The sequence below is a fragment of the Lygodium microphyllum genome, chromosome 5 (genome assembly GCF_053477565.2).
Source record: "Lygodium microphyllum isolate KBCC chromosome 5, Lygodium_microphyllum_v1.1.10, whole genome shotgun sequence".
Classification (NCBI taxonomy): domain Eukaryota; kingdom Viridiplantae; phylum Streptophyta; class Polypodiopsida; order Schizaeales; family Lygodiaceae; genus Lygodium; species Lygodium microphyllum.
In genome coordinates, this window is record NC_141139.1 from 150,696,784 (window position 1) to 150,768,872 (window position 72,089).

At 39.6% G+C, this 72,089-nt stretch overlaps 1 protein-coding gene and 1 pseudogene across 2 annotated transcripts; both read right to left on the minus strand.

Moving 5' to 3' along the window:
- Nucleotides 1–24,572: 24,572 nt before the first annotated feature.
- On the minus strand, nucleotides 24,573–45,692 carry LOC148036534 (uncharacterized). 2 transcript variants are annotated; one of them, XM_087678523.1, is made up of 8 exons: nucleotides 45,589–45,692; nucleotides 45,298–45,503; nucleotides 43,303–43,423; nucleotides 43,042–43,203; nucleotides 26,615–26,661; nucleotides 25,407–25,539; nucleotides 25,255–25,333; nucleotides 24,573–25,135 (listed from the first exon to the last, which is right to left on the minus strand). In XM_087678523.1, the coding sequence occupies exons 2-8, from the start codon at nucleotides 45,496–45,498 to the stop codon at nucleotides 25,090–25,092; spliced, it is 789 nt and encodes a 262-aa protein (XP_087534649.1). In that variant the 5' UTR covers nucleotides 45,499–45,503; nucleotides 45,589–45,692; the 3' UTR covers nucleotides 24,573–25,089. The 2 variants fall into 2 exon arrangements, with proteins under 2 accessions (XP_087534649.1, XP_087534648.1); XM_087678522.1 differs by lacking the exon at nucleotides 45,589–45,692 and having other exon boundaries at nucleotides 45,298–45,582.
- Nucleotides 37,170–37,896, minus strand: LOC148036535 (uncharacterized; annotated as a pseudogene).
- Nucleotides 45,693–72,089: the final 26,397 nt, after the last annotated feature.

The following is a 72,089-nucleotide window of genomic DNA, read 5'->3' on the forward strand; positions in this document are numbered from 1 at the left end:
GTGAGCTTGTCCGTGAGGTGGTGTGCAGCCGGCTGTTCACACGCAGCTAACACGCAGTCCATTCCTGGGTATATTCCCGGATTTTTAATTCCAAAACCCGAAAACCCTCAAAATACATTGAAAAATTACCAAAAAAACATTAAAAATCACTTAAAATTCAAAAAAATTACCAAAAAATCTTGAAAATTTTCCAATCGTTCTGCAGTAAATTGCAATATTTTTCTAAACTGAAAATTTTAGAAAAAAATTCAGAAACATTTTAAAATTAAAACTTCTTTTCAAAATACCCACAAAATGAAAAAAAAATCATTAAAATTGGTAAAATTCCAATTTAATTGCAAAAAAATTCTTGAAAATTCCATTAACTTTTTTGCTTATTTTTGGAATATTTTCTAAGCTGAAAATGATGTGCCAATTTATTCCATTATTATTTTATGGTAAAAATACTTCATTAAATGCCTAAATTCATGAAAACTCCTCTTTAATTCAAAACACAAGCTAAAAATTCTAGAAAAATCCAGATACCTTGGTTCTTTTTGGATTGCTGACCTACATTTTGGGATTGAGAAGTGCGCATTCATTGCATACACATACACCCACTTCCAGGTATTTTTCCTTTGATATTTTTTATTTTTTTTCCGCTACCCCAAAATCCACGTTTAATTTTTAACATGAATCCTAAACACCACCATGGCACGCGCATTCGCGCTAAACACACCATTTTATAATAAAAATTAACTAGCCGTTCACTTAGCACGCGCTATGTGCGCTTAAGAGGCACTTTAATATTTTTAATAAAAATGAACCAGCCGTTACAAAAGCACGCGCTGGCAAAAAAGTGCTCCACATCACCTTAATTTTTAATAAATGAATTTTCATTTAGAGACCCAGTCTGGGTATCGAAGTCCGAGATTCGGATTAATGTATCGCTCCAACCTAATAATTTGTAATTAAAATTTTAATAAGAAACCGCCGTTTTCTTGTTAAGGTTTATCACTTAATTAAAAATTCACCCATTTCTTAATAATTTATTAAAATGAACCCTTCATTAAATTAATTCCCCCTCACTGCACTTATTTCCCCTTTTTAATGAACTCGTTTCGTGGGATGGGTACGTGAAGTCTTCGGAGTTGACTCCATGGTCAAACCTGATTATCAAAGTTGTAGTCATGATATGTGTGGGTTGTTGTTATGTTTTGGTTCAATTTCTTTGTTACGGTTAAGGGTACGGTGTGTAGTTTTTTCTTTATTGCCTGATACGGGGATTTGGGTGTTTGCATGTTGCATAGCATGAAGCTTTCGGTCGCATATGTGTAGAGGTCATGTCGAATTTTTTCTAGGCTGTGGTTTGCTTGGGGATAGTTGGTTGAGTCACGTTTTACCGTCTTGGTTGATATCTTAGCCTTGGTTTTTCAAGCATTCTCTTTGTTTGTCTGTGTTTGTGGTGTGTGTGTGTAACCATCTGAATGGCACCCTCTCGTACTCCTCCCCCGATCCAATATGTTCCTTTGGCTGTCTATAATTATTCTTTGTTACTGGATTCGGACGTTGTCGCTAAAGCGGGCTTGTCCAAGTTCGTGAGCCTTTCTTTCCCACTGGTTCCAGATGATCCTACCATTTGTGACGAGTTTTTAACCTCTTACAGTAAGAGGTCTGGTCCAGTCTGTGGCACTACTGTTCTTCTGACACCGAAGAGTCTAGGCAAGGCTCTTGGTCTGCCATATCGTGGGGAGTCTGTCCCTACTGCCAGACAGTTGTTCACCAATGACGATATTTTGAAGCTGTTGTAGAAGCAGACTCAAGATGTTCTTGATCCGAAGAAGGTCATTACCACGTCAGGAGTCGGTGTCTCCATGATTTCCAATCCCCTATGGAAACAGCTATGCCAATTCCTTCAGGACAGGTTCATGCCTTCAAAATCCCCATCTCATTATCTTTCCAAGGAGTTTTTTACAGCTTTACGAATGATTTTGAAAGGCATAACTATTGATTGGAGTACCTACCTCCTCTCCAAGATGGATCACCATTTTATCCGAGCTACTCGAGGAAATGTGACTAATGTTACATTTGGGTCTTTCCTTTATGTCTTCTTGCTACATGCTGCCCCTGCAAAGGAAGTTCCTTTACCTCCAGTTGATCCTCCAGAAGTTCCTCCTCCGCCTCATAATGAAGAAGATGATGTGATAATTAAGGATGATGGTTCTCCTCCTCCCTTGGTCATTCAGAGAAAACGCCTCAAGAGGGTGGCTGAGTCAATGCCTATTCCTCCAGTTCCAGTGACAATTCCTGCCCAGTCTTGCAGCAGCTTGCATGCATTCCTTCAGACACCAAATCTTTTCAAAGCCCATAGAGATGGGATGCTAGAACTTACTATTCCTTCTGTTCACCGCCTGGTAACAGGAGATGCTATTCCGTTCCTGTGCAAGGATATCAAGAGTTCTATTGAACTTTCGATGACTGCTTGTATTCAGTAATTATATTCTTCATTTTATGATGAAGTTCAGCAGTCTAAGGAGGAATTGAATAAGACCAATACTGAGTTAGCCTCTGCTCAGGAGAAATTCTCTGACCTTTGTACACAAATGGAGCAGCAGACTAAGCTCGTGGATACTCAGAAAATTGAAATCTCTAAGTTGAAAGCTGAGTTGGCAGAAGCTAGGTCTCAAGTGGTTGCTGTAACAGAGGAGAGGGATAAGTTACAGAAGGAGAGTCACGAGATGAAGGAGGTGATAGCTGCCCAAGTAGAGAATTTTAAATCCACCATAGCTATTTTAGACCAGAGCAATGCTCAAATCCAGCAACTCAAAGATCAGTTGGCTCAGTCTCGATCTAATACACAGAGTCCTGTGCAACCAGTTTCTCTTTTATCCCCTGCAGACTTGGCAGCTCTTCAGAGACAGGCTACCTTATGTCCCTTATTCCAGGCCAAGGTGGAAAGATTGCAATCTCGCATGGATTTGTTATGGTCTTCTTTTGGAGCAGTATCAAGAATATGTTCCACCATATCATTCCTTTTTTGTCCATTATCAACAACATAAGTTGGCCTTCTATATAAAACTTTCCACGATGGATTTACCTATTCCAGAGGATGGATGGAGTGGGGCCTGGTCATTAGATTTGCTGATAGAAGTAGTAAGGATGGTTTTTGAAGACTCTGTCACTCCAAATACGATGCTTCTATCCTAGATGTATTTGAGGGGTGATTTATTGATTCCAGATGATGAAGATCTGGCTTGGTATGTTGGAGATGTGGTATTGCAAGCTTCTTTGTATGTCCGACATTTGGAAGTGAGGATTGATGAGACATTCCAGGGATATTCTTCAAAGGTGGCTGAGTGTCCTGAGTTTTCATGGCACACTATGGTTCATGCTATCATTTTGAATCACCGTCAGGTCAAAGCTTCAACTCATGCCCAGAACACTAACCAACTGAGGGTGGATCTTTTAGCCTATCTCTCCAATCAACCTCCATTTGATACTTCTTTCTTTGAAACCTATCATCATAGATCAGCTTTAGGTCCATCCTTACCATGCCTAACTCATTATCAACAAATGGCTCATAGGTATGATGCTTATATTTCCCTTTTTCAATCTAACCCAAAGGTCATTTTACCCCTTCTTTTCCAACCTCAAGGATCTCCTCAAATTCCTATCTTTACCCATTGTTCTTTTATTGAAGATCGAGTTTTTCTACCTTCTGATCCTTGTCCTTCCCCATCCCCTGATATTCTATCAACTTTTCCTGCTTATCTTTTAACGCCTTTCTTAACAGAATCTCCTCAATTTTCAGCAAATCCATCTTTAATCCATTCTTCATTTTATGATTTTGCCTATCCATTGCTTTATTCTCTTTCATTAGTCCCTCTTTCGTCTCCTAACACTTCTATTCCTAATCCTCCTCAGTTGGTTAGTGGGTATCCAGGTTTTGATCAAAAGAGGCTGGAGTTCAAATGATTCCCTTACTGGACCTCAAATTAATTGGCCATTGATCCCAGGAGAATGGATAAGTGCTAGTCAGGCTTATCAGAATTATCTGCATTTTGCTCAGCAGTATTCTCAGTCTGCAGATCCTTCTGTGCGCTTAACTGCTCATTTTACTTGGTACCTGGCGTATATGCATAGGCATTCTCATAATGATTCAAAGCCTATTCCAAAGTTGTGCATGAATGTCAATGTGAGCATTGATTCCCAGCAACTGGATGTCTTGTACTTTCATGCCCTCTGTTTGCCTAGCCGATACCTTGTCCTGTTGAAAACGATGTGCTGCCTTTAGTTTTTTCAGAATCCTCCCAAGACATTTGTAGATGAATCCTTGTCCATGGATCGTTTCCGAAATCACCAATCCTTCAAGAGGGATCATCTTCATTGATACCTTTGCAATGTATGGTGGATGATTTTTAATGATAAATCTCTCTTTTTGGAGGAGTCATTCAGATGGTTGTGTTGTGTGTAGTGTTTGTGTTGTGGGTTAATTTATGCGATAAGATCGTGGTGGTTGCCTATTCAATTTACTTTCATGCGAGCTACATTTTTTGAGAATTGCAGTGATGGTATTGCTGGTTGGATAGTTGAAGATGCTGATGCAGAAGAAGAAACCTCTTATATCCTTTACAAGTTTTTTATAATTTTTAGTTTGATAAGATGTGTTAATGTATAAAGGGTTTTCCTTTCGTTGTATTCTTTATATCAGATACAAGTTATAAGTTGGGGTCGTGGTTGGATGGACTGTTTTTGAAGTTTATTGAAGATCAAAGTTGAGCTCTTGAATGAACTTGTATTCCCTTTTTCCTAGGTCGCGAGGACGCTTCCTTATTAAGTGTGGGGATATGTTGAGTGTTGAAATGACCTATTTTTTGGCTGCTTTTTGTTGTTTTTGAGAGCTGAATGGTTGATTTTATGATAGATTGATTGGTTTGGAAGTGGTTTGAGAGTGTTTTGGATAGGTTGGAATGGTTTTATTAAGCTCATGATGTTTATTAGTAGAGATGTGAAGTTCTGATGATGTTCTGATATGTTCTGTTTGGTCCTGATAGCTTCTGTTGAGCTTCTATTTTGTTCTGTTTTCTCTCTGTAAGGAAGGATGGAGTATTGATTGATAGGGGTTGAGATTGTTTGAAAGCTTATTGAGTGATTTTTTATGGTTTGGAATGGTTTTGGTATGAGTTATGTGGTTCTGATGCTTTCTGTTGACCTTCTGTAACTTTTTGATGAGTTTCTGATGAGCTTCTGGTGAGCCTCTGTAGACCTTCTGTATGCTTCTGTATGTGTTCTGTTGGATGAGAGTGTAGCTTGGGAAAGTTTTCTAGCCTTGGAAAGAGGTGAATACAAGTGCAAAAGAGCTAAAATAAGTCAAAGAAGTAGCTACTGAAGACTCAAGTAAAGACTGGAGTGAAGTGACAGTGGTGAGCTATGAAAGGACACTATAGTGGCTCTGGTGCCTCTTCATATCAAACATACCTCTTGGGATGTGCATCCACGACCTAAGAAGGATTATTTAGAGTTATTATTGAGTGATTGTAGTGAGGATATGATGTACTATTGATGGAGAGAGAGAGAGAGAGAGTCAGAGATAGCCAATTCTATCAAAATAGTGTGATTGTATATGAGAGATAGAGAGAGAAGACTATGAAGACATTGAAGATGAATACTATGTGATGTATTTCCATTCAAAGATTGTGTATTCCTTTTGATGGATTTTATGAAGATGTTGAAGAATATGGTTGATTCAATCAAATCCGTGGGAGATCTACATGATGTTGCATGAAGATTTGTTGTGTCTGGTGTTCTTTTCTTCATTGTGATCATATAAACCCTAATAAAAAAGCTTGTTGATGTTACAAGATAGATTTTCTTACAAGAGAATTCCCTTTTCCTTGGTGTTCCTCTTGGGGCTCCATGGCAAAAGAATCAAGGGAAAATAGAGGAAGAGAGAGAAAGAAGAGCTGTGGAAAAGGAGGCGGAGTTGAGAAGACAGGAGGAGGAAGACATGGCCGAAGAACCTCGCCGGTCCATAGAACAACGAAGCTGACTTGATGGCCTAGGCGCTTTAAGTCCGCCCAGGGAGGACAGACCCAGCTCAAGCACTCACGTACCCGAAGTCATGCCACATGTGGTCATCGAAGGTAAGGATAAGGCTCCCATCCATCCCATCTTGTCCCTCTTGGTGCCCGCCAGCGAAGCAACCACTATCACCCCAAGCATCTTGGCTAGCACCGATGTGAATAGTTTTGTGGCCTGGATGCAGTATTTCATCAATAAGGAACTAGCATAAGGAAAGAGCGGGGAGACTATGGCCACCAAGCAAAAAAGGCCGGCCACAGATGCCAAGTCTAAGCAAGATCCGAAACGCCAAAAGATGGAATCTTCGACAATCCCTACCACTATGACGTCACCAATAAACCATGATGAATATGTTAGAGAAGGAAAAGGAGGAAAGAAAGATAGCGGTGGTGGCCAAGTTAGAAGTGGAAAAGGAGTCGGTGACAGCCTTCCAACTTGAAAAGGCGATGCAAATGGCTATGCAACAAAAGGAAATCCTTAATCTAAAACAAGAACTAAAAGCCAAAGAAGAAAGGGAGCAAAGCTGGCGGCAACAGCTTGTAGATGAAAATCATGAGCTGGTGAAAATGCAAAGAGAGTATAAGCCTCTAATCATGCAACATGAGAATCTGGCAGCAAAAATAGGTCAGATCGAACAGGGCATGAAAGAGTTTTCCGCAGGGGAAGAAAGAAGGAAGCGAGAAGAGGAACAACACCACAGAGAAATGGAAACCATGACCGAAAAGCTGAGTCTTGAAAGAGAGGAGCAGGAGAGAATGAGCAGAGAATTGGAAGACCAGGAGAGCAGAGACTCATGGCCCTCGTACAAAGACAAGGAGAAGGTATGGAGGAAATGAAAAAGAGAGCTGAAGAGTGGGTAGGCCAAAATGAACGAAGAGTGAAGACCTTGGTGTGTCGTTTGGCTCTTATGGAAAAACAAAAAGTCCTAGCAAAAAGCAAAGCAGAGGTAGCCCAAGTGGCTTTCAATACTCAACAATGAATCTTCATGAATACCCTGATGGATGCCACTCATGCAGAGGAAGGGGAGTCCTTGGAGGTGGTAAATAAGAAGCTGAGCATAGCATGCAGAGCTCTGCGAGCAAGGCTACACATGCCCTCCCAACCTGTTACAATTGGGCTGAGCCTTGATGAACAACGTAAATATTTGTTGTTGGTCATCCTAACCCCCCCCAGGAGATTGATGCTCTGGGGTTTGTAGAGGAGGTACAATAGGAAGAGTGCCCAGGAAGTGAAGCTGAAGTGCAACTTGACCTAGGCGGATTCGAAGAAGAAATCTTCCCACAACCCCCTTCACCCCATTCTGAAGGGGAAGGGTAGCCACAACAGAAGCGTTCGCGGAAAGAAAAACCACCCTGAGGAAGAAGAGAAGGAAGATGGTGGAAGAAGCCAGACAAAGATTGAGGGCTAACCCTATGGCACAACCGTCTGTACCCCTCCCCCCATGCCCAAACGACCTGCCATCCAGTTTTCATGTGGAGCTCATAGTCTGGGAAAGACAAGAAAAAGAGAAACATCCCTTCAACTTCAGCTTCCTCATCCCCAATGCCCTACGTAGAGTCCTTCCCCCTAAAATAGTGGACGAGGTGATCGGCATCAGAAGCCAACTAAGCCAACAATGGCTAGAAGAAAGAGCGAAGAATCCTACCCTCTAGGGCATCAAGGATGCGGAGTACTGGCAAAATAAGGTTTTTGAAGTGCCTCGATCCGTGCCCGAATACTAGTGCCACCACTGTGGCGGAGACGCATCTACAACGACAATGTGTTCGCATGGATGGCTTTTTGTAATATCCTCCCTGCTGAGAGAAATGACCCCACTTACATGGTGTATCCTCGTAAGGTAGGGGTAGACTTTGATGCAAACATCCATGGCCGTTACAATCTCCCTGTCATATATAACCCATGTACTACCACCTTAGCCCAAGCCCTCACCTTCACCTCCGATAGCCTAGATGCCACCATGACTCGCTTTATTGCTGACTTCTCCTCCTATCCAGATTCCACATTCGTTACCATATGCAACTATCTTAGGCTATTAAAAATCCTACTTAGGAAAGACCCCACCTCGGTAGAACGTGGCCTCTCCCCATTTTTTTTTGACCCTAACTCCATTGATAGCTGCGTGATGACCTGCCTAATGATGCAAGCCAGTCTTCTACCTTCCTTTTGCCTCACTATTCTTGAAGACATGAGTGACAACTGGTTCACCCGCTACAACCACCCATTCCTCTCCACCACCCCTCTCCAGGTCTAATTGAACCTCAAGGGTTTCATGCAAAGCCGAAAATTTTTTAGCCACTCCATTAAATCCCCTTTACCACCACCTTCCAATGACGAGAACTAGCAATTAGCTACGGCCTGAATCCTGCACCTCAACAAGGCTTTTTTTTTTTTAAGAAGAGAAGCCCACGACATGTCCACACGCAAGTCGCGATGCATAGCTCACCGTCATTATACCTAGGGGTCCTCAAGCTAGGCACATCTAGTGACCTCAATCGGCCGACCCCATTCCTAACCCCCTAGCCCTTTTTTCCTCCCCACTTCATGCTAGGGCACCCCAAGGGCAGGACACACCTAAGGACATAACACTCGCCTATGGTTAGACCTCTCAACCTAAGCTACACACACCGCACCTCCCTTTGCACGAACAGGGTCCTCAAGTGTGGGACGTCACCTAGGCTTACCTAGGGTTAGACCCAACTCCTTGTTCCACCAACACGAGCACCGAGCACCACACGGTGAGGTAGACACTCCCCTTAGGTCGACCACTTTCTCCTTCCAGGTACAACAAGATGCTGCAAACCACCAACTTTGGAGGCCCCCATCATCCACTCAACACACCTTGGATCCTCCATCCAAATCATTATCGAAGCCTACCAATCAAACGAGTCCCACAGCTCTGGCCCAGACTCCACCCGTCCATAATAGAGACCTCGAAGTGCCATGGAACTAGCACCCGTCTCGAAGGGGGGTAATGTTACCCTCAGTTCAAGATAACAGAAAAATGAAGCAAAAAGTGAAAAAAGAATAGAAAAAGAGCAAAGGCGCAGAGGCGGCTCCTAAAAGCTAAGTTGAGGCAAAAGTGCAATTTTAAATAGAAGGCGCCTCAAAAAACTCTAAAAACTCTTGTAAAAGAGCGCCAGACTCCCTCCTGTGCCATGTATAAAGGAATAGACGGGTGTAGGCTAAAGGCATGAGGCAAGAAAAGAAAAATAGGACAAATGACCTTGCCACAAAGGTCGGTCATGTAAAAAGGGATGGGTGCCCATGGAAATCTAGGGCTTGTATATAAAGTTTAAAATTTGAATGGAAGCTCATTCTTTGGTGTGTGGCTAACAAGAGATCTCTCTTCTTCTCTTCTCTTTATTTGTGTATGTGCTCTTGAGAGAGGGAGTGTGAGAGTGTGAGAGTGTGAGAGTGTGAGTGAGTGTGTGGGAGTCAGCATCTCCTCTTCTATTCTTCTCTTCTCTTCTCTTTTCTCATGCGCGCACGACTATGGTGGATGGAGCTTGATGGAGGAGACTTGAGGATGCTTGAGCTAGCATCTAGGATCGTGGAGCTACCGGTGTGTGTGAAGGAGGAGGCAACTCATTTCGGCATCGAGGTAAGCTCACTACATTCGTAGGTTCGAAGGCACATCGACTATGTGAGAGGTAGCCATTAGAGCTCGCTTTGAACGCTTGAAACAATAAGCAGTCCGTAGGTCTTGGTGGTTGAGCGAGAGCTCCCATAGACATTCAAGTGCATTTGTAAAAATGAGAATATGCATGAACATATTGAAATAATTCCAAATAATATACATGAGCATATGACAAGTTGGAAAATAACAGATACTTAGAAGATTGCAAGTGTTAGGTACTGTAAAGTTCTATTAGCCAAAATTACAAGTACTTGTATTCTTTTGTAAGCATAGGACATTGTAATGTACTTATATTATATTGCAAGCATAGGATATTACATCTAATTTGAAATAGAAGTTAGCAAGTGAATTCTCCATTAACATCATGATTTCTTAACAAATTATACTCAAGGGCCAATCATCCTCCATCTTCAACACTCAAGGCTCATGACTCCCTCAAATGACAATAATATCTATAGCTGGTCTATCACATTTGTCTTGGTCAAGGCACAACCATTCACCTTTCATCATCCTTCATCTGCGATACTTGAATAACAAGTATAAAGTTTGGTGAGCATCAAAGTACTTGTATTTGAAAAGGAAAGCTAGCTAAGTAACAAAGTGCTTCAATACATGTGCTATTGCAAATGCTCTCGCCTTGAAAGTTTCCTTCATGCTTGGATGCATATACACCCAAGAGAAATAATGATACATGTCAATGTTAAAGTTATCTTCTCATCTTTCCTATTGCACACTTCCATTGAGAGAATATTTGTTCTTATTTCTAGCATTATGACCTAGGCAATTCATATATCTGAATTACATGTTAAAACCTAGATGATAAGCTTTTTAATATAGATGAGGAATTATAATTATGCTATAGAAATAAACCATGGCATCAAGAGGTATTTACCCTTTTGTAATCAAGCCCACACATGTGAACAAAAACACTTATGTACATTGATACAAACGTAGATTGAATTTGATACCATCACATTGATTATCATGTCTACATGAAATAGAATAAAATGAGTAGTACAAAAATATGCAAATAGATAATTTTGTAGAAAAAGAATTCACTCTATTGAATAGTCTATTTTAACTAACTCAATACATTGCATGAATACATGGGTAATGCATAGTGATAGTTACGAGGATGCAGTCAAATGGCATGCAAATTCGAATGGGAACCTTTGATTGGCAATTGAGATGTTTTATGAATCGGTACATTGTGTGATTTATGGATAGTATAATACAAGAGTTACAAGACTAGCAACTAAATGGCATGTAGATCCAAACATGCACAAAGAGGTTAACAATTCACATAATTGAACCTTGACCTCCAAAACATCCAATTTGTCTAGCACAAAACAATAACTCACCATAGCAATGTGGATCAAGAGTTGCATGCTTCACTTAAACCCTATATTGCACATGCCTATTGATAGAACATTTTACCTCAATCAAAGTGAAAAGCACTAAAGCAATTTGTGTCATACATTATGGAATCTCTAATCTACCCAATGTTTCACTACAAGAACACTTGATTATACAATTATGATCATCAAAACCCATTGAAAATGATGGATATCAGAAAATACCAATCTCCTGATAAAAAGCAAACATGTCTAATCAACTATATGAATTTTGGTAATACATGAGATGGAATTTTTACCTATAAGTCTTTTTGCATAAACGAACTAAGAATCTTTTCTCTATCCTACTTTGATTACTACAATAACAATTGATTCTAAAATTAGAACCAACATTAAATCCTACTTTGATTACTACAATAACAATTAATTCTAAAATTAGAACCAACATTAAATCCTATTCTACAAATATCAAGAAAGAGAAAACACAAACACACACACACACAAAAATGAGCACCTATGCGACCTTGCCCAATTTGATCTCTGCGAGAAGATAATAACATAAAGTTGTACTAAAAAATAATGATTGATAGAAAACACAAAGACAAAGGGGGGAGATAATGTACCTATGCAATCTTGGCCAAAATGCTACCTGTAAGAAGACAATAGTAAAAGCTAAAACTAGCTTCAAGCTCTATCCAAACAAAAAGAGAAAACCCCACAAAAGAGGAGAGAGAGAGAGAGAGAGAGAGAGAGAGAGAGAGAGAGAGAGAGAGAAAGAGAGATGAGCACCTATGCCTTTGACCCAAAGTTATCATTGCAAGATGATAACATGAAGAGTTAGAACCTACATCAAGCAAATAATGAGAAGCCACAGAGAGAGAGAGAGAGAGAAAAGAATGTGTGCGTGTGAGTGTGCGTGTGTGTGTGCGTGTGCATGTGCGTGTGTGTGTGCGTGTGCATGTACCTGCGCGCGCGCGCGCGCGCGCGCGCGTGTGTGTGTGTGTGTGTGTGTGTGTGTGTGTGTGTGTGTGTGTGTGTGTGTGTGTGTGTGTGTGTGTGTGTGTGTGTGTGTGTGTGTGTGTGTGTGTGTGTGTGTGTGTGTGTGTGTGTGTGTGTGTGTGTGTGTGTGTGTGTGTGTGTGTGTGTGTGTGTGTGTGTGTGTGTGTGTGTGTGTGTGTGTGTGTGTGTGTGTGTGCACCTATATCTCTCCCAAAAATTATCTCTATAAGAAGATAACATCAAGTTAGAATCAACATCAAGCAAACCCTAAACTAGAGAGAGAGAGAGAGAGAGAGAGAGAGAGGAGGAGTACCTATGTCTCATGTCTAAAATGATATTTGCAAGAAGAAAACATTTAAAGTCAAAACAGACAATAAAACCTACTATAAAAAATCACAAAGTGAAAACACACACACAGACCTAAAGTTATGTTTTGCCCAAAATCTACAATTGTATGGACGAGAAATTGCAGAGATAAGTCAAGATATCAAAGCGTGATTACTCTCTCAAAACAGAGCTTTAATGGCAAAAAAGTGTGCTACTACTCAATCTTTGGGTCAAACTAATTTTATGAGAGAAAAAAACAAGTGAAGTTAAAAATTTGCCAAAAAAAAATAGGGGAAAGTACGAGGTCAGAGAAACTCAAAATTTGTGCACTATTCATTCTAAAAACGTATGATTTGGAGAGAGAAGATCACCCTCCATGGATGTCAACATCCAACCTTCCAATTGGACAATCCAAGAGGCCCACCTCTTAAACTATATTATTTTTAAGGGGCCATTTTTTAGTCCAAATTTTGCCTAAGGTAGGGGGAAAGACAAATATAGCTAATGGTGATAACAACGGCAAGTTGGGCAGTTTGTGATTTGGTGGGAGAATGATCAAAAGGAGAGAATTAGATCCCTATGTCAAAATATGTATGGAAGGGCAAGTTCTTGGGTATAAATGTTAGGGATCTTTAGGAAATTATACATGACATTCCACTAGGATCATAGAGGATTCAAATAGTGGATTGGATTTGCATGCTTACTCAAAGAGACATAATGGTGCAATGAAAAATATTCCTTGATGGTATTCAAGATTATGCACATCCAATGAAGTTTCTCACCATAGCACTTCAATTTGACTTCATTGCCAAGCTCTAAAGCTTGGCTTGATGAGAAGGTTCATAATGGAGAGTGGTAGTGATTGAAGGTTTTAGGGAATATCAAAGTTCATGAGAACCATCAAGCTTTGCTTGAGAGGTTTCTAACTCATACACCACATGGTGAAATTATTATTCCACTTCAGTGGACCATCATTATGGATACATGCCCGGATATGGGGCCTTCAAGCTTGGATGGTTGGCTGGTGGAAGCCTCCATGGAACTGGTTGCTACTAAGGTGGTATGCACTTTGATTTCATCTTCACAAGGAATATCAATGATGGTTTGAGTGGCTATCTTAGGAAGTTTCAATTGTGAAGGCCATTGAGGTAGGTTGGGTAAGGGATGCTTCCCAATGCTTGAATATTTGCTAGAGAGTACTCTACATGCAAGAGGTTGTGAAGAATGTTTTCTTTTTGGTCAAGAGACTTGGCATAGGGAAGCTCTAAGGTGTGTTCAAGGACATGTTGAAGTGTTTGTACTTTTTTCTTAAGGGAAATCCCATCTTCATCCGCACTTTGGGATGCCACTTTTTTTATGGCTAGAAAATATCTCATCTATCTTTGATGGCATAGTGCTTTAACAAATTGCAATCTTTTCCTACACATATTTTGCCCACAAAAGTTCTTTCGACAAGGTCTCATATTGATCTCCATAGTAACTCCTTTGGGACATTGTTCCAAATCTACTACTTTTGCCTCTATCAATTTATCTACTTCCTTCTCATACTCTTTTATAATGCTACTCATTTCCTTTATCAAGGATCTCAACCTATAGTTTTCCAATAGTAGAGTTTAGTCAAAATCATGCAATTCATCCACCACTTCTTATTACTTTGGCAAGTTTCCTTTGCACTCATCAATTTCCTTTTTGGATTTTTTTAGCTTCTTGGTTGTGATGTTTAAGCTTTTCTTCCTTCAATCACTCTCTTTTTGTAATTAATCATCTACTTATGTGAGTGCAAATGTGAGCTTTTCCTTTTCTACTATTGCATCCTAAAGTGTGTCTTGAAAGGTCCAAGTTCCTCCCTCAACTTGATGAGTCTCGCAGAATTTTCACTTAGTTCCTTTGAATCTATACTTTTAATTTCTTGAGTTTCAAATTATATTCATTTTCCTTTAATTGCTAATTATTTATTTAAGTTTCCCATTTCTTATTGAATCTCATTGATAAATATAGCTTATCAATCTCTTATGATTGGGGGGACTTAAAATTGAACGGTTAACATTTTTTGTGCAAGCCCCTTTACTTTGCTTGAGGTAGCTTTGTTGGATTTTGCATCAAGGCATGTTTGGTCTACCTACCAAGAGTTTGGATTCATAGCCTTTTGCATATCTAGTTCTCTTTGTTTAGCCCCATACTTTCCTTGATTATTTGGGTTGATAGGGCACCAAACCAAACAACACAAGCTTTTATCTCCTTAGTTTTTAAAAAAATATTTTAACTTGGAGGGTTTTTCATCCTCTTTCTTCTCCATCTTCAATTTCTAGCATGAGTCTTGGTTTTATTCCTACCTCCTAAAAGATTATGTATGAATTGTGCCTTAGCTATAAATTCAAAGATTTCAATGCCTTTGAAGCTCCATCTTGATTTGCATGTGGGAATTGAAAATAATTTTTAAAAAATCATTCTCTTTTATGGAATAAGCTCTTACTTTGTTATGATCTTTTTCTCCATCATCATTAGCCAAGAGTGCAAGATATATTGTGTGAGAAAGAAGAAAGAAAGAAAGTTATATTAAGGTCTACAAAAGGCCAAATTGACCTATGAGACCAAAATGTTACATCTAAAAGACAACAAATTTTCCCAAGTCCCAAGATAGCTATTATCTAATGCCTTGATTAACCAAATGGAAAATGAATAATAAACAATATATAGCTGATGAGTGCAAAATAATGTGTGTGTGTGTGTGTGTGTGTGTGTGTGTGTGTGTGTGTGTGTGTGTGTGTGTGTGTGTGTGTGTGTGTGTGTGTGTGTGTGTGTGTGTGTGTGTGTGTGTGTGTGTGTGTGTGTGTGTGTGTGTGTGTGTGTGTGTGTGTGTGTGTGTGTGTGTGTGTGTGTGTGTGTGTGTGTGTGTGTGTGTGTGTGTGTGTGTGTGTGTGTGTGTGTGTGTGTGCACGCGCGCGCACGCATGCGTGCGCGTTCGCATGTGCGTGTGCGTGTGCGTGTGTGCGTGATAGAGAGGATTAATTCCTACCGAAGGTTGTTAAAATCGAATTTGTACTTGTCATTTATGAGGAGCTCTTTAATAGATTGCTTTGTAACTCTAGATATGTGGGAGGCTAGTTCAAAGGCATGAAAAATTGTGTGTTTGAGATGTGACTAAACTTTTAAGCTCAAAGAATTCAATATCCTTGAATAAAACTCCATAACTCCATATCCTACTTTGAATGTGAGAATTGAACCTAATGAAAAAAGTTTATTTTATTGTATGTTATCTTAAAGATGTTGCTTTCTTATCTTATTCTTCTCCATCAATGTAATTTAACATTGATAACGAAGTGAACTAGCTAGCAATATGAGGGTACACATTCATCTCAAAAACTCATTGGTTAGTCGTGCTAGAGCATAGTCTCAATCTCCTCCCATGTAGAGAAGAACATGGATGGTTTGGCTTTGGCTCTTGAGTGTTGATTTGTTGTGTCCTCATGTGCTTCTATGGAGATAGATGAGGGAGACCCAAATATCCACATAGAGAGGTTAATGGAAATAGGGGTTTTGATATCTATGGAGGTAGACTTGAGAGGTAGAAACAGACACACATAGACATCAAAGAAAAGTAGGTACCTTGGTGGTTGAAGGTAGGATGGAAAGACAAACAGAGATGTTAAGGGAAATATAATAGTTGAGTGTAAAAGGAGAGTGCATAGACATACATAGATTGATGGTGAATAGGAAAGGTCAAGGTAGGTTGCATAGACACAAAGAAAAGCTCAAAGTAGAGCTATGAGAGAATAGTAAAATGGGGAAAAAAAACTTAAAGGGATGCCCTAAAGTTTTTATATTTTTAAAAAATTAAATTCTACCTCCAAATGCATTTCTAAAAAATAGAAAAATTGACCAACATGTTTTTTTGTTAACCAAAAGCAAGAATGTAAAAAATCCCCAAAATATCTTAAAATTTACTCTTGAATATCCTTTTTTCCTCTTTTTGCTTCAAAAATGAATAACTCCTTATCTCTTAATTATTTTGCATTGAAAACCAAGCACCACACTCTCATAATGGAATTTTTTTAAAATATAAATTTGGTTTTAAAATGGTTATTGAATGAGAAGATGGAAGGAATTTGAGCAAATCCTTTGTGGATAATATTAAAAAGGTAAAACGAGATTGCAAAGGTGGAGAGAGAAGGTGATTCTTTTACTAATTTTTTCTCCACTCTTCCTTGTTTTAAGGAGAGAGAGGGCTAAACGGCCCAATTGTGAGTTCATTTTTTCTCAAATGCTTCTCAAGTCTAACCCCATTTCTCACAAAGAATGAATGCATGCTCTCTTTTCTTTAATATCAACATGGAGATGGACCCACCAGCAAAGGTGAGGCTCCATCTCATGCTACTTTCTATTGCTTGCAATTACCTAATGATATGAAACAGCGTAATTTTATTACTTGTAGAAATTCCTTCCCTCCCACAATTTCCCTAGCTACTCTTGGTAAATATAATTTCTATCTCTTCGGATATGACTATTTTCTCACAACTCTCTACTACTCTCCTCCTCAATTCATTCAAATTGCCTAGTCCCAAACTTCGCCTCTATCATCACTTCTTGTTTCCCCATATCATCACTCTCCATCTCATGAATCACCCCTTGAGTCTCAAAACTTTACCCTAGAAAAGAAACAAAAAGGGAAAAAATGTTCTAGTTGCACTACATGCATCACAATACACTTGGGAATTCTCAAGGTAGAAATGTGAAAGGTTGGCTTCATCTCTAACCCCCTAGTCTTTTCACCTTATAGACTACCCAAGATATATTAAGGATAGAACACCCCTAGGCTTACCCTCAATACTAATCCCTTGAATCCATTGCATCACAACCCTTTAGCATCAATTTTCACTCAATTATGGGACTAACATAGGGAGTCTAGACTTACCAAGGTTAGAACCATCAACCAATTGCACCTTCACCATCACCCACAACATAGGAGGTATATTCCCATAGATAGTTACATCTTACAATAATAAATTAGGAGGAACCATCAATGACCACCCTTTACCTCACCACCAACCTAGAAGACCCCTTTGTAACACCAAGACCAACACAAGCTATAAAGGAGGGTAATGTTAAGGGATTCTTTGCAATGAAAAGGGGAAGGATAATCTTTAAAAATGTGAGAACTTGTGTGTATATGAGAGTGAGAGAGAGAGAGAGAGAGAGAGAGAGAGATTAATGTTTGCAAAATTCCAAGATGGCTTATGAGACAAAACCAAAGTACATCTATTTCCAATGTCATCTCATCATGAAGTGAAAGAAAATGCATCTCAGTATAAGGTTAACATCTAAAGATCTCCAACTCTAAAATCTATATGTACAAGATATCTATCTACATAAGCTCCCCTCTCAATCTCAACGTCAGCAAATGATCCTAGCTATGATGTTGTCCAAGGCACCTATGTTGATGTGTCAAGGGATGAGTCTCCTATGCCTTGCAATGATGGCTCTAGTTTGGCTGTGGTATGGGCCCATTGATCATCTACTAGGTGGTCAAGCCCTCCATGCTCATCAAAGTGCAATGGCCCTATCCAGTATGAATCTACATGGGGTATGTGTAGTCTAGTAGATGACTCTTTGTCTATTGAATTATTTATCTATGGAAGAAAACTATCACTACTCTCTACTTAGGGTAGGTGCAATATGGCAATATGACTTTTACCCTGCTGTTGAATTACTAATCTATGGAAGAAACCTACCACTACTCTCTGCATGGGTCCCTTTGGTCGAACTCATCTCCTATCTTGTAATAGTGTTGTGTAGCACCTTTGTAGCTCCAAGATGAAAATTCCTAGACATATCTAGTCCTCATACTCCATGACATGTTGGAGACGTCTGAAGCCCTCACAGAAGAGGCAATGGTACCTCCCTCGTATGTCATAGTACACTGTACATCTACATATGTAGTGCTCCTCCATCTTAGGCTCTCTATCACACAACTAGCATATGCCATCCTCTACTAGTGTATCTATATACCTATCTATTTTTTTCATTAGTTGGTGGGAGGAGCTACATGTCTACCCAATAGCACCTTGCATACCATTAGAGAGGTGTGTGTCCATATGCTATGATCAAACAATAAATCATCCTCACATAGATGTAGAAAGTGGCACCTAATAAAACTCCATCTTTGGTCCTAGAGGGAGAGATGGTTCGGATCCAAGTTCTCCTTGTCTCAACTCTCAAGACTCAAGACGTCAACCGTAATGGCTAAGGTGAAGTGTAGAATTGTCTAGGCTATAGTCAAAGTACGGCAACCCCTGTAAGCTCATCTAAGCTCCATTTGTGAGTACCACTATTTCCTCTTAGTAATCTTTGTTAGCTATTTGGAGAAGATCAATACTAGTTTAGTATATCTACAATGCAAGTGCTCCCATATCTTGTGTTAAAAAATTCATTGCTCTACAAAATGCCTCCACAACCATAGATACGTCCCTTAACTTTTCTTTGATGATAGGATGTGTTTTTGAGTGCTTACTCATGACTATGCATGACACCAGCATCATCATTGGAATCTCTATGCACACCCAACCATCATAATGGTAAAGTTAGCAAGTCGGCTCAATCACCTATGTAGACTGCAACCCCAAACCTTAGCTCCATACAAAAGAGTAGGGGTGACTAGAGTGCCGAACAACAATAGCTTAGTGCGAGGTTCTTAAAAATTTTATGTGGGTGTAGTCGCTCTCTAGGTCCCCTAGTATTGCATAGCCTTGTATCATTCGAGTCTTAGTTGCACCCCCCCCCCCCCCCCCCCCACACACACACAATGAAAATCTCAAGACAGAGAAAGTGACTCCCAAGTATACATCTCCCCCAAATGTGAGCTGATACATAGATCAAATCACCTATGCGACCAAAGTATTGAATACTAAAGAAGTGTTCCCAGAGCTAGTAAGGGTGTCCCATAGGTGCTCACTCCTTTGTCTTGGGCCATCTTATGTAGACCCACCTCATTTACATCAATCTCTTTGAGTATGGCATCCTGTTGTATGTAAAAGTCACTCTACTTGAACCCAGTCCATGCATTATAAAATCCCCACAAAATGTATGATCCTCTATGATTGATGCATCCCTGGATATTGGTCATAGTATTAAGGTTTGCAATGCTCACTGTTGTGTTTCAGCAACCTAGATCAAGCCCAAGTTAAACTTGTATCATATGTTTATTGTATGCCTTCCCTAAATTATCAAACCATCTTCTACTGTGTTTTTGTATTGCAATTTAAGATTGTTGCATCAGACCACTATTCAAGTTAATTGCAAAGTATCACAAACCAAATGCAATCATAGCAATGTAACAATCTCACAGTATCATTATCATAGTCTAGGTTGCATCAAGGCTTCCTGGACTTCAACCTGCATTATAGCTTCATGCACAAGACTATAATGCAGCCTGCATCATGACTTCATTAACAAACACGTTGAAATGATAGCCATAGAATTGCCATGAACTAGTAAGACCCTTGAATGTACATATGTAGTAGAACTTCTTAGATGGAAACCTTGATTGGACCCAACCTATCCTCAAGAGATGGTACACCAACATGATAGCTCTCAATCTTGTATGAAATTGGGGAAATCAATGATTTCTCAATGTATTATATATACTTGAACAAATTGCATGTGAACCTACCTTCATTGGCTATGGTTATCTAGCTCTAATATACTCCATGACCTTTACTAGTGGTTCTTTTCAAAACATGAGTAGAGTGCAACTTGATTGAATATAGAATGAGCAAACCAAATGCACCACTATACATTGATAAAATGACACCTTTAGCTAGCAAAAATCATGCATAAAACATCGTCTACTCAATATAATCACAAAAATTCACAATAAGCATTAGCAACAATTGAAATTTATTGGCTAAGACCCTGAATATTTTAATAATCATCTCACCCTCACTTTCTTGAATGTGGATTATTACCAAGGTCTTCTTTGAACTATGTAGATCCACTTCCCTTTTGATAAAGCAAATCAAGCAAAGTATTATGTAGAAATTAGCCTTGCACAATGCATGGACTATATCTTTTGTGTTACTTAAGGTCTAAGCACTATCCTGAATAGGCAAATTGCAGTCAAACAAGTTGTCTCTATATCCAAAAAGAAAGAATATGAAATGTCCTTCTGAAAATCCAATTGGCTATCAATAGAAGTTGCTCTAAACATATGACAAATACTCATAAACAAGTGCATTAATAGTAGATTAGACCTTCCTATTAAATCTCCTTGTTCTCAACCCAAGTGATCAAGACACATTCCCCTTCAATTTCCATATAAAGTTGGATTTCTATCTAAGGACATAAAGACCTCAAAACTAAGAGCTTAGTTATAGCTCATACATGCAATTTTTTGCCACTCCACAAGCCTCCTACATGCCCAAAATTTTAAAACAATTCACAAAAGAATTTCTCACAGATGACATATGCAATTTCAATTTAAACAAGTTATGGCAAGAATCCGACAAGACTCAAGCCTAAAACTAAAGATCAAGAAATAGGAGGGTGACGAAGATGAGAAAGAATCCAAGATTAAGAAGTTATCGAGGATGTAAATGTGTTGTAGTTGGGTTTGGTGCCCCATGAATCAAGTAGATAATTAGAGACCACACAGATACATTGCTAATCTCCAAAGGCCTAGCTTGTGAGAACTTAGAGCAAAAGAAGAAAGACGAAAAGCAAGCAAAGAAGGCAAAAACTAAGATGAGGACAAAATAGAGCCACTCATCAAACAAGGGGACACTATTGCACACAAGAGCATTACCTTTATTTTCTTTACGTGAGAGAGAGAGAGAGAGAGAGAGAGAGAGAGAGAGAGAGAGAGAGAGAGAGAGAGAGAGAGGGAGGGAGGGAGAGGGAGAGAGAGAGAGAGAGTGTGTGTGTGTGTGTGTGTGTGTGTGCATGCGCGCACGCACGCTTTTTTCTTTAATTTTCTAAAATAAACTCTTCTTTCTCGAAAATCGAGTTATACACACATTTCAAAGCTAAGTGGATCACTAAAGTTAACAATGCATAATTTATTTGGGAACTGTGCCACCTTGTCAACACACCAATGTATAAGCATATATCCTGAAGGGCAATGCTAACAACGAAAGGATAATTAAAAGAGCAAAGGGAAAGAAAGCTCCATTACTTAAGTCCACAAAGGCACTTACAAAAGCATAGAATTAGTTACAAAAAGAGAAGAATGAAAGGGAGAATAGCTTAAGCATGACAATCAAGAAGCTCAAAGAGGCCAACAAGTAAATTGATGAACTCAAAGCAAGCCTGCAAAAAGAACAAGACTTGGTGGAGGGAGTATAGGATCATCACCAAACCCTATGGTTGAAAAACTACAAATTCAAATCTATGATATGTGAAATGAGTAGTACCTTCAAAGGCCACAATAAGAAGATACACTAATTGATAGAGGAAAAGCTAGCTGATCTAGAATAATGTCACAATGAGTTCTTATGTAGAGTAGCAGAAAACCTCATTGAAAGGAATCTTTACCAAAATATACAAAGGAAAAGAGAACAAATCACTAAAGGCTACTCTAAGAAAGGTAGAATAACTTCTTCCTAGGCATTAAAAATGTGGCAATGCAAATGAGGATGAAGATGTGGCTTTCTTCAAGAGAAAATTACAAGTGCTCCAAGATACCCTCGAGCACAGCTTCTCCTATGAGCTACTATATATTGAGCATGCTAATCAAAAAGAAGAAATTTTCCAAAACCTCTTAAGATGCATAATACTCCCCAACAAACATTCTGACCTTGGGTAACATCTCCCATTAGACCATACCTTAATAAACCCAATGGGAACCTCCCAAAATAGCCATTCACCCAATCATTGCTCTACCTTGGGAGCTAAGACCCCTATTCTCACCAAGTTATCAATAGCCACTCATGAAGGCTTCTAGTTGTCAACCAACTATGAAGTTGAACACTACATCCAAATGTTGATTGCCAAAAGTAACAAAGAGGAAAACAAAATTGATAAGGGACCTATATCTAGTTTTGCATATACGATTGAGCATGATGCATCAAGTTATGCTATGATGAGCCTCATTAGAGGCAAATACTCTTTAACATCATCAAGGTAGCTTGGTCATCCTTCCATTATACCTCTACAAATGAGCATACCAACCCTAGCAATGGCCTATAATCTCGAAAAATTTAGCATGACTTCAGCTCCATCTAACACAATAGATATAATATGTCAAATACCTTAACATCTATGCCCAAAAACTTGCCTCGCATACATTCTCCACCTCAAGAGCTTATGCCCTCCTGATCATTCATCCATCAAATCACATATTGTTGTGGCATTGCTTTCATTACCACCATTAACTATCTTTGCCTTCTTAACCTATTTCTCAAAACTAATCTATCTTTATGAAGAACGTGTGCTTGCTCTCTTTTGTACATCTCTTTAACCAACCTCAAATTCTACGCATGTAGTCTTTGGTTGATTTCTCATCTCTTTGTTTAGCCTCCAGAAGTTTCACAATGAGACTATTTTTGTAGCCAACCTCCAAGATTCTTCTAATAAATGTCCTTTAGTGTGAAGAAACTCCCCTTCCCTATTGGGTCCACAAATGGATGAGTCATGTTCTACATTAGCAAGAGGCATCAAATAGTTGAGCCATATTTTACCGTATTATAAGGCCAAATGCCTTTGCTCAATGATCCTCAATCCTCATGAGGTTATTAGCCTCTCAAACTTGCTCAAATTGCTATGCGAAATCATGGGGTCAGTGCTTGATATATGTTGATCTACCTATATTGCCATTAGAGGGATTTTAGTTTCTCATCTCTAAGATCGCCAAGTAAATGCCACAATTCTAGTACTAGATGTCAACTTTTTAATGCTCACCATCCCATTTGGGCATAAGTTAAAAGCTTTTGATCTACCGATATTGCCACTAGAGGGATTTCAGTTTCTCATCTTAAAGGGTGTTACTCTAAGACCACCAAGTAAATGCCACAATTCTAGTACTAGACATCAACTTTTTAATGCTCACCATCCCATTTGGGCATAAGTTGAAAGCTTTTATAAATATGTTCTGCAACAAATTTTAATTCCAAAGCATAACCAATTAATCCTTCTCAAATAGTATTTTGCTTATCTAATACTAAAAGAGTATTATACCATTTTTGTAAGCCTCTACTTTTCTAATTCAACAATCACACTCAACCAACAAAAATTTCAATAGTACATTTCTTAGCTAAAATCACTGCAACTTATTAGCTAGAATTACATGTTACCTTCATACGTACCTTATTAGTATAAATAATTTTGGACTTTTTTATCAATTATGCCAATTATAAGGATTCGATATTAATTATAAATTTTAGGCCTCTTTTTATTGAACCAACGGATGGTCCAAACCATTCATTCACTTTGTCCGGCATGATTCTAATTATGTTTGCTTGCTTTTGCATGGTCTCTTGATCTATGACTAGCTATGGTTTTGATTCCCTATTGTGTAAGCATTTCAAGATCCTTCATTATTTTCTAATCTCATCAATGTGACGAGTTAGTAGTTCTAGCTTCATGAAGGGCTCTAGTGGCAACCCTTGATTCATTTGTAAGGCTTCTTTGTAGCATGTGACACGAGGACATCCATCTTGATTTCAACTAGTCAAATAGTCATTCTATATGATCTCCTAGGTCAGCAACAAGCACCCTATGCAAGGAAGGGTTTGGGTTGTCAAGGTCCACCTAGGGCCTTCACATTTAGTTCCTGTAAGTTTTAGCATATAATCTTTCTTGTCTGAGGTAAGGTTTAGGGATCAATATTGGCCCATTGTCATACTTGAATAATTGTATCCCAAAAAGAGCATACCTAGAAGGTGCAAATGATAGGCTTTGAGAAAACCAAGACTCCCCTGGAATTCAAGCAAGTGCCATGATGATTGTCCAAGAAGACACAGGTATAGCCAATAAAACCTTTCTAGGGCAAGATCTATAGAAAGCCAAAGCTATCCCCCCTTCACAAGAAAGCAGTACACATGGAACCATTGCCATAGAAAAATGTGACATGCACATACCCACTTTTCTGTGTGATATCATAAGTTATCTACAAAGGAGACGGCACTAAATGTAACAGCTATTCAAAAAGATATTGAGGAACAATAGTACACAAATGCACACAAGCATATCCACACACATGCCTCTGTACTACAAGAATATTGTTATTATCAAACACCCTGAATGTTGTCACCTTCTACATAAGTTACAAATGTTCATTAACGTTGTTTTTCCAAAGGTTCCACAATTTTAATATAACTCGTAAGTGACGGCCTGTTACATTACAACAGAGCATTAACTCAGCAAGCAGAACAGTGAAGAATGCTGATCGTCCAATCTCCCACTGTCCAAGCATCACGGAAAATGCAGACAGATAAGTAGCCAGTTGGCAAAACTGGCCATGATTTTTACAAGAGTGATTATCAATTACAAAAGAAATGGAATACTGTACAAGCTTCACCCCAAAAGGAAAAGAAGTAAAGAGATGTAGAAGACCTAAAGAACCAAAGAAATTATGCTCCTGTAGAAGGCCTGTTCAAAGATTTTTCTTTTTTCCTCCCTTTTTTCAGGGTGGGGGTGGGGCTGGGGCTGGGGCTGGGGGTGGGTGTGGGGGTGTTGTGTTGTGTTTGTGCAGAGGGGGGGTGTTGTCCTTTCTTTAGTATTCTACTCATCATCAGCATCAGCAAGGCGTGCTCCACGTTGTTTGGCTCTGCAAAATCACCATAGCAAGCTTGAATACAAAAGTTTGACAAGGATCATGTTGATATGTTGACTGTTGAACAGAATAAGAGAAAAGGAAATATCATAATGTTGAAGGACGTGCTCTACCTTCTGGCATGTGCCATGTGCACCTTATTCCGTAAGGGAGCAGATCGGACGGATGTCTTTGCTTTAGTGTCCTCAGGCACTGTGGGTTGGTCAAAAAGATTAACAAAATTTCCAAGTTTTCTGAGTGTTAAACAAAGTAAGAATGCAACTACCTGAAACACTTTCTGTTGCTCCATTTTTTTGAGCATCAAAATCCATAGAAATTTGTGAAGCACCATTCCGAGCCTTTTTTCTGCCCATACAGGACATTGTATCAACAAGCTTCTGGAGATCTCTTGCCTCTTCCTGCAATTTCAGTGTGTTAGTGGACAGCTGGTTCTGAAACAATTAAGAAAATGCAGAGCATATAGATGCTTGCTTTCAGGAATCTGTCTCAAGGAGGCAGATGTCCATGAACATATAGATTATCATCAAGAAAATGCGGAGCATATAGATGCTTGCTTTCAGGAATCTGTCTCAAGGAGGCAGATGTCTATGAACATCTAGATTATCATCAAGAACAGACCACATCTGACTGCCATAGAGAAGCAAGAACTAAATATGAGTGCTAACCCACTGTCATTGTCACCTTGTACAGCTGCAGTCTCAGCAAGCGTAGCAATGCAAGTTGAACAAGACACAGTAGCTGCTGCAATCAAGCAAGCACAAGAATATAGATACAGCAGATGATGCACCACACACATGCATGTCGATCATTACTATTGTCATCCTGCCTGTCAACATCTTTTCAGCCTGCAGACAAGCATTGCATTCGAATCTCACACAATGTATTGCTGCATCATAAGAATACACATGGCTACATATGTGATAGAGAAGTTGTCAGTGCAAAAGCATAGATAGGATACACAAGAGTGCAATGGAGTTTAGGCAAGACAAAGTAGGTTGCACAATCAAGAAAAAACACTATTCCAAGTACAGCAGATGACACACCACACATGTATGTATCAATATTTGTTGCCATCATCCTGCCTGTAAACATTGTTTGTTCAAGAGCATATACAAGAGACAGAGTGTGGCTGTAACTAGGCAGAGATTGTGCAATAGAACTTTAATACTTCTAACCACACATCGAATGGAAAGTTCTACAATGGTAGAGACATGAAAACCCCACACTGAATGTGGGCAGAAACCACCCCCCCTTCCTGGAGAGAAAGAACTGCCTCTTGTTCAAGTCCCTTAATAAAGATGTTGAAAACCTTCGCATCTTGTGGCTCATTGTTCAAAAGCAATCAGAAACTTGCTGTACTAAAAATGGGGAGCATGTATTAAAGGCTGCAACCCAGAACATATTTGAGTATGGTTTCAAAATGCAATGGCTTATTTAAATTTAAGTACAGTTCTGAAAAAGTATCTTGCTTACCTTTTGTTTCAATAGTGCCTCCTTTAGCTGGGATACAGTTCTTTTCTCTGCATTGCAAGTAAACTGATGTAAGAACGAATGATAAAGCTTTCCAAATGAGTCATTGGCTACAAATACAGACTCCCAAATGGATCAGACAACAATCAAATCCTTCCACTAGCAAAATGAGAACTTGTCCACAGGTTGTGGTCTGTAGAATCACTGCCATCCTCTTGCTGTCATATATCACTTCAAAGCAATGTCCTAGGGCAACTAAGCTGATTTATGATTCTTTATTAAAATTACAATTTGGAAAAGCTTCATTCGGATGTCTGATAAAGGCCATAGCCATACAATTTCTTCTTTGCTAATGGTATAGAGTACCTTCACTGCTTATCCCAAGCCTTCATACCATTCACTTAGCATTTGACTCTATTAATTGTTTACTCCATGTTTCTTTGGTGAAATTCGGTTTCCTTTAGAGGGAGCAGCCAATGGTACAGGCTATAAAACTAATGCATGTGACTCATAATTCTCTGTTGAAGAAAATTTTGCTGAATTTGCATGATTGTTAGACACAGCTCTGCTGGCTGAATCTAACAGAACAAGCATTCTTCAACTAGATACTCATTAGCAGTATCCTTAGATGTAATACATCAACTCCACATTACTATGCTAAGTTTCCAACACCAAAAATAAGGACCATATGATCAAACCTAATAGTTGTCATCAAAGTTTGAGCTCGTAATGTGTTGGCTACACTATCAAACTCTGAAGGAAGCTTGTAGAAAATGAGCCCCACAAGATGTACCTCTAGAAGTGTTGTCCTTGGACATCCAAATGCCTGCTAGTAGCATTGGTCACAATGGTCATGAAGTGACTTAGTGCGAATCCACTAAGGACACTTTGGGGTTAGGACAGATGAGTAATATTTATAGGACTCAAGGCTCTATTGTGCACATTCATTGTGTGACCACCACTCTTGGACTCTTGGCGCGTTGACGCATTTGTACACCACAATAGTGTGGACTGGTGGTACCGCACCCCAACCCTTGGAATGTGGCTATGACCCAAAATGCTACTAGCTTCCAAGTTCAAGGGTGAGCCCGTTCGGCTCTACGGCTAGAAGGTGAGTCTAATGTCCATTCCCTTTTATTTGTAGATATGGTTTGTGCAGTGTCTCTGTGCAAATGGATCCTAGGGAGATGTCTTACTGGTATCATAGCATCAACTTGCAATTGGACACAATATTCTGTAGTGATGGGGAGCGCAAGGATCAAGACACTCAATGCTTGCTAGCAGTAAAGAGAGTGAGAGAGAGAGAGAGCAGAGTAGTCAAGAGAGTGAACATGATTTTTGGGTACAATGACGAGTGTACCACTTTAGGTTTTTAGATAGATATATATATGAAAGTACAAGTGCTTAGGGTGTATTCACAGCCGAGCACATTAAAAGGCACAAAGGCCTTTATTCCCAACAACCTCCCACCTAAAGGCAATGTGCCTTAAGAGGAGAAAAGAATCAGCTAAGTCTAGGTATGTACAAAGCTGAAATACATATATCTATCCAACTCCCATCATCTGTCGGCAATGAGCAAACCGCTCTGCTAGAAGACCCTTTGTGAGAAGGTCTGCAGGATTATCATCTGTATACACTTTGACAAGCTCAATGCTCTTGTTGTCAAGTACATCTTTAATGAAATGGTACTTCACCTGTATGTGCTTCGTCCTCGCATGAAAGATGGGATTCTGTACTAGCATGATAGCACTCTGACTATCACAATGAAAAACAGGTAACTCTGTGATGCCAAGCTCTCCCACCAGACGTGAAAGCCATAAAGCCTTCTTACATGCCTCAATGGCAGCCACATACTCTGCCTCTGTAGTGGACTTCCTACAATCCGCATGACCAACATAGTCTGCATCCGTAAAGCCAACAACAGACGCCTTCTGCTTCCCAAAGCAGATGCACAACTCATTTGTGCCTTTGAGGTATCTCATAATACCTTTCACTGCATCCCAATGCTTCTTGCCAACGGTTACCATATATCTGGTAACCACCCCCACTGCAAAGGCAATATCAAGATGTGTAGCAACCATAGCATACATCAAACTATCAACAGCTGAAGCATATGGTATCTTGGCCATTTCAGCCTTCTCATCATCAGATGTAGGGTTGTCCTCTGCATTGAGTTTTATATATGGAGACAATGGAACCCCAATTGTTTTCCCCCCCTCCATATTGAAACATTGCAAAACCTTGGAGATATACTCCTGTTGAGATAGATAGAGTAATCCTTTCGACCTATCTCCAAGTATTCGCATGCCAAGAATGTGATTTGCATCACCAAGATCCTTCATGTCAAAACTGCTATGAAAACTTTCCTTCAGTGAATCCAAGGCATCAGTATCCCTGCCAGCAATCAACATGTCATCTACATGCAGAACCAAGATAATCACGTTGTCATCTGCTGCCTTCTTAGTGTACAAGCACTGATCCACTTGACTTCTATGAAAACCTTGAGATTGCATAAATGTATCAAACTTATAATACCATTCTCTTGGTGCTTGTTTCAACCCATACAAACTCCTTTTGAGTTCACATACCATGTTCTCTTTCCCTTTTGCAACAAACCCTTCAAGCTGTCAGTTGCAACCAAGTCCAAAATGGTTCTCAATGTAATCATCTTGACTATAGGAGAGAATATCTTATCAAAGCCAATTCCATGTTCTTGCTTGTACCTCGTTGCAACCAATCTTGCTTTGTACTTTGGTGAGAAACCAAAAGTGACCATCTTGTAAACCCATTTGCATGGAAGTATTTTCTGCCCTTTAGGCAACTGCACCTAGTTCCAAGTGTCATTTTCCTCAAGAGATTCCATTTCTGACAACATGGCTTTATACCATTTCCTGTTGTCATGTTTGTCGATTGCTTCTTTGAAACAAGATGGTTCACCACAATCTGTCAACCTGACATAGTTAGCCTCATTATTTGCACCATGAATGAATCTATCAAGTTGCCTAGTAGCCCTAGACGATCTCCTAACCCAATGATCATTGTTTACTAGCTGTTGAGCATTTTCAGCTTCTTGTTTTGACATTTCAGCCTGCAAATCAGCGTTAACAGCTTGTTGTCCTGATTGTTCCTACATGTAGTGGCTCATTATCATGGGCAATAGCTGGCTGATCATTTTCAGCATTATTTTCTGCATTTACAAGCTCATTTACAATGGGTATTTACTGCTGTACAACGGGCACATTTTACAACGGGTATTTACTGCTACACAACGGGCACATTTTGCTGTCCAAAAGGTATGTCTTCCCTAAATACAACCCTATGAACCTCCTCAGTCTTTTCGGGCTATTTATGCATACGATCTTCTCGAAAGATAACATCATTGCTGCATACTACTTTCCATTTCTCAAGATCCTATAATTTATGCCCCATTTCACCCTCGTCACCATATCCTGGGAAAATGCATTTACACGACTTTGACTCAAGTTTGCTGCATTTTTCTTTACGAATTTGCACAAAAGCCTTGCAGCCAAACACTTTCAGGTGAGCATATGAAAGCGGCTTGCCCTCCCCAAAGACCTGTTTGGTGACCGATTAATCAAGTGTACGGCTGTCATAACATCCTCTGCCCAAAAACCATGGGATAATGCAACATGAGACAGCATTGTACAAACCGTATCCTGTATGGTCCAATTTATACGCTCTGCAACGCCATTTTGAGGTGGATTATGAGAGACAGTGAGCTCCCTCTTTATCCCTTTGCTATCACAAAATGCTTGAAAGTCCTTGGACGCATATTCCCCACTATTGTCAGAGCGAACACACTTAGAGTATCTTATCAGTTTGATTTTCAACCAATGCCAAGAATTTTATAAACTTGTCAAGCACTTCATCCTTGCTACGAATAAGGCAAACCCATACCTTTCGTGTAGCATCATCGACAAAGGTGACAAAATATTTCTTTTTCCCTAAACTCTAGAGGAGAAGATTTCAACGAAAGAGACTTCTTACGAGACTTCTGTGCATGTTTACCATAAACACAATGATCACAATGCTCAAAATCTGCATAACGAAGACATGACAAGTAACCCAAGCGAGAAAGCACTTTCATTCCAGTGTGACTCATGTGTCCTAACCGGCCATGCCACAAAGAAACACTTAGCTACTCGGTCAGAGCAACCACATGAGCACTCAGACTAGATACATGGAGAGGATACAAGGTATCACTTTTACAACCTCTGGCAATCCCTCTAGATCCCTTACAGATCTTCCATTTCCCATCACCAAAGCTAGTATGATATCCATCGTCATCTAGCTACTACCAATGCTAATCAAGCTATTCTTGAGCTAAGGTACATGCCATACATACTGAAGTGTGAAGGCAGAACCATGCCGAAACTGCAACTGCACATTGCCAACATCTACAATGTCACATGCATAGTTGTCCCCAAGATGGACAATACCATGTCAACCCCCTGTATAGGCAAAGAACCACTCACCATGAGCGGTGATATGGAAGGAAGCACCTGATTCGAGAATCCAGGTATGCATGTCATCAGGTGTATCTGCAAGTAAAGCATGTGCACCAAAGTGTGAAGAGACAAAGAGTACGTCATTCCCACTGTCACTGTCATGAGTGATTACATTCACCGCTTCAATTTTGACACTACTCTTCTTAAGTTGACTCTCTTTCTTCTCTTCCTTGCTATCATCTGTCTTCTTGCCCTTTCCTTTCTCTTTCTTCCATTTGTAGCAATCACATTTAAAGTGACCCTTCTTGCCACAATGATGGCATTCAACATCTTGGCCAAGTAATTTACTGCGTCTCTTGCTATCAGATTTTCCTTTTTACTGTGATCTGCCCCTAGTATACAAAGCACTGTAAGACTTACTCGATGCATTGTTCTGCCGATTCATTTCTTCCATGAGTAGAGCACTCTCTATGAAACCAGCCTTCCTTCTTGGAATGGGTGGTGATAACCTGATTTAAGAGTTAATTACAGCAATAAATAAATGCACATAAAATGAAATACACACTTTACCATAACATTCTTGGACAATAGACTCCCTATTGGCCCCAAAACCCGCGCCCCTTGCAGTATTTCTTTAGCTTCATCCAATTGGAAGGAGTATAACTTGAGATTTTTCTAACCAATTGTTCTTGCTATCATAAATGACCAGCAAGCCTTTTGGGTCATTTGCCCCTTGATTCACCCAAGACTTCTTCTCCAATTTGACCCTTGGCTGGCCAAATGCTGCCCCAAATCAATTCGGGACGGGCTGGCTCCTGAAATCCCTTGATAATCTTCAATTATCAACTGCTGATTTCAGTCCCTTGAGCCTTCAATCTCTCGCACGAATCCCAAGGTGACTGCTAAACCCTACTTTTTGCTATAAAATAGGGTTTACTGCAGAAATTACAGATTAGCCCACTAAAAATGGCTGAAATCTCCTCCAAATGGCTAAGAATTGTTAAGAATGGCTGAGCATAGGCTGAAGGAGATGTGAGAATGTTGTAGAGAAAGAAAATTCTGAGATTTGTCGCGAAGTACTGATCAAAATCAGCTGCTGCCCTGCTGTACCAACCCCAAACGGATGCACCAACAACAATAGGAGCATCAGAGACTGTGATCTTCAAGAGAAAATGCATCAGCAGCAATTGCCATCTTCCCAAGGTCAAGAATATACAATCTCCATCACCAAAATAGTCTCCAACGGCTGGGAAAATGGCCCCAAAAGTTGGCAGCAACAGTCCAACACCTCTTCCCAACAGCTCCATAAAGAAAAAATGAGATTTCTCTCTCCCTTCAACCCTATTTAGCCTTTCCCCACTTGCATGGAAAAGTCTTGCCAAGTGGCTGCTTTCTTAATCCATTTTCAGCAATTTCCAACCATTTAATTAATTTTCAAAATTAATTAATTCTAAAAATTAATTAATCCATGCCTAGAAAATTGACCTTGCCCATCCAAAAATTAATTGGCTAGGCCATTTGCAACCCAAAGTGGTCCCATCATTAATTGACCCTTGGACAAGCATTAATCCATTAATTAATGCCTAGTCCCTAGTGTCACCACTGACACTTAATGGCCAATTAATGGTCCTAAGGGCAAACTGACACCAAAATTCACCTAGAATCTAACAAGTATAACTTGTTACAACTTTTGCCTTTGACACCCATCTTTTTCACAAGGTCCTTCGGCCTTCAACTGTGAGAAAGTAGCTTGCACCTAACATGTGCAACACATGTGCATCTTTTAATTGCACATTTGACTAATCCTTTAATCAAATGTCAATTAAACATAAGCAAAGTATCAAATTTTCACGTCCTTGTGACACTCTACATCACCATACAAAAGAACCGCATTAGAATTGCTCATAGCAGTCCTGAATGTATCCCAACTCTTTAGAAGAGTGCAAAGCAAAAACGTAGCCTTAAATTCTTCATCAATCAAAAACTTCAAGGCAACCAGCTGGCTGAAAATAAAGTTAAACTCACTCAAGTGAGTAGACATTGCTATATCCTCTTTCATACGCAAATCCATAAGCTTTTTCAACCAATACACTTTGCTTGTTGCAGCACTCTTCTGTGCATACAGTTCTTCTAGTCGAAGTCCAAATAGCATATGCAGAATCCAAACCTTCAATGTGAAACAGCAAGGCATCAAAAATCGATAGCTCGATGGTTGAGCATGCAAGCTCATTTAACTCATCCCAATCGTCCTGTTCCATATCTGCGGGTTTTGCCCCTTTTGTCTTAATCGGCTTGCTTGCTTCTTTATGTGCTGCCAACCATGATTGTCAGCCCAAATGTGACCAAAAAATTTCAGCAAATGCAGGCCCAAATTGTCATACAAGTGACCAAGGTACAAAAAAGTACCAACCAACAATAAATGACCACGTAGAAGCAGAAATTTCAGATCTGTAAGTAAATTCCCAGAAGCACCAAACCATGTGCTACAGCTATCCACAACTGATTACAGTTCCATTGCATGGGTCTAAAATTCATCATCTATCACAAAATTGTAAATGAAATGGTCCACATATTCTCCTATCTTATCACACTTTTGCATATTATTGTGTATGTGTAGTATGCAAGTATGTAAGAGGGTTCAATTTGCCAAGACTGTAAGCTAAGTTGCCTTCACCTTCAATAATTTTCCCTTGAAAATTTATGGGAGAATATCAAACTCTATAGTTCACATGAACTTTCATTTATTATGCTATGTATTAATCCATATTAACATATGTGACACATAAATTCTCAACCACATCATCATGAATCAAAGTCCATATGGATGCTTGTAAAGTGAAGGGGTTGGCTAAGATGTTGGTAAGTGAACTTTAGCTCAACCTTGAATCAATAACCCGCTTGTAAAAGGGTAATCACTTAAGTCTCAAATCACCAAACTTTTGCTTTTCAACCTTGTTCAAATCCTTAGGTAGAATATCCTTCTTTTAAGAAAGCTTTGCGACGCCACCTCACATGCTATGTGAAGGTCATTCTCTATAGAATAGAATATCTCTATGAGATGTGAAATAGATTTAGATGCATGTTTTCATAAATAAAGATTAGGTTAGTAGTGAGATAACATATGTACTAGTAAACTCATGTTTTCACTTGAGAGTGCTATTGTGAATGAAACAATTTCATAAATTATTAGCAATTTGGGAGCAGATGGATGGAAGATTGTTATATATCATGACAATATGATTAGCACACAACTAGCACAAAACCCATTATTTTATACTAGGACAAAATATTTTCAATCACCACAGACTTCCTAGGTCTGATTAGAGCACTTATTGGAAAACACCAGACTCATCTGACGCAGCACGAATCGCTGGCGCCTAGAAATCGGGGTAGCACTTCCTCGTCCTGTGAACCAAAAGCTCTCTCTCTCTCTCTCACACACACAAGGCCAACCAAGGAAATGAGGTCTGTCCTGGCCTCCCAAGCCTCTTAAGGCCCTTTCCCAGCGCTGCAGAACCTTACAGCTAGTTCCCTGTCCCTGTCTCACCCAGAAACTTGAATCTGGTCCTCTGTTTCCCTGTTTTTGCCAAAATAGAGCAATTTCAGCAAAACCCCCAAATTTCACTGACCAATCTGTCCCAATTGCATTAATACATGTTCTCGGAGACATAAATCGGGCAAAATTAGCAAAAATTCACAAAATTTTGAAAAATGCCTAATTCTTTTGGGTCCAAATGTGCACCAATGTCAACCAATCTGACTCAACTTAACAAAATTTCACCAATACAATAAAATCCCCAAATTTTATAGGTCCAATGTTGAGAAAGTTCACTCAAATAAGCAAAATTTCAATAATTTTGGCACAATCCCCAATGCAAATGCACACAATGTTTGCAATTTCTGACGCAGATGCCTCAATTTTGCATGAATAGTACTCAGTTTGGAGAAGCCCCAAATTTTTGAGCCAAGATTGCACAATCTAACCTTTTGTGCTTGCGCACACGAACCTTGGTTAGAGGGAGAGGAATTTTGAAAATTTTGGAGAAAAAAAAATGGATGACAGGTCCGTTGAGCCGTCAGTTGTGCGTCCATGAGCCCCGCAAGTCCTGTCCGTTGCAAACCCCCTGGTCCCATCCATCACGCGCCCCGCTGACCCCATCCACTGGCTATCATTGTCGACGTTCGTTGTTCGTCAGTCGCTGCAATGGGCAACACCCCACTACGCAATGTTGCACGTCTGCTCCTTGCTCACCTCGTTGTCACGCTGTTGCCTGCTCGCCCAACCCGTCGCACCAGTGCCACACACGCCTACTGATCGGGCTGTTGCCAACTCGCCCAGCATAGTACGGAGAAGTTTCGGAAACGGGGGAAACGGAAACAAGGGAAACCGGAGTTTCGAAGTTTCGGACAAATTTTGAAAACGGAGAAACGGCATTTCGGATTGTATACTAAAAAAAATACAGTAATATGTGGGTATGTAAATATATCAATGTCTACAACATGTATTCAAATTTCATACAAAAATTTGAGTCTTCGGGTCATATGATTGAAATCATGATTCATTACACATTTCACGAGACACGAGTCACAACTCATGAGTAAAGATTGAGGAGTCAAGACTGAGGACTCAATTGTTGAAACTTAAGACAACTTAACACAATTAAGACTCATTTTCAAAACATAAGGCAACAAAATGAATTAGAATTTATGACTCGTGAATAATCTATGATCTAAAGAGCAGTGAAGACTGGCATTAAGAACAATGGAACAAGAATCAAGATGCATAATAAGTGGGAACAAGATACAATGATAGTAACTATGTCATGTGAATAATCTATTATCTGTCAAAACTCCAAAGTCCAGTGAGGCTATAAGTATCAATATCAATGAACAACCGACAACTCTAGTCTGGACTCTACATTGCAAAACTGACTCCTGTGTATCATGAGTCATCCGAACTCTGAGGATTTGTGCACCATCTTCTCGTCCGGCTATAAAGACCTTGATCAAGAAGTTGATGAAGCAGCCTCAATCTCATCCTCAGACTCTAGCTTTGACTCTATCTGTGATGCACGACTACGTGTGGCCCTCACTCTAACCCTCCTCCGTGCACGAGTCTCATGCACTAATGCCGATAGCTCCTCATAGAGCATGGAGTAAATATCCCAGGAGATTCAATATGTTCAATGTTGAAACTTCATACATATCACAATTTACAATCCAACTTCCAAGCAAATTAGCAATGTCAAGTATCAAGGACTCAAGGTTAAAAAGTTAATTATACATAATACTAATCATTATCAATTTACATGTGAAGACTCAGGGGACAGAGCAGTCCTCTCAAAAAGCTGGAGATTACAATGGCAAAACACTAAACGCTCCAACTAGGCATTTGTGAGCTTGTTTCTCTTTTTGGTGTGGAAGAGGGCCCACGTGCTCCAGTTCCTCTCAGCAGGCCTTGAACCACAATCTTGCGAGAAGACTCGAATGGCAATGCGTTTCTATTTCAAATTTAAGAGATTGAGATTAAGTAATTGACAATTGCTAATATGCATGTAGCAAAATCAACATTTGAGTGGATAATAGATTACAAAACTTGTTCCCTAGGTTGCATAATACATTAGATAATCAAGATTTAAAATATAAAAGTCACCAGTCACATACCAAAGTAGGAGCACAATTGCCGTATTTCTCCCACCAAGAGACAAGCTGAAGCTGTGTCTCTCGAAGCCTAGCTGTGGGTCGGCCAAAATGAGAAGAATAATTGCGGAATGCCAACAAATCATTCTCTACTTTTCTCATCATATCCATATAATTTCCTGTGAGACGCCTCATGTACTCCATGAAGGCCTCCTCTAACTTCTCACTAGTGTACTGCTCCTCACTACACCAAAGGGAATGCAAGATATGTGCGACAACATGGATTGGTTTATGAAACCAATCCCATCATGCATTCCACACTACACGAATTTCATCAATCCTACAAATAAAATAAGTTAAAAACTTAGAAGTTAGAATAATGACTAATCATCAAGGAGTCCTTAAAACTTAATATCAAATTATTACATGTGTAAAAGTTAAACAAAAACTTACTTCTCTTGGCACAAAAAGCTGTTGCGAAGCAAGGCCTCGCCAATTTTATCCATATACTCGTATAGAAAGCCTAAAGTACTCCCCTTCATATCAGTGATGCGCAATATAATGTAAATAAGAGTGAGACTTTTCACTAATGCCTTTGCCTCAATCCACCAGCTCTCATTTAAAATATTGTGCCTAAAAGCAAGAGCCTTTGGAGACTCTCTCACTCCATGTGAGTCATTCCTGGCATACAATGGTCCGTATCAAATTTAGATGGACACGTATCAACCTCTCCAATACAATAAACATATAAGCAAATCTAGTGGTAGAGAGCTTCAATAGCTTAATTGTGCTATTGGCTCAAAACATGCTTGTGACGAATGGCCTCTTTTTCACAAATCTTACCATGCTTGTTGCCATCTTAAAAATGTTATCCACCCAAGATATTTGCCCAACATCTTCCATAAGCAAGTCAAGGCAATGAGATGCACATGGAGTCGATACTATACTAGGAAACTCCTCCTCAAGCATACATCTCATAGACACATAATTGCTTTCATAATCTGTCACCACCTGCACCACATTTTGGACTTCTATGTCCATGATTACCTGTCTCATGTGCTCCCAAATGAAAGCTCCTGTGATGGTGAGACCTGAGACAGAGACATTGATGGCGTTAATGAACATTGTGCATTTAAATGAAGACACCAAAACATTGTAAACATTCTTTTGACGCATATCTCACCATCCATCCCATAATATTGTGCATCCATATTTCACCTATGTCTCCTTCAAGGGCTCCACTTGAGCCTCTATGGATGCTTTCTCCTTTCGAAGCTCTCGTATGCGTAATGCATCTGCGGATGGACCTTCCCACTCACACCCTATGCGGCTTATTACGCTGATTGTCTTCTTTTATTGATGTGTAGTAGCCACATTGAAACGAATAGCACACCAAATAAATAATTATGTGAGTTCCCTAGTTGCCTCCACAATTGCTTGTCTCTGAAGTCCTGCATGGACACTTGCACCATGCAAGGAGCCCTTTTATCCACCACCACTAGAAGATGACAACCGGATTCTTTTTACACTTAGACCCGATACGAATATGGGCCACTGACATTGACACCTCCAATTTGGGCCACTGACACCTCCAATTTTTATGGGCTATTTTTTTTATATGCACTTTTTTTAATGGGCCACTGACACCTCCAATTTGGCTAGCGCCACTAGGTTCACTAGCCTCTCTTTGCCCCACTTGTGCTTCATTAGCCCAATGTGGTGTTGATTCATCGACTTCTAGCTCAATACCCATACGCTTTCGGCGACAAAGATGAAGACTTACTGTTACTTCTACCGGCACATTTACGCGAGGCCCGATGTTTTTGTTGGGAATGCAAGCCAAGTCGTCTTTCACGCACGTTACACTCCCCAATTTCTCCAATCCACAATAGTTGCACCGCCACTTCTTTGATCCGCTGGAACCCCTATATCCCTTGATTGGAGTGACATGCCTCCAATATGGGTCCAGCGCCATGATATGATTAGCCTTTAGAAATCGGAACCTAGGTAATTTATTAAAGGAGGAGAAGAAGAAAATGAAGAAAAAGAAAGAAAAAAAAAAAGAATAATAAGAATAAGGAAAAGAAGGAATAAGAAAGAAGACTCCTAAATTTTTATCCTGCCTTTTGGATTGACCAAAGCTTTTGCAATTTTTCAACAAATGATTGGAGAAACATATGAAACATTTATGTATCCACTTACGTTTTTTATGATAAGAGCGATTGTTTGCGAAACTATCCAAGTGCAAATTTTTTCGCACGAAGTTGTTATAGCTTGATCATATAATCTCCATTGATGGCATTCGAATTAATCCTGAAAAGAATTGAGTAGTACTTGATTAACCTATTCGAACAACTATATGGCAAGTTAAATCTTTTTTAGGTTTTACTGCATTTTTTCAATGCTCACATAAGTCTACTAGTTGTTTAGATGAGCTTGATCAATGTTTACAAGCATTGAAATGACTTGTTGCACTACTCTAATATTGCAAATTATTCATCCGAATAAATCTTTTGAGCTTTATATGGATGCGAGTGATTATATTTCAAATGTTCTTCTTTATCAAGATGGCCGATCAACCATATTTAAGAGCTATAAGTTTACCGACGCCCAAATGCATTACACCACCCAAGAGAAACTATCGACAATCATCTATCTACTTAAAGTATAGCATCATTATTTGTACAATGTCCGCTTTTTAATTTCAACGGCTCACTATTCACTAAAATACCCTTGTGATCAACCCAATCTCCACGGTTGTAAGGCAAGATGAACAGAGCTTATGCAAAAATTTGACTTTGAGATTTACTATTAAAAAAAACGCAACTAATATGGTTGTCGATACTCTTAGTCAAATACTCAAAGATAATGTCTTATCCTTCTCCAAAATCTCAATTGATTTCTATCTTTCTCTCAAGGGACATTGTCAAAATGATCTTCACTTTCATAAGATCTGACAATTAGTTCAAGAGGCATCTAGTAGCCTAAGAAGCTTTGGTTGTCCGGACACCTAAAAGCTAGCTATTGAGAAAAAGATGGTGGAAGAAAACAAGGTCATGACACAATCTGGGTTGTGATTGACCGATTGACAAAAATGACTGCATTCATTCCTACGAAGATAAACGTGAAAAGTCACAAGTTGGCTTGTCTCTTTATCAAACATCTTTATAGACTTTATGATTTGCCAGATGGAATAGTCTATCACAAGGATCCTACTTTACTAGCCATTTTAAAAACAATTTTTCAAAAATTGGAATCTCGATTATCCATATCATCCTCCGAGCATCCTGAAATCGATGGACAAACCAAAATGATAAATTAAACCATGGAGGATATGTTGTGTACATATGTCTCTCATAGACAACCTAATTGGAGATGTTAATTTTCTCAAATTAAGATTAGCTTATAATAGTGCTAAGCATCTAGCTACTGGCTATAGCCCATTTATGCTTATGTATGGTTATGAGCTAAAACCACCGGTTGCCACAAAGCTTAAGGAGGTATAAATGTAGTCCTAGTTGACTTTGTACATGATATACAAGAGATGATGATGATTGCTAGGAAACGCATTAAAACGGCCTAAGATCATGCTACATTTTATGCTAGTCAACATCATACTTCTTAAGACTCCAATAGGGCACATGGATTTATTGTGAAGTCCCAAAGAACTCTAATTTGATAACTACTACAATTGCTATCTCAAGATATTGTGGTCCTTTCTAGATTATCAAGAAAATAAATAGCATATCCTATGAGTTAGATTAGATTGGCAAAGTCTTGTAGCTTGAGAATATTGCTTGATGTGTTCTACTTAAACCCAAATTGGTTCTTGAATTTATAAATAAACAATCCCACTGAACTGTTTATCCCAAATATTTGGTCAGGTGAAAAAACAACCCGAAGGCAAAAGCTACTAAGGAGCCAATACATTTGTTGAAGAGTCCTTTCTCTCACTTTGTCCTTGAGGATATTGCTGAGGACAGCAATCATTCATAATGGGGAAATTGGTACATCCTTGGACATTTGGATGGGCGCTAGTAGCATTGGTTATAGTGGTCATGAAGTGACTTAGTGTGAATGTACCAAGGACACTACAAGATTAGAACAACTGAGTCCTATTTATAGAACTCAAGGCCCTATTGTGCACATTCGTTGTGTGATCACCACTCTTGGACTATTGGCCCATTGGTCGACATATTTGTACTCTAGGATGGTGTGGACTCATGGTATTGGACGCAAACCCTTAGAAAGTGGTTATGGCCAAAAGTGCTATTAGCTTGTTTGGCTCTATGGTTGGGAAGTGAGTTTGATATCCAGTCCCTTTTATTTGTGCATATGTCTTATGTCATGTCTCATGTGTAAGTTGGATCCTAGGGAGACATCTCAAGAAGGGTGAAGGATAGGAGTCGAAGTCGATTCCATAGACTAGATTACCCAAGGAAGGAAATGATTGAATTGTACTACTCGCCTTGAACTTCATAGTCTAAAGTTGACCATAGAAAGTTGCAGCTCACGTGGTCAACAGAGCCTTGTGCATAAGCTGTAACTTCTTCCACACTTCTAAAGACATCCTACATGAGGCAATGGCCACAAGGACTTCTTTAGAGATGCATCGAAGAAGAGCAAAGTATGTGCAAGAATCTTCTATCTCTGAAGTAAGAACTGGTTCAAATCAACACGTGATACTTCCTCTTGAGTGTGTCCAAATCAGGCTGAGAATATGAATTGGGTGAATATCGGCAGGTCTACGAAAAACAATTGAAAACGGCTGCAAAATCAGATAATCGTCAGCTGCAAATGAGAAAACCTCAGCTTTCCATGCAAAACGCAAGCAGATTAGCAGGAAACCCAAGCTGAAAACCAAAGCACAGGATCTGGCAGACAACTGCTTGGTGGCTGAAAACTGTCACCCAGCTGAAGGAACAGGTGCTGGGTCTGCCTGGATCAGGACAGCAGCAAATACAAGTTTTTGGAGCAGTCTACAGGCGAATACACCTGAAAACAGCAGTCAAACATAGCAAGCAGCACCAGGGTCTGCCTAGATCACAACAGCAGCAAATGCAAGTTTCTGGAGCAGTTTACGCGCGAATAGACCTGAAAACAGCAGTCAAACACAGCAGGCAGCACCAAAACCAAGAGGTACATGCTCTCATACCACGTCAGAAAAGTGTGGAGCAACAGAAACAAAGAGACACTGCTGACATAGACTGCAGTGGACACAAAGAACAAAAGAGAAGACAGCAAGAACTCAAGAACACAGAATAGACTAGGGAAATGGATTCCATATACCAAAGCTCTAGAACAGGACAATGGCACACGCAATAAATCACTGGCAATGTGCACCAGTCTCCATGTCTTCACCTGGAAGCAATCGTGCTAATATGATGTGCATCTATTAAATGAATGAAGAGAAGGGCGACTGCCAATAAATAGGCAAAAATATGCCACAAATAACAATCAGTCGACCAGCCTAAAAGCAGGCACCAAAATACTAGTCAACCAGCCTAAAATGGCTCTAGCATAAGACAGAAATCTACACTAATACACAGACTTTGAAACCCCAGAGATGTACTCTGCTAACACCATCCATTGTTACTATGCATTCAGCAAATCATCCACTCTTGGCATAGGATAGCATAGTGATCTTGTTACAAGGACTCAAATCAATGCAAAATCTGTAATCGTAATTGGCCTTCTGTATCAACTAGCATAGACACAAATAATATATAATCCCCTAGCTTCTTCTTTGCTAGAGAGCCTAATGCCTACATCTGTCCAAGAACCTGCGATCAACAACCATTCATGTCTTCACAAATGAACTCAAGTGATGACCCTTGAGCAATGAACTCAAGGACTGTGCCTTCACTTTATAGTATCATCTATCTTCAAAATATTTAAAAACTTGGGAAGATAGTTTATAATGCCTCCTTGTAACATTGTCCTTGAATTTTCCATCTCTAAAACATTTAAGAAACCTTTTCTATTTAGCATGAGCATGAGCTCCACATGACGTTATCTTCCTTACAGTGTTTATCATTCTTCATGATTGAAGTTTAAACTTTAGGCATGTACGTCTACTTGTGGTTGAAGGGTTATTGATATTGTACACAATACACTAACAATGGAAGATACCTCCATCCAAATCGACAAATCAATCCAAAAATCAAAAGCATGTGGGCAAGCATCTATCTGACATGCTTGACTGCCACTCAAAAAGATTATACACCTTCAAGTAGTTGAAAAGCTTGAAATCTGATCACAACACATGGGGGTACTCAAGAATAAGAACAAATGTGATGCATCTGGAAAAAAGATTAAAACCTGCTGTCAAAGCATGGGCTTGATGCTTGAAAGCCTTGAGCAATTCCACACCAATATGCCCCATCACATCCTCAGCAGAGGGGCCAACAACTTTTTCTAGAGTAATAGAGACACGAGGCATGCCTTTGCATTTTTGGGTAACCACCTTTGCAGATGTCGCACCTGCAAAAAACACAGAGGTCATTAATATTGACAACTCTTGGTGACCCCAAATTTTGTTATTAATGCCGATAGACTTGCCAAAAACATAGAAATAAGTACCATGACCACCAATTGAGCTGGCTGGACCTCCAAGGATAAGCTTTACATTGTCTGATATGAATGCATCTCTTAAATATTGAAGAAATTCATTCCATGAGCCCCCAATACCTACTTGATCTCTCTGCAAACAGTGGCATGCCTGCTATCAGTGTGCAATAATATGAAAACATCTTATTTTTAAGCTGCATTAGACAATGCCAGCATAATACACCCCAAAAACTAACAAATAGCATACTTCTTATACAAATCATATTCTTGATAATTTCTTGACAATGACACATCACAAACACAGAAACAGAACAGGGGGTGCCCTTCCCTTCCAAATATAGAACATATCATTGTGAGAACTTCCACAAGGCTCTCTAGGCATCTCTGAATGTAAGCCCACCAGAGTCTCAAGGAAGCATCACAATGCCTAGGATTTAGAGTTCCTGTTTGCGCATCTTGGGCTTTGTTGCCAGGACACAACACAAACACAGAAACCGAACAGGGGGGCACCCTTCCCTTCCAAGCATTGTGAGAACTTCCACAAGGCTCACTAGGCATCTCTAAATGTGAGCCCGCCAGAGTCTCAAGGAGACACCAGAATGCCTAGGATCTTTTTAGCATCTTGGGCTTTGTTGCCGGGCAACTACAGCCAAGGTGTCTTGCCTATTTCTCTTTTGGGCACATCCTTGTACATCATTAGAGCTTCAAATTGTCTATGTTCTTCAAAAATCAAAGTTTGCTGTTTGTGCTCATTGTTCTCTCTCTTTCCCTCTCTCTTCATTTCTCCTTTTGCATCTTGATCACCTTCATGGATTAGAGCCAAATTGACTTAACTGCTCCCTTCCACCCTTAATCATAGCAAAGATATTGCAACAGGCCTGCCTCATTTCTGTGTTCTTGCTGCTATTTGCTCCTCTGTTTCATTTTGACCAGCACAAAGTTGCCCCTGCATTTGGGTCCTGGAGGACTGCACAAACCTGTACCTTCTGCATTTCAGCTGACACATGGCAGAGGTGCACATGCTACTGGTAGTCGTCCCACTGTGTTTTTCACTTCTGTCTCCCTTCCCTAGGTGTGTTTTCATCTCTGGTTGCTTGCTAAGTAGTGCTGTCACAGGGTGATTGCATGGCTGGCTGCCTGTTCTGAGCATTCCAAAGACCACAAACATGACCATGCAGGAAGAAAAGGATTTGAAAATATCAAAAAAGTACCTTGGTGTGGCAGCATGCTTCCACTAATGAGTATCCAGTGGATACTTCTGTTTGGAGACAGGCTTGGTGGTCTTTTTGTGTTGTTACAAATATATTTGCGAGCCCTTGTACAATTTACTATGGAGGTGGTTAAAAATTTTGTAAAGTTAAGAAAGATCCCAACTTTGATGTCATCCTGCACCATATTCTTTCTTAAATCTTTATTCCCCACAAATTTGAATCCAGCAGTGCCTTGCGTAGAGTTTTACACTGACTAATAGACCAATCGAAAAAGGATCGATTGAACATCAATAAAACTATCTCAGCCTCATTCTCAGGTCATAGCTTTTTCTACCATTCTTTGGACGAACAAAAAATTGAGTGCTATTGATCATAGTCTGGGGGTATTTTAGAACAATACGAGCCCAGACCTTCCAACTCCGATGCAACATACATGATTAACTCCCTTCTTTAAAATGATAATTCCATTCCACAATTCCAAGGAACTCCAATACAACATTGTTTTCCTCCATCTTTGAACGCCATTCCATCAATCCAAAGTTGTTTTCTTCGTAATTTAATTAATCAATCTTGCTTGTGGTGTGCTAGAAAAGAGGCTAGGGCTTGAAATTCCATCCCATCAGTCCAAGGAACTCCAATGCAAAATTGTTTTACTCCGTCCTCCGTCTAATCTTAACGCCATTCCAACAATCCAAGCTGGTTTCCTCAGTAATTTCATTGGTCAATCTTGCTTGTTAGGGCTAGAAAGAGAGGAGGAAAATAAAACTTTGCCGAAAACAGGAAGAATAAAACCCACCAGATCATCTAGCTCTTGAATGCTTCTGAGGGCTTGCCAGGTATTGGAGTGGAAGTCCGTGGTGAGGAGCCTGAGGGAGGTGCCGTCGTCCTTGGGCTGCAGAAAGAAGACGAAAGGGAGCAGCGCGCAGGGCTTCGAGTCTTCGAGAGCCCCCTCCGCCTGGCCGTGCAGAGGGGCGAATCCAGCCAAGCTCGCTGTCATCTCATCTGACACACAAAAACCCAAAGACAACGACGGCAATCACTCTCCAAGAAGCCCAAAGTCTAATGCCGGTTATGAGGTGCATCTTACCTCTAATAAGAGAGACGAAGGGGAGGGAAGGAAGCTCTTTTTTTAAATTAAAACCCCCTCCCCCTCACTCACATGCAATCTATCGTTTTTTCTTCCCCTTCCTCTTTTTAATTAAAACCACCTCCCCCCACCCCCCCCCCCCCCCCCTCTCTCTCTCTCTCTCTCTCTCTCTCTCTCTCTCTCAAATTAAAACCCCGTCTTCTCTCTCACATATACTCCCCTTTTTTCTTCCCCCTCCCCTTGCGATTTAAATTTTTCCCCCCCTCTTTTGCTCATATGTAAGGCAAAGGTTCTTTTTCTCTCTCCTATATTAAATCTCTAATATATTATTTTGGTCGCAGGTTTAAAAAGCCCAGAACTTCCAAAGGACTTCCCAAACCTACCCCTCTTCCAAACCTCCCTTTTTCAATTCAAACCCTCTCCCCTTTCCTCTCTCTTACATATAATGCTCCTCTCTCTCACATAATTTCTTCCTTTCTCTTCCCTCATTATATGTGAGAGAGAATTATATGTGTAAGAGAGAGGAGAGGAGGGGATTTTAATTGAAAAAAGGGAGGTAAAGAGCGAGAGAGAGAGAGAGAGAGAAGATAAATGTTAAAAGAGAGATAGGGAGAGAATAAAAAAAGAAAAATTAAGAGAAAAGGGAGTGGAGAGAGAGAGAGAGAGGACAAGAAGAGAGACAATTATAAATAGAGAAAATATAAATTTTGCATACTTTAAGAGAGACTGAGGGAAGGAAAGGAAGTGAAAAAATGAGAGAGAGAGGAGAAGAAGAGAGAATATAAATAGATAGAGAGAGAGAATAATAGAGAAAGGAAATATAAAATTTAAAAGAGAGCAAGAGAGAGAGAGAATAAAAATTTTAAAAAGAGAATAAAGAGAAAAAAAAGGGGAAAAGAGGAGAGGGAGAGAAGGAAAAGAGAGGAGAAAGGGGGGAGAGAGAGAGAGAATAAAAATTTTAAAAAGAGAATAAAGAGAAAAAAAAGGGGAAAAGAGAAGAGGAGAGGGAGAGAAGGAAAAGAGAGGAGAAAGGGGGGGAGAGAGAGAGAGAATAAAAATTTTAAAAAGAGAATAAAGAGAAAAAAAGGGGAAAAGAGGAGAGGGAGAGAAGGAAAAGAAAGGAGAAAGGGGGGGGAGAGAGAGAGAGAGAGAGAATAAAAGCAGGGAGAGAAAAAAAGGATATATATATATATATATATATATATATATATATATATATATATATAACCAGGGCAGGAGAATAAATAAATTAAAATGGAAGGCAAAGAGAAAGAGAGAGAGAAAATTGGACATAGGGAATCGGGGCCGTGCGGGGAGAGGGGGGAGAGAGAGAAAGAGGGGGTAAAAAAATTTTAGAAACAAAGACGAAAAAGAGGAGAGAGAAATAGGAGAAATGGATTGTTGAGCGAAATTATTGTACACAGTAACTTCACTTGCTACTTCGGGGTAGCAAAGCTGCCACGAAGCGGCATTTTGGCTAGCCACTTCAATGGTAGTGATGAATGCTTTTGTATGTATATTTATATATCTTCGAGTATTTTGTGTCAAGGATTGAAAGCACGTTTCATTTGACAAGAGGATTCGTGAGAGGTTGATATAAGAAACATAATCCGATCTTTGAAAACTTTGATAGCTTAATCTAATACAATATTGAATATACGAAAATGTAATATATAGAAATGTGCAACTTACTGATATGTATGGAGTGAAAGACCAGCATTAATAGGATAAGCCTAAACTATATCTTCAAATAACTTTTATGACCATTTCTCAAAGTTTTTAAAAGATAAACACATTTAATAGTGATTTATATTCACATTGAACCTATCTTGGCATACATATTATCCTCATTCACTATGTGAGAGAGAGAATAAAAAGAAGAAAGAGGAAGAGAGATGTGGGAAAAGAGGAAATAGAAAAATATTTTTTAAATTTAAATATTCATTGGGAGAGGGGGAAAGAGAGAGAGAGAGAATATAAAATTTAAAAAGAGAGCGAGGGAGAGAAGAAAAAAAGAAAATTTAGGAGAAAGGGGAGAAGAAAAGGGGCCGGAGAGAGAGAGAGAGAGGAGAAGAACACATGGAATTATATATAGGGAAAATATAAAATTTACATACTTTAAGAGAGACTGAGGGTAGGAAAGAAAGTGAAGAAGAAGGAGAGAGAGAGAGAGAGAGAATAAAAAATACAGGAGAGAGAGAAGGAAAACAAAGGAGGGAGAGAGAGAGAGAGAGAGAGAGAGAGAGAAAGAGAGGAAAAGTGCAAAATGAATAAAAGCAGAGAGAGAGAGAGAATTATACAAAGAAATATGAAATTTAGAGAGAGAGAAGGAAAAAAGAGGAGGGAGAGTGAGTAATAGAAAGAGGAAAGATAAAATTTAAAAAAGAGTGAGAGAGAATAAAATTTTTAAAAATGAAAAAATAGGAGAGAGAGAGAGAGAAGGAAAAGAGCGAAGAAAAGGGGGAGAGAAAGAGAGAGAGAAGAAGAAGAAGAAGAAAAGCAGGAAGAGAAAAAAAGGAGAGAGAGATAACCAGGAGATAATCATTAGTTCAATATTCAACTATATATCTATAATGTATCTTCATTTTTTCTTTCTCATATATGTTTACATGTGTACAAGCATGTATATAGATATGCATCCATGTGTGGGTATATGGATACACGTGTATGTGTGTACATGTGCATGTATTGTTTGTGTGTTTTAAAAATTAACTAGTTTTTTATAGTGTGTGCATTTGTGATTGTGTTTAAAATATGTATTCATTATATGCACATGTTCAATCATTAAAATATTATATATTTTTACATGTCTAAGTTTTTCAAAAATCATTAGAAAGAGATAGACACATGAACACACACATATAATTTTTCACAAACTCGCATTTCTCCTTTCCATGATCAAATCCTATGTTATCCAATTAAAAGAGAGAGGGAGAGAGTATGTGACACTAGACATAGATACACACACAAAGAGATGATAGAAAACAAATTTAATTCCTACTCACCCTTCAAGAAAATACCTTATTTGTTCTCAAATACCAAACATATTCTCCTTGTATTATATAGGCTTGGGAGCCTTAATTATGGTTGGTTTGGGATCCCCAAGGCAACCTCTAAATAATATATAAAATAGATATATACTATATACTAGGTGCTCTACATCTAGATTCTTCCAATACTTCTTTGTAGCGGTGTTCTCAAGGTTTGAAAGCATATTCCATATAGTAAGAGGATTAATCAGAGGTGAATGTAAGAAATATAATCTAAAGTTTGACAGTTTTGGTAACTTAGATTAATACAATGTTGAATGCATGAAAATGTGTGTGTGTGTGTGTGTGTGTGATTGTGGCACTCACTCATATATAGGAGTGGAATACCAACATTAACAATATCAAGCCCAAACTCTATCTCTAAAGAACCCTTACAACTATTTTTTTAATAGTTCTCAAATAGAATCATATTTAATGGTGATTTTTTTTTAATACTACAAGATACATGCCACATACTAACGAATAAAGCAATGCAAATATTCATTAAAAAAGTTGCCCATGTCGTCGCTAAAAGCATCGGTATAGACATCTCTATAGATCAATCGCTATCTGCGTCGGTATTGCTTTGCTTAAATAGCAACGCTTTTTCCAATGTATATACCAACTCAAATAGCAACGTGTGTAGTAAATTAGCGATGGTTGCAATTTAAAAATTTTATTGGTGCCCTGTTTTACCACCCTCAATACCATGTGCTAAGTGGTATTTTGCAAAGCAATTACATATTGAGTACACAATCATCATTAAGACATATGCAAAAACTACATGAAACTACATGGAACCATAGAGAGGAGAGTCCAACACAAACATGAAAATGTATCTATAAATATTGCAAAATGTGATGTTATACAAAGGATAAGAAATATATATAAGGAATGCTACACAGAAGAGGCTTGCATGGATCATATGACCAAAAAAGAAAATAATGTATGCTCCACGAATCCAAGCGCATGGTATAGCTCTTGGCTATCTGAAAGCTCGTATATCGATGCAATGGAGTGTTGAACAAACTCTATAAAATAAACAACTAGACATTAGTCTACCATACATAATGTGTCATTAAAAAACTAATGATTGGAAATAAGAAAGAGGATTGACTTATTGGACTGCTGCGCATATACAATCTATTGATTAGTGCAATGAGACCATGTCTCTCTACATATCGACTCTCCAAACTTGTAGAATTGTGATTTGTGATAGAGTGATGTCCCTACCTCCAATCGTGTCCTTGTTATCTCTCGTTACTACCACCATTGTCTCCTTTGGTATATTCTTACAATCGTCCAAAATGTTATGCCTAAATACTTGTGGGCACAACTCTCTCATGAGGGCCATCACCCTTCTCCTCTTATCATTCATGATCACAACACATGTTTTCTCATCTACGAGGTATCTGTACCCTATTGGGATATATCTAAGTTGCGATCTCTCCCAGCTACTACGACCATGCTTTTAGGTATAACTAATAGAGCCTCTCTGTAATTGGTACGAGAGAGAGAATTAGAAACCAATCATGGGCTCACAGCATCCACATCTCTGCGGCACTTCCTAGAACCACTCCCTCGGTCTAGAGCATCGACCCTACCTATTGGCGATCGAAACATTAGAGCATATCGAAGTAGACCTCATAAAACGGCCCAGACAATGACCGCAATAACTCCTAGTCTGCCATATCTCTAAAGTAGACCATCTAATCCAAAGATATATGTATGAAGATCTCTTGCAACTTCTTATCTATCATTGCTCAACTCATCTTGTTATTTGGATATCATCAAAGATAACCTGCACAAATAAAAAATGATATTAGCATAATCAATATAAGGATTTAGGTAAAGTACGACAACATAACTGTGTAAAAAAGGATGCTAATTAAAACACGTATACTAAAGTGCACTTAAAACTGAATTATCAATGAATTAAACAAGCTAATGTGAATACGACCTATCCTATGGCTCCATGGCTTCATGGCCTTTTGTCTATTCATCTATGTTACTCATGCCTATCTCCTCTACACACTCCAAGCCCTCTTCCATCCTCCACCCTTCGCAACATCGACCCCTCTACCTACATATTTGCCTCGTTCACACTAGGGGCATTGCTTTCATTATACACTCATATGTTCTAAGGTGTTGACAACATAATATACCACCATTGAGGTTGCCAAGGATTTGGATAGAAGATTACATATTCAATATCACATAAAAGTTTGTCGCAAAGAGTAAATCAACATTTGTGATTACTTTATGTCGTGGAAATTTTAACAAAAAAAGGTCATGCACCTATTCATGATGACCTGGCAAGACAAACGTGTCACACAAATTGTTCCATCTTTTATCAAAATCTACCTCTAGAAATCCAAATGGACCTTGCCGAATAGTTGCCCTAGCTCCTTCCAATACCACTTTAAACTGATGTACATTGAATATGATTATAGAGAAGCTATGGTAATCCACTAAGACAACACTTTTTAAGTTGCGAAATTACTCCATCTCATCTACTACAGTATTTGGATTCGTGGTCCGTCGTTAACTTTCTTGCTCGAACTTTGCCATGACACCACAATCCATTGTGGAGCGTGTTTTGTCGATGTGCTCAACTCAATAATGTCACCCATGTGACCACACCATGTTGTAGATTTTGTATTGTACACTAAAATATTTAGGTTAGTTTTTGTGCATAAAATCTAGATATTACAACAAAGAATGTATGCAAGCACCTTTGGATTACATTCCCTCGAGAATTCCCACTTCTCTATAGAGACCTCTACCTCTTTGCGTGAAGTTGCGATTAAAGCTTCATGCAACCATTGTAGAGACATAAACCATGACATCTCTTCCATGCCCTTGAGATATCAGACGGCGTGCACTCCATCAAATTTCAGATCACGCTCCCTCGCACTCTCTTTTGTCCTATTCGTACCTATCGATCCACTTCTCCATGGATGCATGATGTAATATACAAAAACAATTCACTTTCTCCTCCATGGCACTATCCATACTTTTTTCTACTCTATTTCCAACCACCACATCTTTGGTCAATCTATTATTGTCCTTCAACATCCATATTATATTGTTTTCTGAATCCACCATCGGTAGCCACTCTGAAATATGCACTGATATCTCAGACACTAGCCAATCTTGAACCATACTATCTTCTAGTAGAGCTTGTTATCGCATAAAGCCCTTTAGGGTTTTCATGAAGTGCTCTAAGAAAAACATCCATCACGTATAGATGGGTCCCACAATCTCCACTTTATCCATGAGATGTACTAAGAGGTGAGTTTGTATCGTGAGCAAGCTCGTAGGTAGATACTTCTTAAAGATATAGACCATCTCCACCGCTCTTCCTCTTGCGTATTCAATAGAGGATGTATTGATCTCCTTCTGTGAGATCGATTGCACTAGATTCGACAATGTATAAATTATCGAGCATATTTTGGGAGTGAGATACATTGAAATCGCAATCGATATTAATACAAAATAGCGAAATACTGAGGTTACTTGCTATTAAGGCCATTTACAAACCTAGCATATATTGTGCCAATCATAGGATTTCAGTCTTGATAGTTGGTCATCTTTAGAAAAAGTAAACCAGGGAGAACGCATCATACTCATCAGGTGCAGATAGACTTGATAATTTGCTTCACCAGATGCTCTTCTTTACTAAATAGGACCCAAGGAACACGAAGTAGTTGCAAGTGACAGTTGGAACTTGATTGTGATGACCACAGCGCCTCCATCTTGCCTACCTCCTTTAAATCCATTTATGCCCTACATAGTCTCTCACTCCTATGATATGGTCCCACAATAAGCTGCCCACATTCTTGAAAATATGCATAGGATCCAACAAATGGTTGACTTAGCTTTGGGCGTTCATTCGTGCTAGAGATTGTCCGAGAAAACTTTCCCTCAATTCATGACCCTCCAAGAAGAAAAGCGATATGTCTCCAATATTCAATCTTCTTCATGGCATGTGACCTTCGAAAGTCTAATTGTGGCCCACACAACGGATATACATGATAACCTAAGGTAATTGGATCTGCAACAATATCTCTATTTAGTCTCAACATAAACTTGAATGACCCATGTTAGATATCAACAATGAGAACGGAAGCCCACTTACCTGAGCACTCCCTGAATCTTGAAAAGTCATGCATAGTCCATATGAGAATGGCTCGTATATTAGCGGATCACCAACCATCATGCTTGCTCATGTCTTCCACAGCAACCCCCTCCTCCTACAAAATATCGAGCTCATCAACAAATGGACAAAGATAGACGTCCATGTTCTTGACTTTGTAGCACCAAGAAATGAGAAGCTAAGAATCGGGTGTTCTTTCTTCGTAGAAAGCAATGGCAAGATGTTGTAGTTTACAAGGACTACAAGCCACATAGTGTAAGAAGTTGAGCAAAGACCAAATGGATTCACACCATCCATAGCAAGACCAAGCCGAAGATTCCTTGGTCTCTTCTGCAAAGCTTGAAAAGGTAGAGTCAATGTGGCTCCATGTGCTTGAATCTGCTAATATTCATTGGACTCCATTTGTGGATCTATAAGTGGAAAGTGTCTAAGAACCTTTTGAGGGATGGTTTGCCTTTGCAAGTCTTGTTGATACCTTTAAAGACCACACTTCGGATATGTCTCCATAGTCCCATAGTCACCTCAAAACATCACACAATCGTTGACACATGCACAGATACTATTGTAGTCCATGACAAGCTTTTGTAACACTGATCATGCATCATCACGGGACTCACGCATCATGTTTCTAGATGGCAAAATGTGATATTTTAGCAACCTTTAAAAAAAAACCAAGCACCTTTGAAGAGCATAAAGGGCTTTTTGATAATGGAGTCAAAAACAAAGGAGTGTAGTATGTACCTAAACAGCTCAGTCACACTCGTATCACTCCACTCGTACTTTGCATGCACACTTACAAGCACAAGTAGTGTCTTCAAGTGAGATACTTGACACCCATCAAACAATGGTATTGACACTTCCTCTCTTAATGGATCAGATGACTCGGTATCCATGGGCAATAATGCATCGATCATTGCCTCCATCTCAGGCTCTAAGATTGGAGGAAGGTCCAAAAGGTCCACCGTCACTTCTAGTATCGAAGGGGCGTGCTCTCCAATGGGTTTATTGGCTTAGGTATTCCATCCATCGTATGTCCATGAACTCTTTTGATGGGCTGCAATAGGTGCATTCACTGGGATGGAGTGTCACCTCTCTGTAGACATTTCCAATGCACATCTAATATTATTGTATGTGATATTCAATTACTTTGCAAATGTAAAGCATGATTGATACACACTTTTCTTACCGTTCGCTCAAAGTCCCAATGATTTCCGATTGAAACTCCCTGAAGCACCACGTGTCTATAGACAATAGACAAGCAAGGCTTTCATTTAATTGGCAGCTTGCACTGAGTGTAAGGATACGGGACACACTAATTAAGATACGCCTCATGATCTTGGATGTCACAACCATCATTGTTGTCCATTTGATGTATATTATGGTAAACAATATATTTTTGTTTCCTTTATTGTTTCTCTTCCTCCATTTTAGTATCTACTTATCTTTCTCGCTATCTATTATTATATTTTCCTCCATTATTTTTCTCTCCCTCTCTTTACTTTTATTCCCACCTCTCTTTCTATTTTCCTTTCTTTGTTTGCCACCCTTCATCCCTCTTCGTTTCTCTCTCTCTCCCCCTCTCTCTCTCATTATTTCCTTCTCTTTCCTATCTCTCTACTTCTCTCCATTTGTTTTCTCTCCCCCTCTCTTTACCATTATCTATATTTATATGTTTCCCACTCTTTTTCTCTCTCTATTTCCCTTTCTTTGTTTTCCTCCCTTCATCTCTCTTTGTGTATATTTATCTACCCCCCTCTCTATTTCTCTCCCCACCTCTCTTTCTCTCTCTCTTTCACTTTCTTTGTTTGCCTCCTTTCATCTCTCTCTCTCTCTCTCTCTCTCTCTCTCTCTCTCTCTCTCTCTCTCTCTCTCTCTCTCTCTCTCTCTCTCTCTCTCTCTCTCTCTCCATCCATCTTTCTATTTTTATGAAACCCCTCTCCCTCCACTTTTTTAGTTCTCTCCGTCTCTCTCTTCCTCCCCTTCCCTTCTTCTCTCTATTTCTCTCCCGCCTTCCCTCCCCATTCTCACTCAATGTATCTCGTTACCAAAAAAATCAAAGATAGAAAATAAAAATTTAAAAATAAAGGTATTGAAAGCAATGTCTCTCTATCTCTCTTTATCTCCCTCTCCCTTTACTTTTCTATTTCCCTTCTCTTATTGTTTTCCTTATTTCTCTCTCACTCTCTATTTTTTTTTCTCTTTCTCCCTCTCTCTCTTATCTTTTCACTCTCCTTCCTCTCTCTACCTAACCCTTCTTCTCTCTCCCTCTCTATTTCTCTTCCCCCTTCTTTCTTTCTCGCTCTCTCTTTCCCTTTCTTTGTTTCTCCCCCTTATCTTCCTCATTGTTTCTCTTACTCATCCTCCTCTTTCCCTCCCTTCACCTCTCATTTCTCTCTTCCTCTCCCTTCATTTTTCTCCCTTCCTCTCTTTCAATGCATCTCTTCACAAAGAAAAACAAAAAAAGAAGAAAACACAGAAACAAAGCAAGAAGAGGCATTGTACCTATCTCAAAGGCTTGAATATGAAATCGTTTGTGTCTCCTCTTCGCAATTTCCCTCCCTTCTCCCTTGTACACTTCTCTTTCTTCACGTACTGTGGTGGCAGCAGCAGCGACACGCTGATGAGCTCTCTCTCTCTCTCTCTCTCTCTCTCTCTCTCTCTCTCTCTCTCTAAGCTTTGAGCTCTCTCTTTCATTCTCTCTTGCAAATGTTTTCAACAAATGTTGTACTCGAGTTTTTGGTGCTTTTTTTTTCTCAAAGTGGCGTTACTATATGTATCACCAAAAGCATCTCTAATAGTGTTGCTATTAGCATTATAAATTTGTATTTGTGATATTAATAGCAAATGTATATAGTGGCGCTGTTAATGACATACTATTTTGCGATGCAAATGGTCACCGTGAAAGGTGAGAAGGATCGAAGCTTGCACTCGAGAGCTATGGCGGGAGAGCAAGAGCAAGAAAGAGAGAGAGAGAGAAGAAATGGGAACTCCAACAGTCACAATGTGTGACCGGGTCTTCCTTTATTCAAATTGTCACTAAAAGAATAAAGAATAAAGTGACGGTGACGAGCGCCCGCCACCTGTAGTGTGCAGTGGCGGTGACTGTCAGTGTAGTAATACACGGACGGCTAGGTAGAGGCGCCTTTACCCCCAACAACCTCCCACTTAAAGGCGAATCTGCCCTAGTGAGGAGTGAAAAGGAAAAAGAAAAAAAGGCAGTACAACATGTACACATGTACAACAGGATGAGAAAAGATGTCATCTCATCCCACGCCCATCAACCTCCTGAGGAAGGCAAAGCGCTATGTAGAGAGGCTTTTCGTGAGCAGATCTGTAGGATTCTGGTCAGTCGAGATCTTGACAAGATCAACAGACTTGTCCTCAATGACCCCACATATGAAGTGATACCTCAGCTCAATGTGTTTCGTCTTCGCATGGAAGACCGAATTCTTGGCTAATTGAATAGCACTCATAGAATCCGAATGCAGTGTAGGGATAGCATCAATACCAAGGTCAGCAACCAAACGACCCAACCAAATGGCCTCCTTGCAAGCCTCAGTGGTTGCAACATACTCGGTCTCTGTAGAGTAGAAAGGGCCGTACATTTTTGCACCCTGGACATCCAAGAAACAACACCTCTAACATAGGTGAATACATAGCCGGAAGTGGACTTCCTACTATCTGCATGCCCTGCATAATCAGAGTTAATGTACCCCACGACTCTTGTATCCTGGCTGCCATAGCATATGCATATATCTGCAGTGCCCTTCAGGTACCTCATGATACCCTTCATGGCATCCCAATGCTTCTTGCCAAGTGTAGCCATATAGTGTGCCACAACACCAACTGCAAAGGCAATATCTGGACGAGTGACTATCATGGCATACATAAGACTGCCCACTGCGGATGCATAGGAAATCTTGGCCATCTTGGCCCTCTGCTCATCTGTCTGTGGACAATTAACCTGTGATACCTTCACATGAGAAGGAAATGGACAACCAATAGGCTTTATGTCATGCATGCGAAAGCACTCAAGGACTTTATGAATGTACTCCCTTTGTGACCAGTAGAGGAGTCCCGGATGCCTGTCGCATCTAATGCGCATACCAAGTATGTGAGAGGCATACCCTAGATCTTTCATCTCAAAGCTCTTCTTGAGCTGAGCCTTAAAAGCATCTAGCTCATCATGAGCTTTCCCTGCTTATCAGCGTATCATCCATGTAGAGTACCAAAATCAATAAAGAACCATCACGGGCTTTCTTCGTGTAAAGACACGGATCCATAGCACTCCTGCTGTAGCCCTGTGACTGCATAAAGGCATCAAACTTATGATACCACTCCCTAGGTGCCTACTTCACGCCATAAAGACTTTTCTTCAATTTGCACACTAGGTGCTCCCTGCCAGGTTCTGCAAAGCCCTTAGGCTGCTCCATATAAATCTCATCATGCAAGTCCCCATGAAAGAAAGTTGTCTTGACATCCATCTGGTAGAAATCCAAGTCAAGCTGAGCAACCAAAGCCAAGACTAAGCGCAGGGTGGTCATCTTAACCACAGGAGAAAAGACCTCATCAAAGTCCACAATGCTCCTGCTTAAAACCCTTTGCTACCAATCTAGCCTTGTATGCCGGCTTGAGGTGTCCAAGGGTACTTTTCAGCTTGTACATCCACTTGCATGGCAAAGCCTTCATGCCCTTAGGCAAGGAAACCAAAATTCAAGTCTCATTCTTATGCAAGGAGTCTATCTGAGACTGCATAGCCCTCTCCCAGGAGTGACTATCACCCCTGCGCATAGCCTCATCATAAGTGAAAGGCTCTCCTACATCTGTAACCAAGACATAATGCATCAAGGACTGAAATCTATCAGGTGGACGTCTGTCTCTAGTCGACCGTCTCACAGTAGGCTCGGTTGCCTACCCAGTTGCCTGTCCAACACCCTGACCATGAGCATCTGTTGTAGCTATAGGCTGTCCAATTGGCTGTGCGGGAGCTCTTGCCTCCTCCTGAAATATGACCCTACGGATCTCAACAACTCTCTCAAGCTGCCTATGCATCTCATCTTCATGGAAGACTACATCATGATTGCGTATGACTTTCCATGCCTGCGGATCCCAGAGACGGTAACCCATCTCGCCTACATCCCCATAACCAAGGAAAATGCATTTGACACTCTTAGGATCCATCTTACTTTTCTTGTCCCTAGGCACATGGCAAAATGCCTCACATTCAAAGACATGGAGATGCGCATAAGAGGGAGGTTTTCCAATCCATACCTCCTCTGCAACCTGGAAATCCAAACCACTAGAAGGTGATCTGTTTATGATATGCACAGCTATACTAACTGCCTCACCCCAAAAGCTCAGTGGTAAGCGTGCATGGCTAAGCATACTGCGTACACGCTCCTGGATAGTTCTATTCATCCGCTCAGCCAAACCATTCTGGGGGGGTGTATGGGGTGGTCAATTAACGCTTAATACCCCTCTCATCACATAACTGCTCAAAAGCACGTGAGACATACTCACCCCCATTATCTGTCCTTAGGCATTTTAGCCTATACCCAGACTAGTTCTCAACCAATGCAAGCCATACCCAGACTGGTTCTCAACCAATGCAAGCCATCTCTGAAACACAGCCAAGACATCGGATTTCAGCTTAATGGGATAAGCCCAAAATTTCCGTGAAAAATCATCTATGAAAGTAACAAAATACTTTGCACCACCCATAGACTGACAAGGCATGGGCCCACAGACATTCGAAAATGTACCAATGCCAAGGGCTTGCTCATGCATGGCCAACCAGACTTCTTATGCATAGATTTAGTCTGCCTGCCACCATAAAGACAATGCTCACATGAATCAAAATATGCATAATCAAGGGGCGGTAAGTACTACAAACCAAAAAGCATTCTCATTCCCTTCAAAGACATATGGCCCAAATGGGCATGCCAAAGAGATACATGTGGGATAGAACCCATAGACAAAACATGATCAAGGGAAGAAGCGGATATAATCAAGGGATAGAGGCTGCCGGCCTTGGCACCTCTCGCAATCACAAGTCGACCATGAGTGATCTTCCATGCAGAGTCTCCAAAAGATACATGATAACCTGCATCATCAAGCTGTCCAGCTGACATGAGACTGCGTGTCAAAGTAGGTACATGACGTACATCCTGCATAACAAAACTACTGCCAGAAGGAAATTGCAGGCTAACATCACCAATGCCTACAATATCAAGAGACCTGTCATCACCCAAGCGCACAGAACCCGAAACAGTATGGTATGAATGAAATCACTCTCGGCAAGGTGTCACATGAAAGGACGCACCTGAGTCCAAGAGCCAACACTGTGCATACATAGAGTGTATCTCTGTCATCTGCGAAGCACTAGAAGAAGCTGTAAGGATATAATCATCATCAACATCCTCAGGCTGCATAACTTGATCTCTTCAATTTTAACATTAGACTTTGCAAGCACTATGTTGCGATCAGAAGACTTATCCTGTACTTTGTCTTTCCCCTTATCTTTGCGCCTTTCATTGCGCAGTTCATGGCATTGTGGCCTAATATGGCCCTTTTTCCCACAATGGTGACAAGTAACATCCGCATTCCTACCACGAGATTTGCTACATGACTTCCCATGAGACTTGGGAGACTGAGATTTCTGAGAATCCCGTCCACGGCCACTGCCACTACCATGCTTTCCATATCCATTGTTCCTGCCTCTAACTGTCATAGCATGCGACACACAAGAGGCATCCGAATTCTTAGGGTTAACCTTTTCCTACAAAAGAGCACTCTCAACATTAGATAATTTCAAGGTAGTAGCAGAGGCACATAATGCAGTGCGGAATACATCCCATGACTCATTAAGAGTACCAAGCAAGAAAAGAGGAGTGACATCCTTTGCAAAAGTGATGTCCTGCGAAGTCAAGTTTTTGAGTATAGCATGGAACTGGCTCAAGTGAGTAGACATAGTCACATTCTCCTTCATGCGGCGCAGATCCATAAGCTACTTCAGCCAATACATCTAACTCGTTGGACTTTTCTTGTCATAGAGATTCTTGATTGTATCCCACAACTGCCATGCACTCTGTTCTTCCTCAAATACATTGTAATGAACCTGTTCTGTGAGAGATAATACAATAGTGGACTTGCATAACTCATCAAGCTCATCTGGCATAGTTGCAGGCAAATGCCCGCTCAACCTCAAAGGTTTGATCTATGATTTTTGCACCAACACCTGCCAAATCTAGCTCTTCCAATAAGAGTAATTCGTACCATCAAGCTTAGTGATGTTGAAAATAGCATGATCAGTGGACGAACTCGCCATAATGCAGGCTCGAAGACTGCAGACAGTTCAAAACTGCTTGCTGTTTACTGTAGAAAATGACAAAAAAATCACCAAAATCGAGAGAAAATGGCGAGAAAATTGTAACCAAAGCTGCTACCCACCAAGTACTAGTGAAAGTACATCATTTCAAAATATTTCAGCATGAAAAATCCATATCATTCCGGAGTTATATGCTTGCTGTAATAAATGACAACAAGGTACTATGAGAGTCAATTGCTGACTAAATCACTCCACCAAGTCAATAAATGACATCCAAGACATGACCAGCCATAAACGGGCATAAATCAGTACCAAACAATCATGAAGACCCTGAGTAAACACCCAAACATGTCACCAAAGCATCCGTCAGTGAGTCGGCATACCCCTGGACAGTAGGGCAAAGTATACATAACATTGGCAAGACCTGACACCAATAGTAGGTGTATGCTCACAAGAGTGCAAAGCCCAAGCTCAGGTCAAAAGCAACTCCAAGATATCAGTGCATGAACCATGCAACATGTAAGTGTAAGAGATCCCAAAGTCTCAAGTATCTGTAAAATGCTCAAATAGCATAAACCTCCTACTCAATGTCGGTCAAGCATATAAGATGCTCCCACTTGCTCAAAAGGAGGATAAATGAGCTCAACAGCTCAAGCAAACCAAGTCAAAGTACCAAAGACAGGTAACCAAGACAATGCCTCAATAGCATCCCAAGAGCATGAGGACTACAAAGTAATTGTAGGTAGCATCCATGAGCAAGACATACATCCCAATAAAGATCTCTGATAACCAAAATGACATCCAATACAAAATTCCGGAAGAGCAGGTGAGAATCCAAGCCAAGTCTTCAGAGAGCACTAAAGCTCAACAAATACATGGTACACTGTGCCAAGACAAATGCATCAAGTTGTAGGCGTCGGGTAAGCATGTATCCAAAGAGCATATAACTGTCAAAGCACTGACCACTATCAAGCATAGACCGATGTCAATAAGTGCGGGCTGAAATAAGCTCAAGCTTGCAAAAGCATCCGGATCCAATGACAAGCTTGAAATCGTCTCTCGATGATCAATACATCAGAGCATAACCCAAGACATACACCCAGAACCAATAGGCATATGTCAAAGCATGAAAGATAGCTTCAGCCCAAGAGTATTCAGCATGCATTTACTATTATAAACGGTGTATTTCCAGCCCCACAATCAGGCCAAAATCATAGCATGACATGTAGCTTCAATCCCCCAATCAATCGGGATGCAATAGGCATCAAACCGGTTATGTAGTCATGCCCAAACAAGCATAGGCATAAATTGTGAATGTAGCACTAGCATTCAAATGTCTGTAGACTATTTATAACAGTCCTGAAACACTATTTACAACCACCAAACCAATGCCTAGTCTCCAAGGATCAATGCCAAGTATCAATACATATGCAAAAATCCTGAAATGGAGCCCGAACAAGTGCTTGATGCCAAGCTGGAGCTGGAGCTGAAGTGGCTGAATGAGATCTATTTAGAATCAAGTGCAGATTTGCATGATGTTGCTGCTACTCCTGGTGGTCCACTGGCAGGTCTGTAGACATTGGAGAGCTCAATCATGAGGCAAAGAGGCCTTGGAACAAGCCTCTAGTAGCCCACAACCAGTGGCAAAGAGATATGAAGATTAGAAGCTTCAATGGTGGCTGCCCTGTTTACCTAGACCTGTGGACTGAAATAAATCTCTAAAATAATGAAGCAATACCTCAATGTCAATGCCCTGATGGTGCCTCAATAGGCTGGGAAGAAGCGGGAAGCTAGGGAGTGACAGGAGCTCAAGAGAATGAGCTATGGCTGCCGGGAAGGAGACCCAATGCGAGTGGGGAGTCGATGGGAAGCTGAGAATGCCACGAGCCAAGCTCAAGAGTCGAGAAGCCGAGTTGTGATACCAGTTGGAAGGTGAGAAGGATCGAAGCTTGCACTCGAGAGCTATGGCAGGAGAGCAAGAGCAAGAAAGAGAGAGAGAAGAAATGGGAACTCCAACAATCACAATGTGTGACCAGGCCTTTCTTTATTCAAGCTGTCACTAAAATAATAAAGAATAAAGTGACGATGACAGGCGTCGGCCACCTGTAGTGTGCAGTGGCGGTGACGGTCAGTGTAGTAATACACGGGCGGCTAGGCGGAGGCGCCTTTACCCCCAACACGTCGCTATTCTCCCATCATTCTATCTACCATTCTCATTCAATTGTACTTGCATTATGCTTGAGTAATATTAGTAGTTCTCTTTTGTCACTACTTATATCTCATTATGATTGTTTACTTTCTCATTAGTGATCCACCTTAGCATGCATCCTCAATTTATTTGCATGGTATCAGAGCAACTCTCATTGCTAATTAGTAAACTAGAGCCATCAGTTTAAGTCAAACAGATCATCATAGTTTGACCTCTAACCATGACTCATTTTCCATCATTTTGTCTCATGTAAAAACAAGGTAACCATGCTCATTATCCATAGTGTCGTTTGTGAAGTTTTATGGGTAACGACTTGAACATTTGCCATCCACAATGCATGGGACATTCACTCTTATACTTCCACATAGGCCATGAATATTGCAAGCAACAATAGTGTCCACTTCGTCATGAATCTTGACACAAACTAGTCTACTGTAGTGCTCTATATCCTTGGGCTTAAACCACCCTTTAAGATCAACAAAGTATGTGAGTGTGGCAAGCCACACTTTTAAAACTCCACCACACTAATGTATACAACAACTTTTCCAAACAAATTTTCCTTCAAAATAGAATGCATAATCTCTCAGTATTTTTTATAAAAGATCATTGTGGTCAAATCTGGCATGTCATGCACTATTTGGCCAAGCAACAAAACATCCTTTATCTCAATACATCTTGGATTGCATGTAAATGTAACAAAAAGATCAGGTTTACCTCCACTATGAATAATTGACATGGCACCTTAGTATAATTGGTACATGTGGCATGGGCTACTAGTAAAGGATGGTGGGAGAACAATACACTTACCAACTAATCTTCCAAAAACAATAAAGTTCCAACATTTGTAGCAATCATATCAACAAGGGTAGAATAGACGTCTGCATGCAAATTGGATTGGTTAAGGCAATACCAAGTCAACATAGATCACTCTATATTGCGATATGCATCAACCATGAATTGCTGCAAAAATCAAGCACCACACAAATTGACACATGATAGTGTCATAGTTGTACTTGAATGTGAAATGTATAATATTGCATCTATGTGACATATTCCTTGTTGGGTACTTATTTTGCAGTGATGTTTGATGACACACTAGTGCATTGAAGTTTCATGTGAATCCATTTTCACCATCGAGGAACAAAATAACATAAAGCAATGGTATGTTGCTTCTATGCAAGTTGGATATAGAGAATTAGGCACCACTCCTTGTATGTACCTTTACGTCGCAATGTTGCAAGGTATCGTTGCCACCTTGCCCCCCAGGCATTATAGTAGCAACTTCATTATCGATAGGCATATACTACTATCTTGAGGTGCCCCAACCCTCTATAACAATCATTATTAGCTCCACATAGGGTTCTTTTAGACAAAGAACAAAAAGCACGAGCATAAACATTGCGAACATGTATCATTGCTTGGAGTGATGCTAAGATTTCACTATTGAGGTTTAGCATAACAACCATCCTATTCAGGTTTTCATGCTTGATATCATACATATACAATGCACAAATCATAGCCTTGCATGTTACCCTGCATTAGGTACCAAATAAGCAATATGACGATAAATAGAACCATGGACCCAAAAGGTGTAGCCATTACATCTGGCAAGCAGAGACTTGTTTCTATTTCACCACCCATTGATACAAAAGCAAGCACAACATTGTATGCATAAATGCTTTACATAAAGATGAGCCACATGAATTTAAAACTCTTGTTAAAATAGGTAGGTAGGTAGAGATATTTATTTATTTATTTATATTTATATAAGATACGTGCAAACTAAAATAGATGCTCATAATCATGAGACACGTGCTAGTTTATAATACACATGCTTTCACATATATACATAAAGATAGAGAGAGATGGAGAGAATCATTAAATGCATGCATGTAAATAAAGCTATAGATAAAGATGAGACACGTGAATTTATAACCCCTACTAAAATAGCAGTGTGTATGTGTAGAGACAGTACATGCATACATATAGAGAGAGATTGTAAGACACATGTACACTAGACACATGTCAATTTATAGCATGCACACACCCATACAAATACAGGTATATAGAAAGATAGAGTGATTCATAAAATATATGCACATGAATAGAGCTATACGTAAAGATGATATACATGGGAAAAACTCTTGTTAAAATAGGTGCGGAGAGAGAGAGAGAGAGAGAGAGAGAGAAAGAGAGAGAGAGAGAGAGAGAGAGAGAGAGAGAGAGAGAGAGAGAGATGAAACACACACATACACATAGAGATAAGGTATTGATAATAATCTAACACACACACACACGCGCGCACACACACGCACGCACGCATGCACAGGGGTTGCAAAACACATACATACTTAAAGAGCTACACATAATGACAAGACACATGCTAGCTTATAGCATACGCCCAAAAACATAAACAAAGATAGAGATAGAGAGGGAGAATTGTAGAACACATTCATGTAAATAGATCCACATATGCGCATGCATGCGCGTGCACACACACACACAAGGAGAGAGAGTGTGTGTGCGTGTGATGTGAAACAAACATACACTTTGAGATAAAGCAATTAATAATGACGGGATAAACACACACACAAAGATGGAGAGAGACAAACATAGACTTGTTAAACATGTCCACTTAAATTGAGATACACACAATGATGAGAAATGGGTAAATTGAAAAACCTTATTGAAATGAGGAGAGAGAGAGAGAGAGAGAGAGAGAGAGAGAGAGAGAGAGAGAGAGAGAGAGAGAGAGAGAGAGAGAGAGAGAGAGAGAGATGAAACACATGTACACATAGATGTGGAGCTATTGATAGTAATATAACACACATGCACACGTTGAAAGAGAGGGGGGTGTGTGTGTGTGTGTAAATAAAATTTCCAACATACACTTTGAAACAACTAATCTATTCTAATTTCACAAGGGAAAAATATAACAGATTGAAAACAATAAGACATGCACAAACATGAAGAGAGATGTGTGTGTGTGTATAAATAAAATTTCCAACATACACTTTGAAACAACTAATCTATTCTAATTTCTCAAGGGAAAAAATAACAGAGTGAAAACAATAAGACAAAACCACCAAAGAAACCATATAGGGAATCCACATCTTCTAGAAACTCTTAATTGGCATGCCACCAAAGCCTATCGCCTATCCCTAGAAGGCCTAGCAATTGTATTGGCACCACTAAAGGGAAGCACACCGCCTATTAAAATAGAGGAGAGATTGCTATTTATTGTACCACTTGCTCCATTATTGGGCCATTACTCAACTTAATAGTCATGACATTAAGACATCCAAGCTGCAATCTAAAGTTCATACCCTTTGCCTCAATCTTATCAATTTGAGACTTTAAGATCTATACTAGTAATCCTTCTTTCCCATCCCACAATATTCCCCACATCTCTACATATAACTCATTGGTGCCCCTATGTATGCCTAAAGCAATATCAAGCAATCCCTTTAGAGTAGCATTAACCCTAGCCTTCCATAGCTCTTGCACACCCTCGGCCTTCCAAGAAACATCTCGTTGCTTTGCACACTAAAATTGTTGACATAAGCATAATAGCTCTAACAAAAGATTGTCATTAAGATCGGCATTAAAGGTTTGCCTACTTTGTGCAACCATGTTTGCTAATGCTTATTTAATGGCTTTACACTTGGCCATTTGCTTCCCCCTCCCTGACACTCATGTGCCTTTGGGGAGTGGATGCAACCACCTCCAAAATGTCACTATCAAAGGGTCTTCGCAATAGTATTAGGATTGTAGACCTTCATATCTATGGAAATAAGATTGAATCCAACATTTTCAAAAAGAAGTTGGAGATAACAATACACGTACTTATAGACTCCAAGGGAGAACTTAGAGTGAATCAATGTTATTTCCAAGGGTAAAAAGCTATCTATTAGATTTACAAAAGCACACAACAACCGTTAAGTACTTTTTGGCAATTAAATCTATTGCAAAGTGACCCAAATATCTTTTAAAGGCAAAGAGTTGAAAAAATACCTTTCAAAATAAGCATTTGGATCTTGATAAGAATCAATGTGCTTGTTCTCAAGAACCTCCCTAATGAAGTGATACTTCAACTCAATATGCTTTGTCATTGCATGAAAGATAGGGTTTTGTGCTAAATGAATGGCACTTTGACTATCTCTATGAAATGTAGGTACCTATCCTATAATATCTAAGTCTCCCACTACGCAAGTAAGCCATATAGCTTCCTTGTAGGTCTTAGTGAGAATGTGACATACTTGCCTACAATTAAGAATCTTAGTGGATGCCAACTATAGGTTTTGACATCCACTAAAACCATTTAAAATTGTATGTATATGATTGCAATTAAGAAACATAAGAGATTGTACCACCTATAAAAGTAAAGAGACATCTTAGAGTCTATATTTTCTACAAAATCAACATCTATAGATGCATCCTTCCTTCTAAAGCATATGTACATAGATTTAATATGGTTCAAGAATCTCATTATACTCTTTACTACCTCCTAATGTTTCTTCCCACAATTTGCCATATCTACTAACAACTACCAATGCATAGGCAATGTCTAGACATATAGCAACCATGGCATGCATCAAGCTATCAACAATGGATGCATAACAAACCTTGGCCATTTCAACCTTTTGCTCATTTGACTTGGGGCTATCCTCCTAGATAAGTTTCAAATATGAAGAAAATAGAACATCGATAATCTTTCATATCTCCATATTCAGATGCTCCAATACCTTTCCAATGTATTCCTTCTAAGACAAAAAGAGTGTCTCTTTGTCATGATCTCAAATAATGGGCATACTAAGAATTTGACCAATATTTCCCAAGTCCTTCATGTCAAAGGTTTAATGTAACCTTTTCTTTAAAGCATCCACGTCCATGTCTGGCTTCACAATAATCAACATGTCATCCAAATAAAGAATCAAGATCATATGGCTACCATCCCAAGTCTTCCTAGTTTATATGCAATAACTAACGTACTGTTGAGACCGCACAAAGGTATCAAACTTATGATACCGTTCCTTGGGATAGGAGAGCATAGTATGGACCCTTTCTTGATTGGTCTTGTTCAACTTCTCCGCGACACCATTTTGAGTGGGATTTTGAAGGGTTGCCAACTCTTTGTTGATATCATGGCTTGTACAAAATTTCATAAAGATGTATGAGTTAAACTCTCCACCATTATCAATTGTAAAGCATTGATGCATTTTACTTGACTGATGATCTTGTTCAACTTCTTGGCCCCACCATTTTGAGCAGGATTCTTGAAAGCTAAACTCTCTGTTGATACCATGGCTTGCACAAAAGTTCATAAAGGCATGGAGGTGTACTCTCCACCCTTATTAGTTCTTAAGTACTTAAGCTTCTTACCTAGCTGATTCTCTACAAATGCCAATACCCTTTAAGATAGATCCAATACATCACTCTTTCTACGAAGAGGATAAGCCCAAACCTTTCTCGTGGCATCTCTATAAAAGTGACAAAGTATAATGCTCTACCCAATGAAACCATGGGTATTGGCCTGCACAAATCATCATGAATCAAATCAAGACATTCTAATATTCTACTCCCACTACCTCTCGTATGTGCCATTTTAGTTTGCTTTCCAAAGAGACAATGAAGAAAACCAAGTAGAGAGTTTTGGACAAGGAAAATAGTTTAAATGAAATCAAATTTTCATTCCAATGGTGATTGACATATGTCCCAAATGGTGATGCCAAAAAGAAAGACATGGTTGTCCAGTGACAACTAAAATATGGTCTTTAACACCAAAAACATGCAAAGGATACAAAGTACTAGATTTTGATCCTTTGATCACAACAAGAGGCCCCTTGTAAACCTCCCGCACATGATAATTGAAGATCACCCTACCTAGATAATATTTGTAAAATAAGCATAGAATAGCATGAAAAGTCCTTCAAGTTGATCAATTTATTGAAATCTATGTGTAATCCAAAGTTGGGAGTAATCTACAAGCCTCGAAGTGCGAGTTGTTGTAAAGAAGTAGTATCCAAATCACAACAATTCTATTATGTTTAAAGAGAATTGAAAATTGCACATAATGGACTCTATGATTAGACTGATTTGTTTTGGAGCTAAAGAATTTTACAGATTCTCCTCTTATCTGTTGTGTACTCTCTATCTCTTTCTCAGATTCTGTTCGCTGCGCCGTGTAATATTTTACGTGGTATCAGAGCCCAGGGGGCTCTAGAGATCGGAGAGTGTGCAAGAGGCAAAGGCTTCAATAGCAAAGAGAAACTATGTCGCCTTAATCATGATTTTCATTTTCAGTTATAAATTTCCTTAATCCAATATTAAATGCAATTTTTATGGCCAAAATACAGATGCTATCAAATTGCTATAGCTCTCTATTAGGATGCTATATATTCACTCAAAAAGGATAAATGACTCCTAAAGTCAATTCTTAAAGGGTATTCTTGCTTTCTCCTTTGCTACAAATACATTTGAGAAGAAGAAAATAAAAGAGAATGCTAATTCCTCTTCTCTTAGAAAGCTTTAATATTGATCAATCTCTTTGAATATGCAAAGCCAAGTTGTTTTGCATAAATTCAAACTACTAATGGCTCCCAAACGCGATCAAATTAAGCATCAATGGCTCCTCAAGTTGAGGCATTTATTTGCTTTAAATGTGGAGCTCAATAATGAGAATAGTACCTCTAACAAGGTGCGGACAACAAGAACCGATGTCAAAGAAGAAGCTTAGATCCTTGACTTTTGTAACAAGGCTTTACTCCTCACATAATTGCTTCACGCACAAGCTCCCATGAACATCGAATGCCACTTTGATACCAATTGAGAGGGAAGCAATGGTGGGATGTGAGATAGAAGCTATGAAGTGCAAGAGGGTTGAGAGAGAGAAGAAGATAAGAGAGTTATGAGGGTACAAAAATGAATGGTACCCTTATTTTGTGTTATTCTCACTTATATATGATTATAAAGTGTTTACATATAGAAGAGGTGATTGCCTAGCTATAGGCCATTGCTCTTTATCCCAACAGTAGGAGTGAATGAGAGAGAAAGAGATGGGAGAGAAAAACGAGAGAAATTTATATGAAAAAGGGTGTCATAGAGATAAAAGAGCATATTCAAGAGTGCACAAGAGAGTGAAAGTGGAGCTTGAACCTAAATTGCAAGGACCCATTGCACATTGATGAATTAAATTAAAGGACCAATTACTAGAGCCAATTATAAGAAACAAAGTGTTGTAAGACATTAATATCAAGCACCTTTGAGACAACAAAGGAAAACTCGACCACAAGCCTAGGGGAATCACAACTATTGAAACCAAGGTTTAGGGCGGACTATTCATCCAAGGATAAAAGCATGAACGAGAAAGGCCAAGGACACATGCAATGCATAGTAACTAGAAAAATCTCACAAAGAGAAAGATATTCAAACAACAAATTAAGGAAGATGGGCATGAGACATAGCAACTTCAAGAATGGAACAAAGCAATGAGAAACCAAGATACAAACACCTTTGGTTAAGTTTTTGACCATACTTGGAACATGCAACAACAATTCATGGCCACACAAGCAAAACTTGATAGAATACAAGACATGTTAATGAATGGAGGGATGATAAGCTTATTTAACAATTCCTTGACAAATCTCAATAATCAATGTACATTTCTCAATAATAAGGATCAGCTTGCAGTTGGATCCCACATTTGCCAAACCCTACGCATTAGAATAGTTAACACCCCATCTTTACAAGACCAAGCCAAGGTTTCCCTTGAAGTTAAGTAGCTTGATAATTATCATATTAGGGACAATACTCTTAGATCCTTGGAACAAAATAAGCAATATACGTGAAGATGACAATCTCAATCATATTGCAAATCCAATACAAGTCTTAGGGCTAACTTATATAAGCAAGAAAGAACTAGGGACGCAGGCCTGGATGCCATCAATCAATCATTCCTTACAACTTTGAAGGACCTCTTTGAGGAGCAGTCTACTAAAAGTAGACAATGGATGCACATATAAAAAACTGGCAAAAAAGACATACCATCAAAGTGGGTGAGTGCTAAGAACACCAAGGTAGCATCAACTCAATACAAGAGCACTCTAAGCTTTCAACAAGGGAACATTATCTCTTTGAAGGACTATAACTTTTAGCAAAAGGACGCATAGTCTAGATTGTGGAAGTCCTTGCCTAGCTGCACAATGGTATGGTTCAAACGTAGCTCAAAGTCTGGAGAGTACGCACTTAACTTCAAAGGATAGTAAAGGGTAAGGATGTGGCCTACTACTACCAAAACAACAAGAATTGACCCAAACCAACACAAATGACCCCAATGCATTAAATGCAACTTCACTCACATGTATTTCCAAAATGTAACGTAGCTAGTAGTATCCCATCCAAGTTTATAGGTTCTAATACACAAAGGGTTGAAGCCATGAACATGGACCGTGAAGATGAAGATTTGGTACCATTAGCCTATCTTAGGACCAAATTGATTGCGAGAAAAAAACAATGCATTATTGAAGCTCTATGATGAAGAAGCAAACTTCAACATCTTAATGTACAATGTATAAGGACAACTGAAACTTGTCTCGACAAATACAACTATCACCTTCGTAGAGGATATCCATATTCTCTCATAGGAAAATGCAAAATTCTCATGATTGTAGCAAGTGAAAGCATACCCATCATCTTTTACATGCTTCTAAATTGCGAAGATTTGGGCAAGGAGATTCTTATGGGAGGAACTTTCAAGCATGTAATTAAATGTTAAGTGGACTATGAAGCCCATTAAATTCATTCGAGCCTACTTGGTATCAATATAACCACAACTTTTAGCAAAGGCACCCTTGCCAATTTTCAAGGGTAGAGCAAGAAGCTTGCCTCCCAGGTGAACAAAAATCAAGAAAGGGATAGCAAGGAAAATCAAGGCAAAGGATTAGAAAAGGGAATCACTTAATCAAAATCATCCTAGCACGAAAACAAAAACCCTAGTTGCTAAGATCCACACAACACCTTCTAAAGCCATCAAGAAAATACCACCACATGGAAGTAAGGAAAGAAATTGGGAATAGCATCATAAGTGTTGACGAAGAAGAGTCCTCACAACACTACAAGGGGTCTCCAAAGCGCTACTACATGCTCACGGGTACTATGTAGAAAATCGATGGATCTAGTTGTCTAAATCACCTGCACGACCACCTTTATTGGTCACATCCCAAGTTTTATCCAAAGTAAGGAAGAGGACAAAAAGATTGAAACATAGGTCAAGGTCAAGGACCAAGACAATTGAGGAAACTAAAATAAGGTAAATTTGTTTGTGTATATCACTGTTAATTAGGGCCTAGTAAGGTTGACTAGTGAGTATCAAGAATACCTAAAACGGCCACTCACATGGGATGAGCAAGAACATATTTGCACACACTCTCCGTAAATGGTTACCATAATTATGCAACTTATGTCTAGAATTTATGTCAAAGAACTTCACTTGATTCCTTCATACCATATTGAGAATTGCCAAAAAAGCATGGAGGAAATACATGTGTTCGAGCTACAAGCATAAGGACAAAGTGAATTTGACAAAGGATGGTTTGCCATACAAGCTTCAATAGCAAAACTCTCAACTAATGGCACATGAAGGGTAGGATATACCTAGGGAGCTAGACTCATCCATGGTAGGATATACCTAGGGAGCTAGACTCGTCTATGGTTAGACATGTCTCTTTGAGTCACTTGGACTTTCTCTTTACTTCTCCTTCACCTCAATGCCATCACATC

What these genes read in the sequence shown, in the direction of transcription:
- LOC148036534 (XM_087678523.1), bottom strand. Translation starts at nt 45,498, where the DNA reads ATGACAGCGAGCTTGGCTGGATTCGCCCCTCTGCACGGCCAGGCGGAG. An exon ending in TTCAAGAGCTAGATGATCTG is followed by an intron (nt 43,424 to 45,297) that starts GTGGGTTTTATT and finishes CACTGTTTGCAG; the next exon opens with AGAGATCAAGTAGGTATTGG. An exon ending in CAGCTCAATTGGTGGTCATG is followed by an intron (nt 43,204 to 43,302) that starts GTACTTATTTCT and finishes TGTTTTTTGCAG; the next exon opens with GTGCGACATCTGCAAAGGTG.